Genomic DNA, 72,089 nt, shown 5'->3' with positions numbered 1-72,089 from the left:
TACATTAGCATATGCTCATGTATCAACTACATCCATTTACCCGTGCACATGTACATGTTTGAATGTAATTTTAAACAAACTTACATCAGATTAAAAAAGAATATAAAAAATACATGTCTATTTTGCTTTCACCATTTCTTCTATTGTAAAAAATAGCTCTTCCAAATTTAATGCAGGTCTCTATTATATTCTTTCATAAATATTTCTTGCCAGGTGTGGTGGTGCTTTGTCTATAATCCCAGCACTCGGAAGGCTGAGGCAGGAGAATTGTAGCCAGTTTGGGGCTACATAAGCAAGTTCAAGGCCTGCTTGGGCTACAGAGTGAGACCTTGTCTCAAAAATTAATTAATTTAATTAAAATTAAATAAATAAAATATTTCCTGCAATGTAGTTCTACTGTAAAATATTTTTTACTTTATTTTTTAAATTATCCTGAAAATGTGTTTCTCAAATTGTCTTTGACATTTGAAAGGTAATTTCTTAAGGGTACAGAATTCTAGATTGGTGAATTTTTCCTCTCAACACTAAGTGTTTCATTTCTTTCTCTTATTGTGTGATTTCTGAGAAAATAGAGTGATTTGTCTTTTGCTTCTCTTTAGCTAAGTTGCTTTTGGCCTCTGACTTTTTTCAGGATTTTATACTTTTTAGTTGATATTCTGTAGTTTGGATATTGTATTCCTGGAATTTATTCTGTTTGGTAGAGTCTTCACTTCTGGATCTATGGCTTGCTGTTTGACATTTATTTGGAGAAATCTTTGTTCATTATTGCTTTGTGTATACTATTTCTTCTTTTCGTTTTGCTCTTCTGATATTTTCTTACACATATGTCATACCTTTGATAGTTGTCCCATAATTTATAGATACCATTTTTTTGTTTTTCATTTCTTTTTGTCTTTGCTTATCATTTTGGAAATTTTTGTAAAGATACCTCTAATCTCAGCTGTTTCCTTAATTGTGTTCAGCCTATTTATATGTTCATCAAAGTTGTTCTTCATTTCTGTCATAACATTTATAATTCCTAACATATTTTTACATTTTTCTAATGATTTCCATCTTTCTGCTTGCATTACTTGCTTGTAGTTAAATACAATCTACTTTAATCATTAAAGACCTTTCTGCATCAATTAGGTATTTTATACTTCTAGTTCTAGAATTCCAGCACCCTAGCACATCTGATTTGATACTTTGTCTCTTTAATCTGTGTCTTCCTTTATCATCTGACTTGTAATTGTTACTTGTAATGATAGTTAGGCCTGTTGCACCAGAATAGAAAGTAATGGCTATCAACAGATTTTGTGGTGATATAATAAGATACAGATACAGGGAAAAAAATTATAGCCCTATGAATAGGGTTCAGTATTTTCCTAGGCCTGTGGCCTGGAATGTAAACTTCTCAAACACCTCTCAGGTTTTCAGCCTTATGTTTGTCCCCTAAATGGGACGGGGTAATTAGTGAGTTCTAAAATTAGGTGTTTCCATTCCTTCCTACGAAAGGCTAGCACTAGCTGGAGTTGTGAGTCCCTGTTTCTAGATCAGTTAAGCTCTAACAAAATCCCAGCAGGTTAAGATTTGGTAAAGTAGTTCCTCTGGACAAAAAGTTCAGTCTATGGAGAATGGTTTATTTACTCCTCCCCCTTCCAGAACCTTGAGTAGATTTTATTTTCTCCAATGTTGTCTTTAAGGGCCTGGTTGAGTCAAAACTCGTGAAAAATGGAGCCATATCTACTGATTGAGTCCTCTGAAGTCTTTAGCTCTCAGATTTGTACATACTGAGCCTCTGAAAATTTGTCACTTGCTCTTTTGTTTTCTGGTTCTGAAACAGATTCTTGTATCTGTTTCCACTCTGACTCTCTAGTCTTTGTTTTTCTAGTCTTGAGCTGTGTTCATGTGTTTGTATCTCCGGAAGCACTGGTTTGTATGTGACCTGACTTCTGTTTTGATCTCATTCTTACAGTCCTAAGAAGGTGTTGCTTTGCCCTGTACTCTTTTACTAGTTAGGACTGAGTGTTGATTTTCAATCTCCTCCCATGGTAAACGAGAAACAAGGGCTTACTTATTTTTCTACTTTAAAGTCCTTTAAAAGCCTAACCTAGTGTTATATGCTTGGGTATTTTTGGTTGCTTTGAAAACACATTTTTCTTTTTAAATTCTCATATAGTTTGGTCTATAGAAGGAAATTCCATGAAGCTAAACCATATTTATTTTAGGATTTAGTTCTGTTTAAGACCTTTCTAGAACAACATTATATGTAATTACTAAGAAGAGTCATTTTAAAGTCGAATCATAAATGACATGAGAAATTAACTTCCTTTCAGTTCCTCTCTCTTGGTGTTTGATAATGATTTGGGAAAATGTTAGGTCATTAGGAAAACTTAATGTTTGCTCTTGTTTTAACCAAAATATTCAACTTTCTGCATAGCTTAATTGTCTTTTAAGTCATGTCCTGGCTAAAATGCTACCATGTAAATTAAAATGTCGTTCTATGTAAAGTAACCACCACACTGGTTCTATCACACCATCCTCTTAATTTACTTCCTAGACAGTGAAAATCTGTTTATATACTTGCTTATTGACTGTCCCACATCCAGATTTCATAAGTATCCTTTTCCCTTTTTTAGTTCATAATTCTTATCTGATTAAAATACTACATAGCATAGAATATATTCTTAGTATTTGAGGTTAAATTGTGCAAAAACTTCAAATAAGTTTCAGAGGAAAATTACTGGATACAATATAGTGTCTACAATTTAAATCAGTCTTTCCTTACTTCCATTTCTCAATCTTAGTATATTGTCTATATAGGAAAGGTAAAGAAGAAAGGAGAAGGTTTTCTATAATATGAGTCATTGAAAACTTGAAATGATTGACAAGTAACAATATTTGTCCAGGAGATAAATGGACACAGGCTAGTAAATTTAGTAGCATTCTTGGCATATTCTGTGTGGTCCTCAGTACTGGTAGTCAACATTAATTGATATAAATATTATCATCAAGGTCAGCGTCAGGGACATGCATTTGAATTTGCGGCAGCTGCAGATGCAGTTGTGTCTCTAGTGAATGTTGAAATTTTGAGGATGCAATAACTAGAATTTTCAATACGCAAAGCAAAAGGAGAAAGTGCTAAGAATCATGCAGTATCCATGGAGACAAATAAGTTCTCGGATCATTAAGTGTGACACTTCCAGAGACCTCTCAAGAGTATCTATACAGAAACTGAAGGAGGCTGGATTTTCTGAAGAATAAATAGGAACATACAGTGCCAGAGAAGTTTTACATTGTGTTTTTAATCTTCTTTTATTGCCAGGCTGCTGAAGTCTAGGAAATAAATGTTTCCTTTTAAAAATAATTAATCGTTCGCTTGTTTGAGAATAAAATGATCAGACAAATAACAAACAAATGAAAGAAAAATAACAGACAAACAAATTAAAAGACCTCTAAAGATTATTTGTATACAAGAGATTACAAAAATCTAAACCAAGTAGTTACTTTTTTACTTTACCAAAAAATATAAAAAATAAATGTTTAAAAGTTTAAATTCTTTTTCTAGGCTTCTTGGGTTCAAAGCTCAGTTCTCCTAGGCTCAAGTTAAACAAAATATAGGAAATATTACTTTCTCACTTCCAAATATTCTCACAATTTAAATATGCAACGTGATTTTCCCCAATGGAAAGCATATAAACACTTCATGTCCATGTCTTAACATCTTCCAATATAAAGTAAAACTTAGGAAATTCAGATTCACCTACAGCTGCAGGAATACTGACAGTGCACTCTGCCCTTTCAGTCGGAGGACTGCTGTGGGTTACTTGTAATTTTATAAACCATATTCCACACTTCTAAGAGAAGGATCCAAGTTAAGTCATGTCTCAGCTGCTAACCTAAAGTAACATTGAAATAATAAATGGCAGTTATTTTAAATTTCTATGTTTTTAATGATCTGTTGTGCAACATAGAAGCCTAATGTACATTAGTGGGAGGAGAACAGTCCCAACTCCTAGGAAACAACACCTTAGAAGCCATGATGTAGAAAGAAGGAAGAAGGACACTTATTTTTCTGTTTTTCTGACAGTCCCCCACCAAGCCCACGTTTTGTTTGTTTTTGTCTTTCAGATTACTGAAGTACCTTCTCATGAAGAAAACTGCTCTTGTTTGCTCTCACAAATTGTTGCATTTTAAAATTTACTGACTATTAAGTCTACAATTTCTCAACAGATGACTCCAAGCACAATTTGATCATTAAGTCCACTGATATTAGAATAGTGCTGGAGAAACAGAAGGAGTGGCCTTGATTATAACTTAGTCATTCAATAAAAGAGATAATTACCTGTAGTTAGTGATACGGACACAGAATGACGACTCTCTATGACCAGCCTCCAAATCAATGGCCAGACTCATTTAATCAAAATGAATAGAAATCCTGAGGCTAATAAGAGCCAGCTGAGAAGCCATGCAGAGGCCCTACCAAGCTGAGACCCCTGAGAGATTCAGGCCTCCCTTGAGGGAAGGAATCCAACAGTTTTAAACAACTCTTTCCTTTAGTAGCCACTGTTTATGTCCTCTGAGTGTACTTTTTATATAAACGTTATGCATTAGTTTTCTTCCCACTGTAACATGTATTAACTACCACTTTAATGGTAGTCATTAAGCAAATGGAAGTCATTAGAGTATGGCAAAGACATTACCAGTAGTTCATGTAGCCACAAGGAAACTGCAGATATCTCTTCCAAATGTGTCTGCCTTTATTTACTCAGGGGACTCTCTGGAAATGCTGGTGACTCATTGCTCAGGCATACTTTGTGAACAATTTTCCTGCAGTGGAAGTCATCCAATTAAAAAGGACGGTACACAATATATGTCTGAGTTTTGTTGAAGTCATCAGTGGTACTATCTGGGACTTGGAATGCATTAAAGACAGACTCAGCTCACTAGCCAGGATTGCCTTAGACTTTGTCCTTGATGGCCAAGTGTCTATATTATTGAAAATCTATCTTACTGATTTAATGCTGTAGGCCAATTTCAGTACACAGTTTTGTGACTCCATCTACCCTTCTGAGGTAGATCTTATTCATTTGTAGGACTTATCCTGTAGGTAATTCGAGGGACAAGATTGAGTTTAATAATGCAGGCTGACCATGTCTACCTAGCTGTATTTTTAATGTTAGTAGTGTTATGGCCAGATTTCTTGGAATAGCTGACAGAGTCTAATGGTAATGGTTACCAGAAACAAAAATGATGATTCTAGGAGGGATGGGTCTTTGGTGGGACATGATTATCTGTGGAACACATATCTTTGTATATAAGCAAATACACTGAGCGATACTTGTTTTGAACCATCATTTTGGACACGTGCAGAGAGATAGTGTCTCCTTCTGAAATCAAGAATACATATGCTTATTGCTCAGATAGTATCTCCCTCTGAGCAAAAATTGGGCGTGTGTATCGCTCATTCCTAAAGATTTCATAAGCTCAGAGTTTGTCTACTGTTGAACACAACACCTTAAATGAGCAACAATCATCTGGCCCTCTCATCTTGCTATATGGGAATAGAAATTTAAGTTGTGTTTACAACATGATTTGCTGAATATCTGAAACCTATTGCTAAGTCTTATTGCTTAGAAAAGAATTGGTTTCACATTACTACTCATTCACAATTCAGCTGGTCATCCAAGAATTCTGACGAAGGTGCACAATGAGATGAAGCTTGTTGTATCTGCTATCACAGCATTCATTCCTACAGATTGAGGACCACCGTTCACCTTCAGGTATTAAGATTTGAGAAATTCAATTCCAAATGCTGTAACTACCATAGAGAATGATTACTTTGATGGGAGCAAAATAAATTGCAAATCTTCTGCCATTCTAGGTAGTATTAAAATCATTAGTGACTCACAGGAGGTTGTTAAAATACTAACCCTTATGAAGACGTTGGAAGAAGTTGGCTCCTGTCCTCAAGGATGATATTGAAAAGTTGAAGATTTTTAATCAAGGAGGTAACAGAGACATGTTGGAAATATCAGGGAAACTAAGATTAGAATTGGATATTTAGATGTGATACAATCTTATTAAAAAATATAATCGATGAGGAATTGTTTTTTATTCATGAATAAAGAAAGTGGTTATATTAGATGGAATAAATCTATTCCTGCTGAGGATGCTGTGATCTTTGGTGAAGTGACAAACTTTTTAGACTATTACACGAACTTAGTAGATGAAGCTGAAGCAAATTTTTTTGTTTTGTTGTATTAAGAATCAAACTCACAAATTCACACTGACCAGTCAAGCCCATGACCCTGAAGCGAGTTTTGAAGACATTGACTTCCTGTTTGAATAAAGTTACACTCTGTGTAAAATCTCTCAAAAAAGTTACATGTTACAGAGAACTATCTTAAAGAGCTAATAGGTACAGAAAACTTCATTGTTTAGTTTTAAAGAAATTGCCACAACCACAACATCTTTTAGCCAGTCAGGTTCAAATGAGCAATAGAATATTTTAAACATGATATTTCACTTGTATTTGTGGACATTTTTTCACACTTTAGAGACTACAGTGTACTATAAACATGATCTGTATATTTATTGGAAATCAAAATTTCTGTGACTCACTTTGCTGCAATGTTTACCTTATTCAGTGGTCTGGAATGAACATCTAAAGAGTATGTGTCTGCGATTCCCTGTCCCCATCCCCAAACCACTTTTTGTCCCCTTGGGGGAACCTATCACTGTAGTAGAAAATATAAATCCCCTCATTACACAAAGATGTGCTATTTGTCTCCAGCTCATCTCTGTTACACAAACTTTGCTACTTATCACTGCTAACTCATCATGGTAAGCTTTCTTCTATTCCTTGACAATTCCAAACTCTTTATAACATTAACAATTTTTGTTTCCTTTATTTGCCTGGACAACCCCTAATTTCAAGGTTTGCTGATTTACTCTGAAATCTGTAATATTTATTAACATGTTTTAAAGTTACTTCTTTTGAGAAAATTGATTATTTGTTATTGTTTGTTTACTGCTTCTACTTCTAATCTTAGCCATTTCCAATCTTGTTTGCTCTGTTCTAAAAAGTGAATCTGAAGCTGGGGGTGTTGGCCCCTTCCTATAGTCCAGGATGTGGGAGGCCGAGGCAGAAGGATCACAAATTCAGGTCCTGCCTTGGCAATTTAGCTACCCTCTACCTCAAAACTGAAAAAAAAAAAAAATAAAAGTAAAAAAAAACCAAAATGCTCAGATGTAGTTCACCATAAAGGTCTTGAATTCAATCCTCGGTACTGAAAAAAAAGTAAAGTTGAAATTATTGAATTACTGACATTAACTTACTACTGTAAATTTTCACATGACTCTTTGTATAACTCAAAATACGACTGAAGTTATATAGCAAGGTGCCAGTGTTGTTAGTGATAAGTTGACCTTCACTACTTTTGTATATGCATATATTGGGATATTTTTTTATTTCCAGTGAATCTAGAATTTTTCTGTGTCTTGGAACTTACCATAACTTCTACAATGGTTATGCTTTATAAACTGTTTTGTTTCTGCTTGGAATACCAGTGGTCCTTCTTCATCCTGTCTCTACTGCTCAGTTGACTCAAACACACCCACTAATCCTTGGAATCTCAGCTCAGGCGGCAGCTCCTCTGGAGCCTCCTGTGGATCCCTCATACAAATTGAGGTTTGCTGTCCATGGCTCATAGTCTACTTACTGGCTTGGGATTTTCTCACTTTCTGCTTGCTTCTTGATTTTTTCCAATACACTGTGAACTCCTTATGATCAGAAACTAGCTCTGATAGAGTTTCAGCTCCCCAGTACCTATGTGAATTTTTAGTAAATGCTCAATAAATCCTTGGTACATGAAAGAAAAAGTGAAGAAATTTTAGGTCTATAGCTAAGAGACTGGTGCTCTTCTCACAGATACAACTTGTTGGATCTTGTACTGTTAACTCCAACAAAGTGACATGCATTGGTTTTATTCATCTCTGTATCTCCACAGCAGAACACAATGTCAGGAAATGGAAAGGATTCTGCTATGGTTTGATTGTGATTCGAATGTGTCCTCCAAGGCTTTATCTAACTGAAGTGCAATCTCTATTGTGAGAGACTAAAAGGGTGGAAACTTAATCTCACTGAGGTGTTTACAGGTGGGATCTTTTGGGGGTGACTAGAATTGTATAAGGTCATTAAAATAGAGCCCCATAATTTAATCCTGATGGCTTTATGTAAAGAGGGAGAGAGACCAGGCACAGACATAAACAATACAAACTCTGTCTTTCTTCAAGTACTGCCTTGGGATCATGTCAGCAAGAAGACTGTCATTGCAAGTGACTCCTTTCCCTTAGACAAAAGTGATCCAAAATAAACCTCTATTCTTTATTACTTATTAAATGTGTAGTATTTTATTTTTGCAACAGAAAATGAACTAACACATGTGGCTGTAATAAAAGATCACAGCATGTATGACTTAGTAGCAGTTTATTTCTTATAATTCCTTAGATGAAACATCTGAGATTAGGGTACCAGCACATCCAGGCTTTGTAAGCATTTTCTTTCTGTCTTCACATGGTCACTTTTTTTTTTCTGTCCTAATACTGGAGAAAGATTCATGAAACCTCATTCAAAAGACAAGTTCTACTTTTGTAATCCTTTTGTCTTCTTCATAATATTTATGACAGCTTCAAAAAGTATATTTGACTATTCTGCTACTTGTCTAACCTGTGTTTCATTTTATAATATGACACTAAAAATATCAGGTAATAGTGATAACTGAATATTGAAAAATACTTATTAGGGAATGAAAGAAGAAAGGAAAGAAGGAAGGAAGGTAAGAAGGAATAGCAGGTGAATGTCTACTAATGTTTAAAAATTAACCTTCCCCACTTTGATGATCTCTTTTGCTCTCTGGGGTTCATGTTCATATTTGATTTTGCTAAACTTTAGAATCATTATTCAAGAATATGTAATAAGAGAAACGATGAGTATAAAAATTTACCGAAGTTTATACTCAAGTTTATACTTACTTTATCCAAGGACTCTAAACAATACTTCTTTTCTATAGCAGAATTCAATGTGCTATTATCCATGGGCCAGCTATGACTCAGGGCCTGCTTTTGCAATTAAAACTTTACTAGGACATAGTCATTTGCATTTGTTCATGTACTGTGTATAGCTGCATTTGTGTTATAATGGTGGAGTTGGGTACGGTTGTGTTTCGTCAGCACAATTTAGTAGTTACAACAGGATTCCAAATCCCTTGAAGCCCAAATAGTTATCATTTGGCCATTTAGAAACAATTTGTCGACTCCTGCTTAATAACATCATTCAGTCTGCCAGATCATGTGACTCAAGTACCATCACACGTACCTGCTGCTGAGCTGCTTTCTGCTCTAACCCATACTGTAAATTGGAAAATTTCCTTGTCTTATATAAATCACAGCAGTGTTTCCAAGTATGGTGTATGTTATAGTCAGGAGTTGTAAAGAGAACAATTAAAACCAGGACATAGAGTTTATAATATTATTTTTATGATGGTCACCCAGAGTTAACACACGAAAATGCAGGAAATCTATCCACAACACTAAAGACGTAGAATATTTAGCCAAGGACCTGAGTCCCACAGCAATGTCCCACATGAGTCCAGACAAAAACCCAGAACTCATGACAATGCCTCCCACGAGTCCAACTGGGCTATTTTGACTGTTTTGCTACTTGTTTAATGTGTGTTTCATTTATAATATGGCACTAAAAATATTAGTTAGAGGTCTAGAACCCACAAGAAGGACTCATGCCAGTCTCTTTTAAAGATCCATGCTGGGAAGGTCAAAAGGTGAGTGGTGGAAGCTAGAAAGTCTATGCCAGCATGGTGAAGGAGCTGTGCTGGTGGGCTGAGGTTCAGCATGGGAGCCTTGCAGTCACACTCACAACAAAGACCAGGACTTAGGACAGCACCACAGCCATCCTCAGCGACATGGAGGCTCTGAGCTCCTCTGACAATGAGCACAGTGGAGTACATGCCAGGAAGCCGGCATGATGAGTTCACCCTGGAGACCAAGTGATACGTGTCTTCCTATCCGGAGCCAGGAAGCAATTCTTGATGTAAGGACCAAAGCTTCTCCAGGAGAACCTAATGGCTCAAACAGCAACACACAGGAGACCCACAGCACCTCAACACCTCAATGCCTCAACGTCTCAATGCCTCAATGCATTAATGCCTGGCTGCTCCTTCTCCACGTCTCTGTTTATGCTGGCAGCTTTCCTCAGGTGAAACATCTATGCTCAGCAGCAGGGTGATTTTAATTCCGCTGGCATTAAGTTGACCACCAGTTTTTAATCCATAACAGTATATAACCTTCAGGAACCCAAAAATGTTGCCAAGCACTATGTTTCTTCATTGCTGGGAATTCTGATGTCCTGGCATATAGAGGATACTTATATCCTTATAATTCTATAGGTGTGGCAAGACTTTTGACGTAGTAAGTACTCATAAAGTTATACAGAGTATTTACTACTTCTTTGTTGCCATTCAGAACCATAAATATGTTTCAAAGAATGATCTTATAATCAAGATCCCTTCAGACAGAATATAGCTGACTTAACACAGTTCTTGGGCAAGATCAAATACTATGTCCTTTCTATTTTAATTAATTTTTTTGTTTTCTTTCCTGATGAGCCATTAAATAAAATTTAGTCACTAGATTAATGATCATTGAATTGATTTTCTACTGCTGCTGTGACTAATTACCACAACCTATTTAAAATACATAAATTTATCGTCTTAGAGTTCTATAGATCAGAAGTCTGACATAGAATGAACTAAGATCAAAGTAATGGAAGAGTGAATTTCTTTTCTGGGGACGGAAGGGGGAGATTCCCTTATTTACATTTTTTTAGTTTCTAGAGTTCACCTATTTTCCATGACACACAATTCTCTTTCTTCAGCTGTAGAGCCAGCAATTCTGGACAAAGTCCTTACTACTGACATCTCTCTGTTCCTTGTCCTATGTAGCCTTCTACTTTTAAGAACCCTTGTAATTACAGTGGATTCACCTTGTAATCCAAGTTAACCTTATATTAATAAATTTCCTTTTTAGTATCCCTAATCTGAAACTTTAATTCTTCTTTGTCATGTAACCTGACATTGTGACATGACTGGGGATCAACAGATAGCTATTTTTGTGGGGTTATGCATTGTGTGTATTACAGGCACAAATCAAATACTACAGAGTATGTTGCTGTGTTCTAAAAAAAATATACCACAGCAGTTAGCTAAATTCCTAAATTTCACCTGGAACAGTTTACAGGCCACATGTAGTGAATTAAATGAAGATACGAATGAGGATCATAATAATTTTATGTCTCTGGCTCTGTCATCAATTTCAACTCTTTGCCTTGGGAGGCAGTAAGTAGTGTTTCTGATTTTACTGTTCTGGCTGGGAAGAAAAAGCAGTGTTCGAAATGTCTGCTAATTCTGTTCCCCAATAATGCTCTCCTTCTGCATAGTAGGGATGCACTATGACAATTTCCTCCAGTAGCCAAGTATATTTGGCTCAGAAACTGTGAAAACAGCCACAGAGAAGGCTGATGGATCTGCTGGGTGCACTATTTATGGACCCAGCCCAGGAGTTTCTCATATGGCATTTGTACCCTCAGCCCACTCTAACTGGGTAATTATTATAGTGACTTTCTCATGCCAAGCTTAGCTAAGATCTTATTTCCAACAGCTCCTGAAAAATTTGTAAATTCATCTTTCTATAACATAGTTACTTCAGCATAGGACATTTGGGGAAAGACTGAAAAAAATAACTCTTCACAGAATCCCTCACAATAAAGACCCATTTAGCTTCAGTAAAATGTTATTCAAATTTCAACAAAAGAAATATGCCCAATTTATCAGTACAAAACACCCAAATGACTATACATATTGTGGTATGCTAAATTCTTATGACAGCTGCTGAGATTCCTGCTCCTGGTGAGTGCACCTTTGTGTATAATTCTTTCCTCCTGAACATGAGTAGATCTTGTAAATACGATGAGATTTCACTCTTGTGACTAGTTTAGCATTCAGTTGATTTTGAGATCATCAAAGAGGGCTCTTTGGGTGGACTTGATGTATTCAGATTGGATAATCAGTCAGTTGACTTTATGGCAATCAAAAAGGAGATTAGCTGTGTGAGCTTGATGTGTTCTGAGAGCTTTTACTAGGGACTAGAACTTTACTGAGGTCTGCTATTGTGGAAGGTTTTTTACAAGAAGCTGGAGTTACTGCAACCTGAAGGCAGTATGTGAGCTAAGAGTAACCCTTGACTAATAGCATGCAAGAACATGTGACCTCAGTGCCATAACGTTGAGGAACTAGAGTATATCAAAACCTGAATGAGTTGGAGTGAGGACTTCAGTCCAGCTAAGAACCTAGTCCAAGTGAACACTGATTTTAGTCTGTTAAAAAAAAAAAAACCCAGAGAGACAATCTGCATCTGAACTCATAATGTTGGAGATGAGGAATTTGTTTCAAGGAGTTATTTAGGAATACAAAATATACACACATTCTATACACTTAGCAAGTGTTTATGATATTCCTACCAGTGAAAGATGGTTCAAAATTTTCTGCTAAAATTAATCAAAATTGATGTTTATTACTATATGCTCAATGACAAACTGTACTAGGGGATATAATTCAGTAAAAAGTTTCCATTGCTTTGATATAAATATATGTGCGGCATATATTTGCTTTTATATTTGTAAAAAATCTTTAAGGTGATCCTAATTACAATCGTGGTATTTCATTGTGATGGTATTTCTGAACATGTGAATATTTTGTTTCTATTTTCATGTACTTCAGTTCATGTTTGTCTGAAGTAATATTGCATTTGATTTTTAATTTTAATTACATTTCCAAACATTTTCAATGTATATAAATACTCAACTATGTGACTAAGATTTAAAATATTGCTTATTTTTTCTTTCAGTTAAAATATTTGCCGTCTCAAATATTATAGGGATGGTCCAAAGAAAATCTAGTATTGCTTTATTTATTCCATTTAAAAGTAGATATACAATACATCACTCATGTCACCTTAAATGTTTTAAAATTACACGTTAATTTAGATGTAACTATTGTTGCTATTTTGTTTGCTTTTGCATAAATCTTTACTGTTTAAATGTTCCACTATCTTTAAAAATTACTGTAGCCACTAACTACTATGAAAGTAACCCTGAAAGGCAACCTTTGTATTAACTGACCTCACTTCTTACATTTTATGACTGAAAACATTAGTTCTAATAATTTTTTCAGGTGAACCTCAAGGAAACATAAGTAATTATGGGAAACAGGTGGTTTAAACACAAGTTATTACTGTTATAACATACTGCTACCTATTTTTCAGATAGTTATAGAACACACACAAACATACACACAAACTGTGTGTGTTGCTGAAAGCCAACATGCTATATCAAAGAAGACATTCTTTGGAAATAGGAAAACACAACTGTAATTTACAGTTTCTGAGTAAGATCAGTCAATCCATGTGAAATACAGATATTCTGGGAACTCAGGAATATTAGATATTGATTATCTGAACTATGCCTCACAACACTGCATTAATCACATTGTTCATATACAGATTTTTCGTACTTTATGTGAGCTACTAAACCACAGTAATTTAGTGGTTTTTTTTTTTTTTTTCTGCTTCAGGGTTCAGTCAGACAGAAATACAAATATGAGCAATACATTTATTTGTAGTGTCTCAGGAAAGAATTCCGTGGCTGTTATATATACCCCGGGATGGTCAGTATTAGAGTGAAGCATATGTGTTGTGTGTTTGATGAAGGGCCTGAATTTAAGCATAAAACAACTCCCAAATGAATAAAATGGATATTAGCACTGTAATCTCAGGCAAGTAGCTGCAAACTGGGAAATAAAAATATTTAAAAGTGACAAAAAATCCTTTCAAGAGAAAACCTCTTTTGTCTGCTAGTTTGTTGCAGGACCTTGTCTTGGCTCTTGGTTTTTTATCAGATGGCTCAAACTTACAAAGACAAACATGACGTGAGAGGCGGGAGTAGGTTTTGTGTGCTCGATGTGTCTTCACATTGTGAGCTGAGAAGCAGCTCAGCATTGCGGAGGCATCGCTTATTCTCTGTGCTTTCTAACTGTCCTAATTCTTCACTTATAAAATAAAACCTCACAGGGTTATGACAAACATGAGCTAAGGGCATATTTTCAAAAGAGTTAAATGGTACAAGGTGCACATTAAGATCCACACCAATCTTTACTAAATGCAAATAAATAATTTGCTCCTGTTACATTTAACATGTTCCATAGTATTGCAACCAAGATATCAACTTCCCAGAAGAAAAAAAAAAGCTTGAAATTTTGCAAAATTCATTAACATTTGAAATAGTTTCCCATGAAATTAGGCAAAGAAACTTGAGAAAATCTGTCATAGTTATTATGTGGAAGACAGGAAGTTTTAATCCAGATAGATACTGTAAAACAAAGAAACAGATGGTTACCATTTGCCCTGGTGGCAATAAACTTGATGAAATAATTTTTGTCCTCTATTGTAAGCGCCAGAATTATAAAGCTGGATACAGTAACCCCAGACACATTAGCAGAACAATTTATATTCAGTGTATCTAAGAGATATAAAATATTAAAAACGAAGATGCTTATATAACTAATCTGATACCAAGCACAAAAAATGCTGCTCAAGTCTTCGCCTCTATTTAAAAGTTGTATCAGGTTTTTGACAAAGCATGCAAACATTAAAAGCTTTGCAAGTTTACAGGCATTAAATAGGTTCTACTGAAGATTTCCCTCTTTCCTTTTTTACAACCAGAAATGCCTCTTGCTTCCAACGTACCTTGGCTGGGGACATGATGTAGGGTATATTGGTGTTGCATTTTCTCCTCAGTGGCTATCATCTGTACTGTTCTCCACTACTTTCCTTCAATATTTGAAAAATATTAGTTTTTTTTTTATTTTCTTTGTCTTTTATTCATTAGAGAGAAACTTCAGGCAACTCTAGTCATCCATCTTGATGGATGTTAATAATTTTATATTTTTAAAGATGGATATTTGATTAGTGCCCTTTTATATAATATTACTTGGCCTGTTTTTATATAATATTTATTATTTCCAGCCCAACATATTAATTTTGAGAAAGCAAAAAACAAGTGTTATTATAATAAATTGTCACCTATGGAATAATAGTAACATAATTGAAATATTTTATGTATCAAAATTAATTTTCACTTTAATAAATTTGTCAAATATTTTTGTTTGTAATGTTTTGTTGTTTTCCCCAATTATGTACCCTGGATATCGATGCATTTACTTATTCAAAGCTTCATTCAAGATCTGAAACAACCATGTTCAAGAACAACTTCCCTTGTTCCTATGAAAGAGTATAAAAAAATAAACAGACGTCACAGAATTAATGTCACTGAACATCAAACACTGCTCTGTATTAAATATTGTCTCACCAACTGTGTTAACTTGGGCATTTCATCAAAGAGCTTTGCTGACGTCAAATCAATTGATAGATATCACCATCATACAAAGTCTTTTGTTTAAAGAAGAAACCTTTCTAAGTCTCGTTATTATGACTTTTAAACAGCAATGACAGATTTATGAATTCTTTTAGTTCATGTTTGGCTAAATCCTCACAAATTGAGAACATAACAATTCAATTAATGAGATATTGAAGTGTTCTAATATTATCGGTCATTGTGTACCTAATAATCATTCATCATTTCATTATAGTGTACTTGCTTTCTTGAAATAAATACCACAAAAGTACAGGTAAAGGGCATTACTATTAATATTTATTATGCATTTTAAAGTGACTTCCATTTATAAATTCATTTTGAAATTAATTTTAGGTTTGTTTGTTGAATTAGTGTTTATAAAAAACCTTGGTGCTGCTTTAAGTATTAGTAATTTCAAACTATGAAAGCTAGCTTCTTAAATTTTTAAAAATATTATTTATATTTCATTAATTTTTTAAACTTCGTGGAATAAAGTTTATTCTATAAATCATAACTGGGAATGCTGGGGATATAGCTCAGTGGTAGAGTGCTTGCCTAACACATACAAGTCCCTGAGTTCAAGCCCCAGTACCACCAAAAAGAAAAAAACTATGATCATCTTCGATGAAATGGATAACAAGCAAGGTTAAAAGTTTAGTTTTTAATTTACAAATTTAGATGCATGAAAAAACTTTTGAAGACTACATAGGATTAAATAAGAGAAAGCATTTTTTAAGATCACATAATATAAATTCACAACAAGAATATTGACATTGATACAATCAACCCATCTTATTGAGATTTATCAAATTTTATGTTTAAATTAGCACTTTTTTAATCCCTTTCAATTTCCAGTATAGATGACCACATTCAAGATACTTCATATTTCAACATTATAGGGGTCATTCGTTTTTTTTTTTTAATCGGTACCAGGGATCAAACTCACGACCACGCGTTTGCAAAGCAGGCACTTATGCCACTGAGCTAAATCCCCAGCCCCCTATAGGAGTCATTTATGCTGCATTTTTATAACCACATTCTGTTCTCTTCTGTCTCGACCCAATGTTTCAAAACATTATATAAATGTAGTTATACAGTATGCAAATTTCTAATTCACTTACTAAACCCAGCACAATTCCCTGAAGAATTATTCAGTTTGTTTTTTGTGTACTACTTTTGCTGAATAGCATTCTCCGGGTTGTCAAGCCACCCCGGAAATAATAATTGTTTTACATATGTCAAAAAAGCATTCATCTTTTGTAGAATGATGTGTTTATATGACACACTGTAGTATCACAATATTAGGAAATATATATTGGAAGAATGTGAGTAGAAAAGGTTTATCTTTGGGAGAATTAAACATTTTTTTTTTTTTACATAACCTGATAAAACCCTCTCGTGATCTTCTTGACTAATGTTCAAGAGGCTTCTGCTCTGAATTCATGATCATCTGGTCACAGAGTTATAGATCTGGTTGTTGACTTTATACTCTTACAAACATTCCCAGAGAGATTGGAATCCTATCCTATAATTTATCTTGAATCTATTAGTTCCAGAAGCTTTTCTGTCTCTATATCTGTCACTATAGACACCAATAATTCAATGGTGAGGAAACAGAAATATTCCACATTAGAGTCTTCTTCTTTCTTGTAAGTCTGTCATTTTTTTCTAGCTTTATTTTTTTAGGGTATTTTGCTTTTGCTTTTCGTTTCTAGGTACATTTTTGAACAAGATCTCATTATGTAGTTCAGGCTGGTTTTAAATTTGACCTCATGGCAATCCTGCTCAGCCTTCCAAATTCTGGGATACAGGAGTGTACCACCATGCTTTGCTGTTATCATTATAAACACATGATTTGTTTTTACAGAGTCATAAGTGTATATTTACATGAATTACCTCATAGTGATTAGTACAGAATCTCCTTTAAAATATTTAATTAAACAAATGAATAAAGAGCTGTCAGGGAAAATATTTTAAAATAGGTGATTAAATTAAAGGCATGAATACACTTTAAATTTTTTAATTTTTATTTTTATTGGTACCAGGGATCAAACTTGCGACTGCACGCTTGCAAGGCAGGCACTTATGCTGTTGAGCTAAATCCCCAAACCCATGAATACACTTTAAAGGGAGGAAAATTCTACTCTATCAAACCAAATTCTTCATACAGTTGTTACAGGTAGATGCTGATAAGCTTTGTTCTTGACCCCTTTCTTGGAAAATATACCAGAATTCCTTTATCTAGAGTAATCTGTCAAACTCTGTGTACTTAACTTTTGTAATATCACTTGCTTTGTGAGGTTTATCTTGATTTGTTACCTTTTGGAGATTCATTAGAAAACAAAGTTATGTACTCAGTAACCACCATTTGAAACAATGAAAATTACTTTAAGGATAACTTTTAGCTTCTCAGGCTGTTTTTGTGTAATGGACCATAGTATTCATTTCATGATTACTAAACAATTAATATATTGATTAAAACAAATGATACATTTCTCAGCTCATATATCAATAGAAAATCATATCGCCACATTTTGCACATCTTTAGCCAATTACACTATTTAGTGATCAGAAATACACTGCAAATTTGTGGCACTGTCTTCTTTGCTTAAAACCAAGACTAAACTTATGAATATGTTCTAAACTGAGTATCTGTGTTTCACAGATTTTGTATATTTACTCCTAATCCTCAATGAAATATTTGGAAACAAGGAATTTGGGAAGTAATTAAGTCTTAGGGTGGAGCCCTCACGATGGGATGGGCTACTTGTAAGAAGAAAAAGGACAGCTTGTTTTTTATTCACTGTTTTCAGCCATGTGAAGACCCTCAAAAACTTCACACAATTGAAAGAGGGAGTTCAACAAAAAGAGGATGTGCAGACTGTTGATTTTAGATTTCTCAGCTGCAAGAACTGTAAGAAACAAATATTTGAAATGAAAGTCAAGTCATCCATGCTAATTGGTCATAGCTCAACAGATTAAGTCAATGCAAAATGTTAAAAATACATATGATTTTAGAATGTGCAAATAAATCTTTAGAAATAAGTATACAATCTACATTTCTCCTGTTAAAAAATTTTCAATTTCTAGTATGTCAAATTTGGAATATTAAAGTAAATATGTAAATATGTAGAATTCTGTCTGACACATTATAATCACAGCTGCTTACAAATTTGCTTATAATAGTATTAAATTGTCATTCACATGCATATATAAGTATATGTGTCAATTTCAGGCTATTTTTAGTTTTAAGGTAGACTTTAAAACTATCTTCCATAATATTTATTGTCATATGACAAATATGTAAACATGATAGCTTGATTCTTTTTGGGAAATCTATCTTTCGTCTATCTATCTCTGTATTTCTCTTGTATGTAATTTTCACATCCTTTATAAAGCACTAAATTCTGCTGATTGTGTTTATATGTGTAAAGGAAAAAGAGAAGAGATATCTAAAGTTGAAAGAACTAGGAGTGAAATTTAATAAATACTCTAATGGATACAAATCTTTGAAAACAGCATTTTGTTTTCATTCATTGGTTGGAATGGTTTTATTCTGTTTTGCTTGATTTTATTATGTGTGATGAAATGAACAGCTACTATGAAGGAAACAAGACATTATAGCAGCCTTTGTTGACTTAATATCATCTTGTTTTAAAGTCTTACCACGCTTTTGTTCTTCTGTCTTCATTGGTTCTACCATATTGTGTCTTACTGGATTTTAATATATGTGATAGTACAAACAAATTTTTTAAGGAAAATGAGATAAAATAGTAGCCATTAATCATTATCTGTTATTTGGTTTTGTATGTCCTATAATACTTTCATTCTCTTGAATGGCTTTACACTATTTTGTTATGTTTGATATTATTGTGTGTGAAGGTATGCTCAACTATTTCAAAAAGAGAGACATCATGGTAAATACTGTTAAATACTGGTTGCCTTGTTGTGAAGTGCTACGTTGCTTGCATTGTTTTTTTTCCTATTTGCTTTGTTCTGTTAGATTTTGTTTTATTCTCTTTAAAATAAAAAACCAGCATTTTCACACTAAATGAGATACTATATACTTTTGGTGTAATGAGAGATGCAACTTGAAGTACTCTATTGTATTTCCTATTTCTGTGATAACACATTATTATACACCAAACAGCTTATGGAATATATTACATACATTAAGTTACCTTACTAGCTGTATAGTTATTGGCTATTCTTGCTTGTCAAGTGCTCAGGGATTTAGTTCATTGGTCAACCTTGTTGCCAAATGGAAGTTGGTGTTGTTGGCCCTGTCACTATTTCTCCACCCTCACTTAGACGCTTGGTGTCTTTATGGAAACCCCTTGCTTTCTAGAGCCTTTCTGAGGATTCTTTATTGCCTTCCTTCTTTCTGGCAATTTCCTCCACAAAATACCATCTAGCATTTGTCCAGCTTTTTTCTACAATTGCTATTAGTATTTGTACTATTTCATAGCTCTTTGTCCATTTAGTATCAGTCCTATCAATCAACTTGACTATTCTTCATGAATCTAGAAGAAGTCGTGAGGACTGTGTTACAAGGAATTTTATCTGAGGGTAAGCAGAGCCCAAGTTTAGAAAAAAGGAGAAGTGAGCCTTCATGTAGTTACAGTTCTCAATGGAAAATTGTGGGTGACCCACCAATTTGGGCTTTTGAAAAGGCCACGTATTGTAAGTAAAAACAAATAGCAACTAAACAGAAAGCCAGCGTATAAGGAAGGATCGCACAGATACCTAGAATGCCCCAGATTCCTTTGATCATGCCACTATAAAGCTGCAGAAGTATGTTAAATGATTTCTTCTATGGTGTAAGTATTAGTGTAAGTTAAGGGATGGAGTAGATTCTTGAAGGTACGATCATAAATACATCCTACAGAGCAAAATTCTAGTTCCAAAGACATTTTCACAAAGCACTACTGCACTGTGCCATTGCACTTCCTAGAAACCATACTAGGAGATAGAAATATAAATAACAATCTTGAAGACATGAAGATATTTAAAACAGGACTGCAAACTACATCTCCAAGTATTGTCATGCTTGCCAATGTGAATGTTTTGATAGAAGGTTGCCCCAGCACCATTTTTCAAGACAGTTTTTGCATGTTCTTTAAGCTAACCTTCTACCAGACATTCTCTCTAACTTTCTTCCAATTTGTCCACAACTCGTTTATGTAAACAGTTCAAATCTCATTTGTATAAAGAATTTTCTAACATATCTAACCTGCCAACATCTGGCCAGCATGTTTAAGGATACATTCTCATCCTTACCAGTCATCAAGGAATATAAATCAAAACAAGGAAGCATCACATGACCCCAATTACAGAAATTAAAATGAAAAAGAAGAAAGGTAAGAAATGTTTCCAAGGATGTTGGGAGAGGTAAACTCTTATCCACTGTTGCTGGAAATGTGAGTCAATGCAGTCATTATGGAAAAGTGAGGAGGATTCTACAGAATTAAAACTGCAAGTTTCATGCCAGCCAGCGACTTCACCCTCGGCACATAACCACAGAAAATGAAGTTGATCATTTGCAAAAGGTAAGGAGACCAAGAGAAGGAGAGGGAGAGGATGGAGGAGAGAGAAAGGAAATAGGAAAAAATTAAGATGTGTTATTCACATGAACCAACTCGCGTGATGAATGCAATCATTATGTACCACAATGCAGTAATAAAAGTTTAAAAATTAGAGATGAATCTGGACTCTTATGCTTACTGCAGCACTATTCACTATAGCCAAGATATACAATCACACTGTGGGAGGCAGGACACAGGCGTGCCACAAGTTCCCTCTCAGTTTCAGTTACTCAATGAGTTAGAAAGATCATGTCAAAAATTTAAAAATAATTTAATTTGAATAGGTCTGGAGATGTAGCTCAGTATGAAGGTTCTTGGTTCAATTTAATTGCCTAGCAACCTGTTAATATACTAAAACGTGGTAAATAGATGCAAAGAAATATATTCAATCATAAGGAGAACAAATTCTTGTGATTTGAAATAACATAGATGGATCTAGAAGACACTGTGTAAATGAAATAAGCCAGACATATAAAGACAAATACTTTATGTTCTGACTCATATGTACACTTTAAACTGTTTGACTTCATAAAAGGTTACAGTCACTAGGGAAGACAAAGGAAAGGGACTACTTGGACAGAAGTTAGTCCTCAGTAAAGTGAAACGTAATAAAAAATTTCTGGTGTTCTATTGTACACTAGGCTAACTATAGTCAATAGTAATGGGTTTTATATATTCAAAATACATTTTCAATGTTCTCATGTTCTCACCTCAAAATATGATAAATACTTGAGTCAATGAATATACTAATTATTGGATTCTACCATTACACCATATTTGCACTCATTGAAACACCGTACATTGAAACAAGTCAGAGACAAAAGTTTAAATATTACACTGCTTCCCTAATATGAGAAGCTTAGAGTGTATATATACAAATGAGAAGCAAAATAGAAGAGAGATAAATACAAAGTTAGCAGAGGTTCAGTTAGCTTTTACCTATCCAATTTTTAAAAAAAAACATTTTGATATTTGTACCACTTATTTCATTTATACTGCTAGTTTCTTTTTAGTTAATTGAACAGATTTTTGATGCTAGTGTTTGTTTTTGTGTAACAAAGGAACAGTTTGTTGGTGTCTTGAAATCTATCCATTTTGAAGATAGTGACATAACATATTAAAGTTATCTTCTCATCATTTTCTCACAAAATTTTATTTTTTCATAAAGTAAAAAAAGAAAAGAAATAAGTGGGGAAAAAAAGAAAAACAAAGAGAAAATATCAAGACACCCAGAGACAGAAGGGCTGGCATTCAGGCCCAGGCACTAAGCATGCACGGGTTGAATCCCAGCACACAGGGAAGCCTTGGAATGTTGCTCCCAGGTAGTAAGACCATTCCCCAAATCTGAACTCACCAAAGGACACTTGGGAGGTCCTTGTGGGTCTAATTGGCCTATGCCCAGCAAACTCCAAGCAACTGAAAGGGGCTTAAGTACAGTCCCGGGCCCTAGGCATGTGTAAGTTGAATCCTAGCACACAGGGAAACCTTGGAGCCTAACTCCCAGGCAGTAAGAACACACAATTACCCGAGGACACATGGGAGTTCCCAGGGCCTAACTGGCCCATGCCTAGTGAACTCCCAGTGGCTAGCAGTTGACTGCAGTCTGCTCCAGGAGTCAAAAGTGGGCCAGGTGATTCTCAGCACACAGGGGAAGTTTTGAAGCATCACTAGAAACCCAGAAATATAGGGAAATGACAAAACAAAAGAGCAAAATGCAATTTCAAACTTCCAGTCCAACCCAAGCAAGCCTAGGAGACATGGAAATAGAAGAAAACATAAGCCATAAGCTGAAATTCCTAAAATGATAACAACTGAAGTAAAGAAACAACCCAGGGAAGCTATAAAAGAACTCAAATCAGAAATAATCTCCTAGGTAAAAGAAGAAATGATAAATGTAATGAAAGAAATACTGAACACATCTAAAGAAGACATAGTTTAAGAACTAGAGGAACAATGCAAAAAGATGGAAACTATAAATGAACAATATAATAAGCAAACAAAATGCATGAAGCAGATTCAAAGAGAGATACAGGAAATCAAATTCCATCAAAAGGTGGCAAAATCACCTCAATGAAAGTGAAGATAGAATTTTAAACTTCGAAGACAAGATTGCAGCTAGTGAACAGGAAAGGAATGATCTTTTAAAAATAACAAGAAACCAGGAATTAACAGTTCAATAACTGTAAGATAATGCAAAGAAAAACAACATAAGATTGATAAGTATAAATGAAAAGAAGATGACAACACAAATGATAACAAGAGGCTATTTAGAGAAGTAAAAGCTGAAAATTTCCCAAACATGAGAATGGAAACTGACAAACAGATCAGTGAAGCATATAGAACTCAAAATAACCACAACCAAAATAAAACAACATCAGACATATAATGATGAACATCTCAGAAATCCAACAGAAGAACAAAATATTAAAATCTGCTAGAGAAAAGAGACAGATCACCTATAAAGGAAAGCCTATCAGAATCACAGCAGACTTTTAACACAAACAAGAAAATCAAGAGCATGGAGTGAAGTATTTCAGATTCTAAAGGAAAATTACCTCCAACCCAGATTGTTGTACCCTGAAAAACCGTCCTTCAAAATGGAAGGAGAACTAAGATACTCCCATGAGAAAGAACAGTTGAAGAACTTAATAGGCACCAAACCAACCCTGCAAAGAATACTGAAAGATAGTCTAGACAGACATGAAAAAACCACTAAGGAAGACATAAAATTAAACAGAATGAAAAGGTAAAGAATCAACAGCAGAAAGATAATATGTCAAAAATAAACCAATATATATCCGTTATAACCATTAATGTAAATAGCCTCAATTCACCAATTAAATGAAACAGACTGGCAGAATGGATCATGAAACAACATCCAACCATATGCTGTCTACAGGAAACCTATCTAATTCAAAAGGAAACTCAAAGACTTAGAGTCAAAGAATGGAAAACAATACTCCATGCAACAAGATCCCCCAAAAAGTAGGGGTAGCTTTCTGTTTTTCAGAAAATGTGAACTTCAAACCAAGAATGGCCCAAAGAGATAAAGAAGGCCATTACATACTGGTGATGGGAAAACTTCAAGATAACAATCCTAAATACATATGCACCAAATTTGGGAGAACCCAGCTTTACAAAACAAATATTAACAGAAATGAAAAATCAAATAAACAAAAACACAATTATAACATAAGACCTTAAAGTGTCATTGACACAAAGGGACAGATCAACTAAACAGAAAATCAGCAAAGAAATAACAGAGTTGAATTACACCTGAACAAATGGACTTAGATATCTACAGAGTTTTCCAACAATATCATCAGAATATTCATTCTTCTCAACAGCAAATGGAATGTTATCTAAAATAGACCATATACTAGCCCACAAAACATGCTTAAGTAAATGCAAAAGAATTGAAATTATCCCATGCATGATATCAGATCATTGTGCCATAAAACTAGAAATTAATGATAAAAGAAGCTGCAAAAACCCCATAAACACATGGAAATTGAATAATACACTCCTGAGCAATCAGTGGGTCACAGAGGAAATTGAAGAAGAAATTAAACAATATTTTCAGACAAATGAAAATACAAATATATTTTACTAGAACCTGTGGATCACAATGAAAACAGTCCTCAGAGGAAAATTTATTGTGGTGAACTCACACATCAGGAAAACAGAACAAGTACAAATAAACAACCTTATTCTATACCTCAAATATCTAGAAAAAGAGCAAATCAAGACCAAAGGCCAAAAAAGGGAGGAAATTATAAATATCTGAGCAGAAATCAATGCAATACAGACTCAGAAAACAATGCAAATAATCAACGGATCAAAGAGTTGGTTCTTTGAAAGAATAAATAAAATTGACAGGCCTCTAGCCAAACTTATCTTTAAAAAGGAGAGAAAAATCTCAAATTCATGCAATAAGAAATGAAAAGGGTGTAATCACTGCAGAAAGAGAGAAGATCATCAATACCTATTTTGAAAACCTCTCCTCTCATAGACTGGATACTACAGAAGAAATGGACAGATTCCTAGAAATACATGAATTACTGAAGCTGGGTCAGGAAGATAGATGTAAAACTGCTGAATAATCCAACTTCAATTAACAAAATTAAAAATGTAACTATATACTTACCAACAAAGAGAAGCCTAGGTCTAGATGGAGTCACTGCAGAATTCTACAAGAAATTCAAAGATTTATGCCAATAGTCCTCAAGCTCTTCAATGAAATTGAAAGGGAAATAATTCTCCCTAACTCATTATTGGAAGCAAACATTACTTTAATACCAAAATCTGAGAAAGACCCAACCAAAAGAAAGAACTATAGGCCAACCTCCCTAATGAACATAGATGCAAAAATTCTCAATAAAATTTTGGCAAACAAAATGCAGCTAATTATCAAGAAATTTATACACTATGACCAAGTGGGATTCATCCCAGGAAGGCAGGGATGGTTCAACATATGCAAATACATAAAATAATCCACCATATCAATTGAGTCAAAAATAAGAACCACATGATCATTTCTACAGATGCAGAAAAAGTTTTCAATAAGTCTATTCATGATAAAAATCTTACAGAAAATTGGAATAGATTGTCTTTACATCAATATGATAAGAGCCATCTATTACAAACCAACAGCCAGCATCATAGTAAATGACCAAAAACTGAAAGCCTTTACCCTAAAATCATAAACAAGACAAGGATGTCCATTACCACCACTCCTATTCAGTATAGTGCTAGAAATATAAGCCAGAGCAATTAGACAAGAGAGAGAAATAAAAAGTATAAGAATAGGAAAAAAGGAAGTTAAATTATCATGATTTGTAGATGACATGATACTCTACATAGAACACTCCCAAAACTCCATTGAAAGACTCCTAGGTATAATAAATTCAGTAATGTAGCTGGATACAAATTCAACACTCAAAAATCAACAGCATTCCTATACCTATCATCAAAACCACTGAAAGAGAAATAAGAGGAGCCATATCTCTACAAGGGCATCCAACAAAATGAAATACTTAGGAATTAATCTAACAGAAGAAGCAAAAGATCTATTTGGGGAAAATTATAATACCCTGAAAAAGAAACCAAAGACTACCCCAGAAAATGGAAAACTGTCCCTTGTTCATGGATAGGAAGAACAAACATAAAAATGGCCATTATCCCAAAATTGTTGTACAGATCTAATTCAATTCCAATCAAAATGCCACTAGCATTCTTCACAGATCTAGAGAAATCACTCATGAAATTGCCAAGGCAATTCTAAGCAACAGAGGCAAGGCAGGAGACATCACAATCCCACTTGAAGTTGTACTAGAAAGCTACTATAATAAAATCAACATAGTACTAGAACAAAAACAGACCTCAAGATCAATAGAAAAGAAGATACAACTACCACTACAAGCACACTCAGCCACTTTATCCTTGATAAAAGGGCCAAACATGTTCAGTGGAAGAAAGACAGTCTCTTCAATAAATGGTGCTGGTTGGCTTTCCATATGCTGAAAATTAAAGTTAGACCTATGCCTATCACCATGTACTAAAGTCTAAATTGGTCAAAGATCTAAGTATCAAAACAGAAACACTAAATTTGTTGGAAGACAAAGTAGGTAGAAATCTTGAAGACACAGGAGTAGGTAGAGAACTCATGAACAAAGATCAAACCACATGGGAAATACTCATGGAATCAATAACTGGTATCATGTCCTATTAAAGAGTTTTTGCATGTTGAAAGAAATCTTTAGCACAGTGAAAAGAAAACCCACAAATTCAGAAAAAATCTTAGTGAATGGTCTTTCAGACAGAGGACTTCTGTCCAGAACATATAAAGAATTAAAAAATATCAGACCCCCAAAATTCAAAGACCCATTCCAAAAATGAGCATCTGAGATGAATAGACAGTTATCAGATGAAGAAATATAAATGGCAAATAAATACATGAAAAAATGTTCAGCATCATTGGTCATTATTGAAATGCAAATTACAACAACACTAAGTTTCCATCTCACTCCAGAAAGAATGGCCAGGATCAAGAAAACTACCAACAACAAATGCTGGAGAGGCTGTGGGGAAAAAGGTACTCTTCTGCACTGTTGGAGGGAATGTAGACTGGTACAATCACCATGGAGGTAAGTTTGGAGATTCCTCAAAAAGCTGGGATTGGAGACCCCATTTGACCCAACTTTTCCACTTCTGAGCATATTCTCAGAAGAACTGAAAGGAATCATAGCACAGTTATATATGTGCATCCATGTTTATAGTAGCACAATTCGTAATAACCAGATCATGGAAACAATCTAAGGAATGGATAAAAAAGATGTGCTATTTTTATACAGTGAAGTATTACTCTGCTATAAAGAATGATCACATAAGTAAATGGATGCAACTTGAGATCATACTCATAAGTGAAATAAATCAAGCTCATATATGTAAATACCATATAGTCTCCCTAATGTAAGAAATGGCAAGCATACATAAGATACAAAAAACTCAATAATTATAGTGAAAGAATGAGATTCTGCTTAAAGGAGAAATAACATCTCAGGAAAAATGAAGAAAAAGCAAGGGAAAATGTCTAATTATTTAAACACAGGACAGCTAAGATGATTGTGCTACAAACTCTATAAACTCTTAGAACAAAATAGTTAACATTCATAGGATTGGAACAATGGTAATATTATTGTATCGTGTTCTGAGGAACACTGGAAGACCATTATGTAAAATGACAACCCTAGTTATCCCCCTCCACCTTGTTTAGAAGGCCTATATTGTCAGTGATCTGGGCTCTTTGATATTGTTGTGTATATGTCTATTTCATTTTGTGTTTTTCTAGGAATTTGTATTGTTTTGTCTTGTTTTTCTGCCTGATACAGAATATATATATATACATACATGTAGAGACTCATGCATGTGTAGAACTTCTAAAAAGTTTATGAGAATCGATTATATAATGCACACTACAATGAACAGATACTTTGAAAAAAAAAATCACTAAGGTACCCAGTGCTGATTCCGTGGCATCATGAAGTGAAACCAGCAATACTATTTTTCTTTTTTTCAACGTGATTTTAGTCTGTTTTGTTTTGTTTAATTTTAACATACAAGAAGGTAAGAACAGCTGTTTTGAAGAAAATGAGAGACATTATGGCACCCATTGTTGACTTCCCTATTGGCTGGCCTTGAAGACCTAAAATGACTTTATCATTCTGTTTTGATCAGTTTTAGACTATTTTGTTTTGTATGAATTCATTGTATGTAAAGATATGGACAACTATTTAGAAGAAAACAAGAAACCATATGATAGACAGTAGATATCCAGTTTTCTTGCATTGAAATCTGTGTTTCTTACATTGTTTTCTTATGATGTTTTGTTCTGTTTAATTTTACCCTCTTTAAAAATAAAAAAAGATAATTTTTTAAAAATCTAACAGTCATCCAGAGATAGGGGGAGGGAATAACTTATAATAGCAGTAAAGAATAAATTTTGGTGTTAAATACAAGACAATATGTGCACAAGCTGAATGCTAAAAACAAAATAATCTTGAATAAAAACAATCATGGACGACTAAATAGATGGAAAGCTACCCAAGTTTCATCACATTTTAAACAATTACTATTTGACATATCACTACTAATAAAATTCTTCTACAGATTCATACTCCAATAAAATTATCAACCATTAAAAAATATCGGCAGGATCATTCTCATATTTACATGGACAGACAGAGGAAATGGATCAGACAAACCAATTTGATAAAGAAAAACTTGTGAAAAGTAAGTATAAAACTACCAGACTGCATATGCTATTCACGTCTATGGTACACACAAAAAGACAGATACATAAATCAATGAAATAAAGATTTTAGAAACTGATTGACAAGCTCAAATGATTGCTTGCAAAGACAATTTGATAGAAAAAACATATTCTTTGTAAGAAGTTGTACTGGAACACTTGGAATCTGTATAAATAAGGAACAAACAAACCTTGGCATGTATTTGTATCTAGTAAAAATTGATTTGAAATGAATTATAGACCAAATTGGAAAATATATAATTATAAAATTTCTAGGAGAACTAAAGATAGTGATAAATATTTAGATAAAACTATAAAACATAAATCATGGATTCGATAAACTGGATTTATCAAAGTTATGACTTTTGCTTTTCAAAAGATACTCAAAAAGAAAACAGAAGCCACAATAAAAACATGAAACTTATATTACAGTTAATGAATTTGTATTCAGAATATAGAGAACATTTAACAGTCACAAGAAAACAAATTACCTAACTAAGATGTCTAAAGCTATAATCAAAATTTTGAGAAAGAATTAGGTGAAACTTAAAAACATATTGAGATATCTCTATATACCTATAACAACAAAAAGAAATAATGCTGAAGTCTTATAAGGATACAGAAAATACAAACTCCTTCAAAACTAATGGAAGTCTAAAATTAGTATCTCTCCTTTGGAAAACTGACAATTTCTTATAAAATTAAGCACATACTTATCATATGAAACAATAACAACATGTTTACTTTCAACTCATGGAAAATTACAAAACCTTATGCAAAAGTGGCATATAAATACTTATGCAAGCCTTTCACTGGAAACAATATTCCCCAAAATATGTGAACAATGAACACACTGCAGTGCATCCATAAAAAGAAATACTTCTAAGCTCATAAAATAACTATTGGTTCACAGAACTCTATGAAGGAATCATATTTTCATTTTTTTAAATGAAAGCAGTAAGATTCAAAGGGTCACATATATTCTATGATTTTTGATTATGTGCCGTTTTGCTCATGGCAAAATGATAAAGATTGGAAAAAATGTCATGAATTGAGAAGACTCTGAGAGTGTGAGTATGTAAGACCACATAGGGTAATGCTGCTTACAGTATGGTACTGTCGGGGTGGACACAGAGTTTTATGCTTTTTTTTTTTTTCAAAATTATAAGTATAAGAAATAAAGAATAACTGTAATGCACATATTTATATTACAAGTTCAGCTAAGATTTTGAAATCCCAAAATGTAATTAAGACTGTACCAAGTGAGTTTAACTGTGCTATTAAAGTGTAAGAAATCACTGAAAATTTTCCCATACATAACTGTGGAAAGTAGTGATTTGATCCAATAATATAAAACTAAGCCAGAAATAGTTTTATATAAACAGTGTATTATAGTTGGTAACTCTAATATGCCAAGAGTACAGTTAGGAATTCTGAAACAACTTTGCAATCAGCAGAGTTAAACAATTAAGTAAATAAAATGTAGATTATTCACAACCTGCAATGTATTTGAGGATGCATCATTTATACTACCAGAATAAAAGGTTACAAAGTAAGCTAGAAAGCCTTCAGTGAATATATTGATAGATTACAGCTATGGTACAGTACCTTTTTATTTAGCATACATATATATAGGTGACGGGAGAAACAGAGACATGCATTTCTATGCATATAGATTTATGTTTACTGAAAGAATAAACAGTGAAAAATCTGTAATAATAAGCACCATTGTTTTTTATTTTTTTTAATTCACATTCTAGACGCTGTTCTCCAATAGAAGGATCTAAGGCTTTCTTAGAAATGATTAATTCTAGTGCTGGTACAGGGAAAAAAAAATTCCAGGAAATCTTGTAATGCTACAAAGTAAGGAAATGTTCATTAATTATAATACAAATAAATGGATAGGACTGTCAAAAAATGCAAGAATTAGCATGAAAAAGAAAGATCTCAGAAGAGTAGACCTACACCAATGTAAGCAACAAAATAGTATTATTGAATTATAATCCAAGTTATACAATACATATGTTTGTGACTGTAGGAAATAAAGAAAACTGTAAGACTGCAAACAAGAAGTACATCCACCAAAGGCATAGCCCCAGTGACCACCTTCTCCTCCTAGACCCTACCTTCCAACTGCACATGCATTCATGAACATCAGTACAATAATCCAGAGCTGAACCAGACGTGGTGATGTGCACCCGTAATCCTAGAACTCTGGGAAGCTGAGATTGGAGGATCACAATTTCGAACCCAACCTGGGCAATTTAGCAACATTTTGAGGCCCAATCTTAACAAGTTCCTGAGGATGTAGTTCACTGTAATTGCGAAAACTGTCACATTGTTTTAACTAAGAAAAGCTAAACTAGATAATTAATGGAATTTCCTTCAAATGAAGTCATTTGTCCAATGTCCTTATTTTACATAAGGCAAAACTTCTCTAAATATTAAAGAAAACCTGTGCAAAATTTTAGTAGCTAGGCCCTATGATATCTGCATATATCCTGACACTTTTATCTAATTTCTCCCTGACGTCTAACAGCTGTCATGTGCCAGGAGCCTCTGATAACCCTCAAGCAATTTACATGTCCCAACCCATAATTGTTACCCTCTGACCCTTAACTAAGAAACATTCTCTCTTCCTTTATGACATCACCTTCACAAGCAAATGTGGTAGGGTAGGGATGCACCATAAAATCTGCTCCTGATGGGTTATTCCTGGACATTCCTGAGGACACTTTTCATCATTAGCAGGTCAAAGCTAATTTAACAATGACTTACCTTAACACAAAATGAAGGTCAAAGAGGTAGCCATTCTTATAGGCATAAATTATACTGATTTTCAATATTATTTGCGTTGATGTTAATATTGTCAGGTTATCTCTTGCAAATACTTATCCACTCCAATACCATACACTCCAATATCACAGCAGTGCTAATATAAATATAAGAAAACCTAGCAGAGAAGTGGCTTATCAAACCTTCTACTATTCTTTGTAATACTTCTATCTTTTTGCATTCCCTAAGTCAATATGTTTTAAGAATCCAGAAAATAGATAGGTATTGGTAGAATTTCAGGGATATAAATCTAACTGCCCATCTTATTTTTGTACTACCAAATTCAAATATTATTTTTATCTTTGGTGCATAAAGAAATTATATATTTTGTAGTTATAAATCTCTTTTCTCTTCTTTTAGCATCTTTGTTATTCATAAGCTTATTTTATTTATCTTGAGAAATTAAAAGTAAACACTACTACTTATGTTAATGTCTTAATGGGAAACTTGACGTTTTAAAAGTCCTCAACAGATAGCTTAAGTACTATAAACTTCCCTATTATATAACATTGATTATATATAATATGATATTTCTCTTTCTTGTAGTTTTATATTTGCTGTTCTTTTTGGATTCTTTTATCTGCTTATTTTATTTCTATTTGGCAATATATAATTTCTGAAAAGACGTCAAATTTTTATCAAATTATATTACTTCCAGCAAAATTCATCTTAGTGAGGCTAATTTTTTACTCATTCAAGGAAACAACCTTGCAGAATTTCCTTGGGTACTAACCAAAGAGTTCTTAAAGATTATTTCTTGGTTCTCACTGGCTGTAGCAGGCAATGAGTTTCCAAATGTATTAATTTTCTATTGCTGCACATAAGTTAGCACAAAATTAACCATTTAAAATGCTATGCATTCAATATATCATATTTCTACAGATCAAGAGTTCAGAAAAGACTTAGCTTTAGCAAAGTCTGTGTTCAGTATCAGGAGTTGAAAGTAGGATGGCACTCACTTTGCTGTTCTTTCTAGGAGTTTGAAATCTGATTGCAAGTTCATTTAAGTTTGTTGGTAGAATTTAGTTCATTGTAGTTGTAGTATTGTGGTCCTCAACTGTTCAGAGCCTGTCTCTTTTTACTGGAGGCTTACCCCATGATTTTTGTTTCTTTTTGAGGCCACCAGAAAATATTCTTGCTTTTATGGACTTTATCTGTTTGGCCTTATCTGTTATGGCCTTTATCTGTTTAAGTCCATTCCATCCAAAATAATGTCCCTCAGAGCATTTAAAGCCAACTAACTAGATACTCCTGTTAATCTCAAAAATTACATCTTTGTCATGTTACATAATCACTCAAATGACATTTGTCAGTGTATGACTCTTCCTACATATGAGGGGAAAGGTTTATATGAAGACAGGTACATTAAGAGATTTTGATGGCTCATTGTAGCATTTATTTACCACATCACTTTCAGAAATTGACACAATAGTGTGACAATTAACTTTGTCTTTGTTTCTCAAATCTCTCACTTGGGAATTTAATGATATATAGACATTTAGTGTTTTAAAATTGTCTCTTCAACCAATTTACATTATAGACCAGCCACCCATGAGCTTTGCTATCTATAATATATAATGAATTTGGACAAGAAAAATACCTATTCTGAGTCATCTTTATGGAATCATCCCTGTCTAATATCTAATCATTATCTAATTATACAAATAATTTCCTTTCAAATCAATTTCCTATTCATCTAAAGTCAACAACAGCAGCTGTCAATGTGGTGGCGGTTCCTACAAATATAATTTTATGGTATACCCTAAAATTAAGGTTCCATTCTTTGCCAGTCTTTGCTATCTACTGAAAATATGGGACTTTTCTGAGCAAAGGAAGCTTGCTTTTTGTAATTTTTTTATCTTATTATTTCCATATTTTAACTCATCATTGTAATATTTAAATCATTTTAATTTTATTCCGTTAGGAGAAGCAAACTCAGGACTGACTTATGCTTTTTAAATATGTAATAATTCAGTAAAATACTCCACATTATTCAAACATAACAAGAAATCCAGATTTAATCTTTTTCTTTGTAAACTATTTCAAAGAATTAAACTAGAAAATATCAATTAAAACACATTTTAACAAATTTTAACACATCACTAGTATATTACTACTCTAGAGACAAAAATTACTCAAAGAGGGCTGGGAATTTAGTTCAGAGCCATATACTCCACATTATTCAAACATAACAAGAAATCCAGATTTAATCTTTTTCTTTGTAAACTATTTCAAAGAATTAAACTAGAAAATATCAATTAAAACACATTTTAACAAATTTTAACACATCACTAGTATATTACTACTCTAGAGACAAAAATTACTCAAAGAGGGCTGGGAATTTAGTTCAGAGCCATAAGTGCCTGCCTGGCGAGCACAAGATCGTGAGTTCAATCCTCAGTACCAAAGGAAAACAAACAAATGAAAATTTAAGATAACAGATTTCTTTCGGTTTCTAATAACTTCCACCTGAATAAAGATAACAATATTTATTTACACTAATGCGAGAAGTCTATTGGAAAGCTTCAGAGAAAATATGGTGTTTAGCTAATAGGAATTCCAGTTTTGAACTGCTAGCACATTAAAGAGTTTAATTTATTTTTAAGTAATAAATAACCATTTCATATATTTACCAGGTACACTATGATAGTTTGGTTTATGCACATATTAAAAAATATTCAGTCAGACTACTTAACATATCCAGCACCCAACCTACTCAGTGTATGTGTGTGTGAGTGTGTGTGTGTGTGTGTGTGTGTGTGTGTGTGTGTGAGTGGGTGCTTAGAATAGGAAAATGAATGGGAAAACATCAAGGATTCAAAGTTTAAATTAGGCTGGAGGAATGCTTTAATAATATATTACATTGTATTGTGATCGGTTAATAATGTTTTGAATATTTTAGAATTGCTAAAAGATCACTTGTAATATTAAAAACATCGTATTAGCTCTAATACCTCCTAAGCAAGTTGACAATTAACAAGACAGATGCCCATTTAAAGAGCTAACGTAAAATGTAAATAACTCTTTTTCCAAATCTCAAACCCCAGGTACTCAGAAAGACTTTATCTTTGAAGTTCCCAAAGAATAATTTAATATTAATATTTAATATTAATATTTATTAATATTAATATTAATATTCCATTCTTTGGCTCCAAGGTCAGAAAATTTATTTATTGTATTCAGGAAACCTCTGGGATACTGAGAATGGCCTGAAAGTGAAAACTGGAAATGTTTTGTGTGACATTACCCACACTTGATTATTAGCCACAGTTCTCAAACTGCAGTAGTGAGGAAAGGAATTTCAGTTCCTATTGCTAGGCTACACTTGATGAGGGATACCAAAGCCTTACATATCTGACAAATTCATGAGAGCACACTGAGCAAAAATAGAGCGTGAGGTGATCTCAAACAACCAACTTTTATTTAGCTGTTCAAAAGCCTGATTATCTAAAGTTAGACAGGGCTGTTTCACTGTTAAACTGATGCTTTCCTTAAAGAAAGAGACTGAAGATGTTCCTTAACATCAGTTTGATGCATCAGTATTTCCTCTGAGAAAGGAATCAAAGTCATATATTTTCCATGCATGTTTTACACAGTTTGAATCATTTTTAAAACTACTAAACAGGTAGTGCGTGGGAGGTATATTATTAACATATAGTAGATTTATGTGGTACTAAGCTATGTACATCTTTTACATGTTTGCGTTTGATTAATTTTTAAATGGCCTTCTAAAATAGACCTATATTTCTAGAGTTTAAAGATTACAGGGAAATTTTCACTCAAAATATATCAATTTATGAAGAATCTTAGATATGCAACAAAAAGAGAAATACATGCATACATTGATGAGCCAGGTACTGTAACAATTGATTTGAACATTAGGCCCACTTGGAGTCACTTTGTTGAATTTCTAACTGTGGAATTTGTCCATGATTTATTTTAACCAGTGGATACTTAGTTTGGTAAAAGGAAAGATAAGTATCAACATTTCTTCAATATTTCTAAATATAAAGACATTCAGATCTTACACAAAAATCAAATAAAGGATTAAAATATGAGTATTAATAACCTGATGTCATAAAAATCAAAATGTCTTTTGTTTAATGGTATTGATGGCAACAGCTAGGTCTAATCAACAGTAGTTTAAATCCTAAAAACGTCATGAAAAACTTCTGGTTCTATCTCTAACACTTAAAGTGCTTACTGGTTATGATGTACTGGATTTCAACAACAAAATCAAATCAGAGAGAAAAAATTTAGTAAATCCAGATTATTTACAGAGAAACAAGAATAAAATTTACAGCAGATTTCTTATCAGGAATCTTGAAAGCAGACAGGGGAAATGTTAAAAATGTTAGGATAAAAAATTCCACCAATTCAGAACACTGTATCCAGGGACATTATCTTTCAAATGTGAAAAACAAAGGCTTTCTCAGGACTCTTTCTACTCCTCCAGTGAAAGATTTTGTCATCAGCAAATTGGCCCCAGAAGAAAGTCTGCAATGTATTTAGAGGAATGAAAGATGTATAGGTTAGAAGCTCGGATCTGCAAAAGCATTCTTATGTCTATGTAAGAGTTAGATGTTTAACACATTTTTTTTTTTTTTTTTGTAAATAAGAAGTTGAAGAGAGGGGAAGAAAATGGTAAAAAAAAAAAAAGAAAGCACGATATATATATATATATATATATATATATATATATATATATATATCATGCACAGGTGCAAATTCCCTGTGATGAATGTTATCATTACATATGTCTAAAACGTACCAATAAAACAAAAAAATTCAAAAAATAATGTATTGGGTATCTGTAGCACATGGATAAGTGAATAAATGAGTGATAACAATATCTAAGTAATAGGAAGGACAAACTGAGAATGCTATATTAAGGTATTAAGGCATGTATTGCACATGAAGTAATCTTAGCATTGTTTGTAGGTAAAATTAGATTAGTTATAAGTTATAGTGCAAATGACAAAACAACTTCAAAAAATCAGAGGAATATAAGCAATGTGTTGAGAGGGAAAACTACAATCATACAAAATGTTTAATTAAATCAGAGAAGGCAGAGAAGGAAGAAAAATTAAAAACCATGTAGTGACTAGAAAATAGGGATAAATATGAAAGATATTAATCCAACTATAACAATAATATTCCAGTTAAACATTCAACTAAAGATAAGAGTTTCAGTGTGGACAAAGCAGATTTCAGAAACAAGAAATTTTTAAAGAGTAAAGGCAGATATCACATAATGAGAAAAAATCAATTATCTTAGGGGGCTTAACAGCTTTTAATATGCACGCATCTAACAATACTGTCAAGATGACAAAGCAAAAAACTGTGAGAAATGCACGGGAAAGACATGATCACTATTATCTTTAAAAATTTTAGTTTGTTTTTTCAAGTCATGTGTTCAGCAGACAAAAGATCAATAAAGATCGCAAGGAGCATAGTGACCTGAAAAATATTAGCAATCAACTGAATTTAATCTAAATTTTTAGAACATTCTATTCAACAGAAACTGAATACATATTCTACTCAAACTCACATTACTTTTTAAGCTGAGTCATAAACACAGGCTAAAAAGACTAAAAAGAATAGGAAATGTACACATAAAATGTATGCTCAGACCATTAAGGAATTAGACAAAAAATCAATAATAGAAACTAACTTTGAAATTAGAAGATATTGGGAAATTCAATTTTTTTTCAATAACTTAAAAAGTTAGCATTAAACATGACAAATTGTGCTTATTACTTATGTGTGGAAAACGACAAAATAACATTTAAATCAAAAGAGATTCTATATCCGTGGATTAGGAAACTGAAAATTGTTAAAATGTTAGTCCTCCCCCCAAATTAACCTGCAGAATCAACGCAATTACAGTTAAAAATTCAGCAAGCAATTTTTGAGACATGATTAAAAGTGTGTAAATATTTAGGGAAAATTTAAAGTCTTATTCTAGTCTAGATAATTCTTCAGAGCAAAATATTGTAGGATACATAACACCTCTTTACAGATCTCAATATAAAGTCATATTAATCAAGGCAGAATGTCAATGGACCAATATACAACAATAGAAATTATATACAACAATAGAAAACATTGAAATGGACTAACATAGTCTACAGATCTTTGTGAAAGGAGCACACGTAATAATCAGTTTTTAAACATCTGTTGCTGGAAATATTGGTCCAAACACCCAAAATATAATTGCCACTGAAGTTAACTTGAAAATGGATATAGGCTTATATGAATAATCTGAAACCATAAAACTTCCAGAAAAACATACAGGAGAATGTTTAGGTATTACATTAATGAGCTTTAGATACAATACAAAAGTACAATCCATGAAAGAAAGGAAATATTTGCTTTTATTAAAATAAAAAGAAAATCTAATCTATAAAACACAATATTGTTAGAATTAAAAGAGTTGTCACAGATTGGGAGAGATATGAAAAAGTTATAAATGATAAACAACTTGATTCAAACTATGAAAATCCCTTTAAACTGAGCAATAAGAATACAAATACTTCAGTTTAAGAAGAGATGGAAATCCTGGGCTCTTAATGAACAAAGATGTACAACTGACAACCAAAGGAAAATATTTGCAACATAATTTTCCACTCAGAAATTGTAGATTGAAACAAATGAGATGTTAATATATATTTTTTAAGGATGACTAAAATCCAAAAAAAAAAAAAAAAAAAAAAGTACAATGCAAATTTCTGGCAAGGATGTAGAAAAACAGGAATGCTCATTCACTGTTGGTGGAAACACAATATACAGACATTTTGAAAGCTCTTAGGTACGGTTTATCTGCAACACTTGTAATCCCAGCACTCAACAGGCTGAAGTAGGATTCTTGTGAATTCAAGGCCAAGCTGGTTCATGGAGCTAATTTGCTGTTGAAGGTGGGCTCTGGTTGGAAGATGCTGGTCACTATGTGACTTGGAAAGGTATACCCTCTTCTCCAGCTCCTCCCTCTGTTCTCTGTTCCCTGGCCTCCATGACATGAACATCTTTCCACCACAAAGAACTTGGCTTCTTCTTAATGCTAATATTTTCAGCACTCAAAACTCTAAGTGTACAAAGTGCTTCCTTTCCAGAAAAAAACTCAACATCCTCAAAAAGGCATTTTGCTGCTGATTTTAAATGTAGATCTGACTAAAAGCTGCCAACAATACCATGGCACGGTACTGAATGTTGGGGTGTTTTGAAATTTCTTTTGCTAGATTATTCTGTTGCTCTAAATTTCAGTATCACACGAAGTTCATGAAATCAGCAAAATGCAGGCAAATTATCTGCCAGAGGTAACCCAGAGAATCTCTGTTCCAACTTGCATGAAATCCTTATTCACAATTGTAGCACCTTGCGCCTGGTTTTTACTATCTACTTTTCTATAAATATTTTGGTCTTTTGAGTTTTGATTGGAATGTCTCATGAAGCTTAATTTATAGCATGATGCAAAGTTTAATTTCACAAACTATTAAAAATATGGCTATCAAAAATAGATTTAATTAAATGGTTCTTCTGTTAAAGCAAGTAGAAATACAATGAGGTAGAAGAAGTGCCTTTAACTTGGCAGAATTATCCAATTTGAATGTTTTCTAACACATCTGTTTTGCAAGATTAAATCTGAAAGAATTTTTATACCTTTTATTCTTATGCCAAAATAAAGATTCTAGGAAAAGTATCTGTTTCAAATAAAATAGGAAATAGGTACCCAGATTGTTCCATAAAGTTTAGTATTTCAGAAATCAGAGAAATTAACAAGAAATACAAAATAATGTTAGAAGATAATTAATGACACTAGTACTAATACCAATTTAGAATGCTTAGAAAATGAGTATAAATTCACAGTGGTTACTTTTTGATTTTTTAGCTGGTTGAAAAAATAAATAGAAATGAAATATCAGGTACAGATGCTTTAAGAACATGGAATCACACAATAGAAACACATTCAAAAATGATTTAATGAAAATCAAATCTCCATGAAATCACTTTGTTTTAAAATTACTTCCTTTTCACTTCAAAGTAAGCATTCAAAAATACTTCAGGGAAAATTTTGTAGTTTAATGCAAACAAAAGAGTATTGTGTGGCTCTTTCTACACAAAGGATAAACTTGATACTTGAGAAACCATTTGCCGCATTAGAAATATTAGCAGTTATTAGCTATATAAAATATGGTATGCATTGTCCTAATAATTTATTTAACGATTGACCAGCCATCCTATAAAGTACATATTCCTGTCATTCCTATTTTATAAAAGAAGTAGACAATCGTGAGAGTTTTATCACTATATATGTATGTGTTAAGTGCTTGCATTAAAATCCAGCAAGTGGTTAATGCTTAACCCTGCTTTATAGAACTACCACTATTCGTAAGTAAGTAAGAATACTTAGCCTGAAGAAACCTTCATTTTTATCAGTAGGATTATTAAATATTATTGAAGTTTCTTAAGATCTGACTATAAAATACCTATTTAGCTACTAAGATGTGATTGGGCAAAAGTATAAGGAGAAATAAATTTATGCTATTCACTGAAATACTAGTTTATAAGGTGAGAGTATTTACACTTTAAAATAGTATTGAGAATATACAACAAATGATGGTGTTTTCTCAGTTTCTGCAATGTAAAAAACCTTTAAAATTTCAAGGGTTGGGCCGATGATTTAGCTCAGTGGCATAAGTACCTGCCTGGCAAGCACAAAGTCATGAGTTCGATCCCCAGTATCACAAAAACAAAACAAGGCAAAACAAAGCAAAACAAAAACAACCTCAAGGGATTTACAATGCTGCCTTCCACATGGCCATTGTTTTTATTAGTTTTATTTTTTACATATTTTCAATCCTAATTTGGCTACTAAGACTTTTAATGGATTTTTGTTATTTAACTTATTGATGTTTTCATTTCCATGATTTCTGCTTGGATTTTTCTTTTAGAATTTCTAACTCTAGGATGAAATAGTCTTTCATATCATTCATTGTATTTCTTAATTAATTCAGCTGCTTATTTGTATCCCCTTCAAATTTGCTGATCATTTTAACTACCAATTTTTAGAGTTCTTTGGCATTTCTCTAGGACATTTGGCATTTCATCTTTTTCACTATATATGGAATCAGTTTTAGGTAATTCATAAATTTTTGGAGAGATCATGTTGACTTGTTTTCTTATGAATCTTGTGGTTTTATTCTGAGATTTGAAAGTGAGTTCATATATGTTGAAATAAAAGTGTAGATAATAGTGGAAAAATATAAGAAAAACTAAACACAGTATGGTAGTATTAAAACTTGTATTATAGCTATAAAGTTTTATATAAATCTTTTTTCATATCAGTGTCTGTATTCCTTTCCTATTTTGGTGGCATTGCTTATATTGTGTAATTTTTTTAATCCTGAGGATTTGTTTGAGTCTGCTTTTTTGTAAGTCTGGCTAAAGTTTCATCAGTTTTGTTTATTTTCAAGGGCATAGTTATTTTGTTGATATTTTCCCTTTAAAAATTCTATTTCATTTATGACTTCTTGAATATTTATTTCCTTCATTTTGTCCTTTTTTAGACTTGCTTTGTATTTCTTTTGCACCACTGACAGTGAGATTGTTTTCCTTGGGTACTTTTACCTTTTTAAACACGAGCATTTACTCCTATATCTACTTTGGTACTACCTTGCCTGCATCTGCAAAGTTTTGGTTGTCTTTTTTAATTTCTTCTGTGATAAAGTTAGTGTTCAATAATATGATGCTTAATTCTAATATATTTATGAATTTTCAAAGTTTACTTCTTCTAATAATTGTTAAACTCCATTTTAATCATATCACAATTGTCATTTCAATCCACTCACATTTTCTGTAGATTTTTTATCTAAATTTTAATGTATTCTAGAAATATATCATGTGCTTTGAAAATGGATGTTCTGATGGAATATTCTCTACATGTCTGTAAAACGCATTTGGTTCTACTTTGTATGACTATATTTTATATTTTATCTACTGTTGCCTGTGAAATATTGATGTTTCTATCATTATTGTATTTTTGCCTCATTTAATTTAGCTCATGGTTGATTTACTTATTTATGTTGTCTGTGTTGGTTTCATATACATACACATATTACATCTTTCTGGAATGCTAGCACTTTATCACTATATAACATTCTTCCTTGGTTCTGTGACAGATGTGATTTCATATCTATTTTTCTATAAGTACAGCTAACCATTTTTGTCTTTTGACTGCCAGTTGCACAAATATATCTTTGTCTTTTTACCTTGACAAATCTAAAAATTTTTACCTAAACACCGTCTAAAAATCTAAAGTAAGCTGCTTTCAGATAAATTAGAGTTGAGTCTTTTGTTGTTTATTTTTGTTGTTTGTTTTTACATATTAATTTTTAAACCTCTGTTTGCAGAGTCTAACCTATTTACATTTAATTTAATCACAGATAAAGATAGATTCACTAGTCATTATGTTAATTCCTTTTTCTTGCCTTGTAATTAGTTGTATCCTGCCCCTCCCTTTATATTAGATCAATGATTTTGATATATTGCAATTGTCTTTGCTTTTCTTATATAAATTGTCTAAGTATTCCTTTTGTGTTTATCTTGGCACTTAATAACTATAGCTACACTAGTCTATTTTGAGCTGATAAGCAAAGTTCAATAGCACATAGTCATGCTACACTAAACTCTTAAATCTCATCCAGACACTCTGCATCACAGAATGCTGTGTATAGTACTGATAACACAATTTGCAGTTAATAGTATACACCTTTAAAGATATTTTAATACTTTAATCTTTTAACTTAAATAGAATTAAGTCATGATTACAATTTTAACTTATACACATATGTAAAATATTGTGTAAGAAAACATATACACCTTAAATATATAAATTAAAAATAAATATTACATTATTATTTAAGTACTATTGTTGTAAAATAGCATTTCTGTTTCATTTTGTGTTGTTTTGTTTGGAACATGATCTTTCTATGTAGCCCAGCCCAGCCTGGAACTCACAGGGATACTCCTGCTTCAGTCTCTGCCTATTGCTGCAATTACAGATGTGTGCCACCATGCCTGGCACGTCCATGTACTTACCTTTGTCACTGAGATTGTTAGCTCTCCTACACTATTGCTCTTTTTGTTTAATGCTGTATCATTTTAACTTGGAGAACTTTTAGCAATTCCTGTAAGGTACGTCTAAGTGATGAACTACTGCAACTTCTCCTGTGAGACAGACCTTAACTCTTGCTCACTACTGAGAGATATTTATGTTTATTATATATTCTTCTTGAATAGTTTTTTCACTCCAGTCTGTCCTACAAGATTGCTGTTTCACAAAGATATATGACCCTAATATATAACCATTTATTTATGACCAGCTTTTTCTTTTGCTTTTTTCAAATTTTTTTCTTTTTATTTCTTATGTTTTGATTATGAAATATTTATAGATTTCTTTATTTTTATCTTGTTAAGAAAGCTTTGGATTTTCTGGATCTATTTTTTTCTCTTATTTGGGATGTGTTGATGAACACATTATTCCTTAAATATTATTCATTGTATAGGCTTTCTGGTCCTTTCTTTCTCTGCTATCCTGCAAGATTTTCGTATTGTACCTACTCATCTATCTGAAAGTGTTCCTTAAGATTTCCCCATTTTTCCTCTTTTTTGTTACTATTAATTTTTCAGTGCCATGTCCTCAAGACCACATAGTGATTGCTTGATCTAGTATGTTTTTGAAGATTTTCATGGAATTTAAAAATTCTGTTGTTTGTTCCTCAGCTTCATAATTTCTGGCTTTTCATTAAATATCCTTTCTTGAAATTCTTAGCTTGTTCACCCATTGTTCTCTTTTGTGATACAGAAAGCCTCATTTTTATTTTTTTCTTGCATTCCATGTTAGGTAAATCCTATATCTATGTGTCAGTTCCTAAAAAAATTATTACATTTTGTTTTTTTTTTTTTGGAACATCTTTGTCGGTTTCATAATCCTCTTTCTCTGCGTTGATGTTTGGTGTTAAACAAGGCAAATTCTCTCTCTATCTTGACACACGGGCCTTCAGCAGGAAAAGACTTCCTTAAAACTGCCTAATCCAGAGATTCTATTTGTTTTACTAATTCTTCTTCCAGGGCAAAATGGGCAGGTACTATTTTGTTCAGGTATTCTGTGCTGATAAGGATGAGTCGCTTTTATGTAAACTAGTCCAATGTGCTAGTGTTCTCTCCTAGATGGCTGCTTACAATGGTCCATCAGGGATTCAAGACTGGAAAGTCAATGTCACTTCTCTGTGTACCACTGAACAAGCACGGGGACTGGAAACATGCATCCACTCATTACTTCTCCAAGAGAAAAATGAAAGCTGGGATATACTGCCTGATACTTCAAATCTTAGGAGGAAGAAGAGCATATACTTTTTTATGAGATCAAGCCTCAGTACTTGCTGTGGAAAGCAAGAATGTGCCAGATCAATAAGAGCTCCAGTTTTGTCTAGTCGGATACCAGTTCTTTGCAAAGCCTTGAAGAATTTTGGACATTGGATGTCCAACTTTTCTCTCCTAGTGAAAACTGAGAGGTGGAACTTTTTAATATGTTTTCTTGATGTTGAGTAGGGACAATCAAGCCCCAGTTTGAATTTTGCACAAGTGCCCACCCTGTATTGAATGTGTCAGAGCTCTAAAAGTAGGTAGAAAGATGCCAGTCGTTTGGATAACTTTAGAGAAGTTGGGATGCTGTGCACACAGATTAATTCTCTTTCTCCATAGCAGAAAGCTGAAAACTGTATTAATTCTGTGCTAAGAAGTAGGAGGTGGCATGTAACGGTTCTACTAGACTATGGCAGGCTAGTCAGAGCTCCAAGACTGGTAAAATAGAAGACAGTTCCCTTGAAGTTTCCCTTAAAAAAGTTAAATCTCTGGACACATAACCAACGCTTTCCAACCTCTTAGTAAAGTTAAAAGCTAAAGGTTCACTTCTTGATTATACAATGCCACACCAGGGACAGACACTCCATTGAGATGGTATTCTAAATTTCCCACAGACTTAGGTGATTCTAAATTTGCATTTGTACACTAGGAACTTTGCAGTTCTCCTCAGCATTTCTCATGAAGACAACTTTCCCACTGACTATTGTTGAATTAGTGGGTTTATTGGAGCAAGATTTTATACGGCTTCCCATTTCTCCATTTTTCTGATGTCACTGTGTAAGTGACACTTGATTCTATTTAAACTTCTATTTTTGGACATAGTTGCCTTTTGTACATTTAAATACTATACCCTAATTTGTAGACTGCCCCAATAAAAGTTTAGTTTTGTAAGCTTGTTCAATATTATTGTAGTTTTGTATTCTTTTTTTGCTTTGAAAGGATAACAGCTTAATCTCAACTTGTACTCCATATTCTACTACAAGGAGGTATAGATTAGCCAATATAGAAGAAAATTTAAAACAACACAAATTTTTAAAACATGTAATAGCTTATATAATCAAAAATTTGTTAATCTAAAGTTGAAAAGTAAAGTTATTAATATTTATACCAGTTTAATATGAATAAACTGGAACTGAGCAATACAAGATATATTTTCAACTTACCCTCATGACCATTTTGATATAAATATTTATTGTGGAAATATTTGCAAATATTTATGCCTGTAAGGAATATTATCATTAATGTATCCTGCCTACCATTCAGTAAAAATGAATTTATTCATTTTGTGTGGCCTTTGGCCTCCTCTTCCTTATCAAATTTTAATAGAAAATTACAGGAAATCTATTTGCATTATTCCTTCATCAAAGCACAAACCATTTTCATCCTGAGCCTTTTTCTTTCTCTCCATTGTGTTCTTTCATGACTCCCATCCATATGTTCGTTTTTATTTTACTTACAGGAATACAACTCTGGTGATTCAACTTTGCCCAAAGACAGAACTTTAGTGATCAGCACTGCGTATAAGCCAGCTTTCAAGAAGGAGCCACACTAGGACTTCTCCAAAGTAATGTTGCTATATACGTGGCTTCATGACGACTATCACTGAAGCTCTGTTATTCCTGAGGGTCTTATTCCTGGTGCAGTTGTTCGGGGTGCTTCTGTCTTTTCCTGGATTCACTCAAACTAAACAGTACCAGTTTCACAGCCCCCCAGAGGTAGTGATACCCTTAAAAATACCTGGCACAGCCAGAGGAATTAAGCTTCCAGGATGGCTTTCCTATAGCCTACGTTTTGGGGGCCAGACACATTTTATCCACATGAAGCCCAAGAAAAATTTGCTATTCAAGAACCTCCCAGTATACACTTATACACAGCAGGGTGCTCTGCTTGAAGACCACCCTTTTGTCAGGAGTGACTGCTATTATCATGGTTATGTGGAAGGAGACTCAGAATCTTTGGTGGCTCTCAGTGACTGTTTTGGTGGCTTTCAAGGAATGTTACAGATAAACAGCACTGCTTATGAAATCATGCCTGCAATGTTTTCTACTACATTTGAACATTTAGTATACAACTTGGACAATGAGCAGAGACAATACTCAAACAAAACATCTGACATTATTCAAGATAAAATAAAGGACGATGTGGAATTTGAAGATATTAAAGATTTCACTCTCAGGCAAAGTTTACATTACGGCTGGTGGATCCATCACAAGACTGTTGAAATTGTAGTGGTGATTGATAATTACTTGTACCTTCATTATGGAAAAAATGAATCACAGTTGATGGTGGATTTATATTATGTAGCTAATATGGTGGATTCCGTTTACTATTTTGTGGGTATTAAGGTATTATTGTGTGCCTTAGAAATCTGGACTACTCCAAATCCTGTTGTAATAGATGATGTAAGAAAATCTCTGGATGAATTTTGCAGATGGAAAGCTGATAATATTTTTCATCGACTGAAACACGATACTGTACACCTTTACATGTACAGAGAATTAAGAGGATTAAGCGGCTTAGGAGCAAATAGAGGAGCATGTAAACTACGACGTGGTTGTGCACTCATTACTATGGTGAACAGAAGTTTGGCCCTTTTTGCAATTGCTGTATCTCATCATCTAGGTCATAATTTGGGCATGTACCATGATGAATATACATGCAGATGTGGTGCATTCAAATGCCTAATGCATGAGGATAACCCACCTGTAACGCTATTTAGCAACTGTAGTTATAATACTTTTTGGTGGTTCACTCTAACCCAGACACCGTGTCTGCTAGAAAATATATACTCAAAGGACATCTTTGATAGGACACGCTGTGGGAATGGCATTGTTGAAAAGGACGAGGAGTGTGATTGTGGATCTTTACGATCTTGTGCAGAGGACCCATGTTGCTTACCAAACTGCACTATGAGTTATGGGGCTAGTTGTGCCTTTGGGCTTTGCTGTAAAGACTGCCAATTTTTACCATCAGGGGAACTGTGTAGAAAAGAGGCAAATATATGTGATCTTCCAGAGTGGTGCAATGGGACTTCCCCTATGTGCCCACATGATGTGTATGTGGAAGATGGGATTCCCTGTAATGAGAGTGCCTATTGCTATGCAAGGGAATGTCATACTCACAATGAAAGTTGCAGGATGATTTTTGGCCATGAGTCAAGGAGCGCAAAAGAGATTTGCTATAAAAACCTGAATACTCAAGGTAATCGTTTTGGTCACTGTGGTATCAGTGGTCCTAGATATATAAAATGTAACATGTCAGATATCATGTGTGGGAGACTTCAGTGTGACAGTGTGAAAGAACTTCCCCTTTTGAATGACCATACTACAATCCACTGGACCCACTTCAATGATGCAACTTGCTGGGGTACTGATTACCACCATGGGATGAAAATTCGTGATATCGGTGATGTAAAAGATGGCACAAAATGTGGTGAAGAACATCTCTGCATCAATAGACATTGTGTCCATATATCTCAACTGGACAGTAACTGTTCACCTGAATTCTGCAACATGAGAGGCATCTGCAATAATAAGCAACATTGTCACTGCAACTATCTGTGGGACCCTCCAACCTGTATAATAAAAGGTTATGGAGGCAGTGTTGACAGTGGCCCACCCCCTAAAAGAAAGAGGGAACCTAAATTTTGTTACTTGTGTATATTGCTCCTTATTATTTTGCTTATTTTATTATGTTGTTTTTGTTGCCTTCTTATGAAGAGGAGAAGTAAGAAAAAAGGGAAACAACTTCCCACATCTGAGAAAAAGCTACCGAGTCTACCTGGTTCTTTGCACTCCCAGAAGAGTGAACCCGGATCCGTGAGTTCCCTGAAGAGTGAAGTTGGTTCCGTGCTTTCCCACAGGAGTGAAGCTGGTTCTGTGCATTCCCTGGGTCAACCTAGCATACAAAGGCAACCAACTCCAATTCCAAAGACTCCACCTCCCATAAAACGTCCTTAATTAAAAATTAATTCCTAATATGATTTTATTTGTTCTTCACTGTTTTAAAATAAGTTGAAGATTTTTTTTTCCTGAAATTTACTTCATTTTCTTCCTGGAAGAGACATGACATATAGGTGGTATACCTATTTTAAATTTAAGTTACTGCTCTCAGCTCTAAATCTCCTTTCCTTTTTGCATCTACTTTGTAGGAAAAAACACCACTGCTGCATCAGCTTTCTCTATACAAAGACATAGGGTTCTATAGAATGAGAATAAACAGAAACCTAGAAGTCTGTGAGACCTATTTTTTCCTGTTATGTCTGTGTTTCCTAAAAAGCAGCTTTTGTTTTCACAATGATACTTAGAATTTAATCTACCCTCCATCAATTGTTCTTTTTAACTCACTTCAGACCAACATGATTGTCAGCCTCAGAAATACCCACATAGCTATCTGATATGACCCTCTCAGAGCTCTGAATCCCAGGTCTTTAAGCTGTTTATCAGTATCCCAAATTCCCAGGACCAATTTAGCAAAACCATTAAGAGCTCTGAGTCTCAGATCCATAGTGCCAGGACCACTATTCAAGATTCAAGTATTCCCAACTTCTTTCATTTACTACTCAAATCCATAAATATACCCTCTTGCCTGACAAGATAGATATAAGTATATAGGTAGGTATAGATAGGTATAGGTATAGGTATAGGTATAGGTATAGGTATAGGTATAGGTATAGGTATAGGTATAGGTATAGGAATAGGAAAGGTATAGGTATATGTTAGGTACCAGATATACACTTCACTTTTAAGTTTATCTCATCTATAACACAAAAACTAACACAATGTCTCCCTCAATTTTTCTTCTCTTCAGCAACTGTTTGTCTGTCTGCCTACATTTAATTCTTTTCAAGATTATATTTGTGGTTTCTCTTTCCCTGATTGAAACTTGACTACTATAATACCAACCCTGGCATAGTAGATAAAAGAATAAGGCATCACAAGAAATATATTTAGGCTTTTTTGTTATTCTTATTGCTGTTCTTCATGTTTGCCATGCATATCAATTACATTCCTGGAGAGGAATATATATACATAATGTATCTTCTGTCTTTCCTTTTTCTTTCTTTTTTTTTAATCTTTTGTCCTATTCTGCCACTCTTCTCCCTCCATTCTTGGTCACCTTCCCTTTTTAAAATAAAATCCATCTTTTTCCTTTTGTCTATATTTATATTTTGATTTTCTGATGTAAGAGAAACCATGAGATATTTAAGTCTGTGTGTTATATTTATTTCAGTTGACATTACAGTCTCTAGGTGTATCCATTTTCTGCAGCGAGGCAGGAAAGAAGCCCTTCTACATTGCTGGTGGAAATGTAAAGTACTGCAACCAATATGTATTTGTTTTTAGTTGTTCTCTCTGACCTTCACTATTTTGGGGGACTCACTTAATTTTTGAGTACTTTTACTTCAAAATAAACCTGTGTTGATAACGATTCTGTCCACTTCAAGCAAAATGACAGAAAACATAATTTTAGATAATACATAATAAGTTTGGAAAGGGCAGTAATTCTGCTGCAGGAAAAACCTACACAATGACAAATATATATATATATATATATATATATATATATATATATATATATATATATATTAATGGTGTTAAGTGCATCAGAGGGTTATGAAAACAGTTATTTGAAAAGTATAATTACTTAAAAGGAAGACCCATTCTGAATTCTGAGACTGTCTTTTTTCCTGGAGCATTTGATAGTTTTTAATATAAAATCAAATTAGCCTCTAATGAGGAAACATGGAAATATCTTAGTGCCTACCCAAGACAAGATTAATAAATTAGAAATTTAGGAGCATCAAATTTAAAAATCAGTTGTCTTCATGTCACATTGCTAACTTAAATTATTTGTGAGAGTCTGGAGAGGCAGGGTAAAGCTTCCAAAGACAGAGACATATATATTCCTATTGTACTCAGGAAGCAAAGACTTCCTCAAAGGGACCTTGCACCAAGCTCATGTCTATCTCACCTTTAAAGTATTTTCTTGATTTTGAAAGAGCTTGGTGCCCAGGATACGGAATTGATATTTGAAACTATGGGCATTGGAACTCATCCACTGCCTTTTACAGATTACAAAAACAGAAGCAATGAAAATCTTAGTAGAAATTCCATAAGATATATGTCTTAATATTTTCTTCCTTATGTCAATCAAAGTTGTAGTGAAGTTACTATTTTCTTCGTCTATTTTCCAAACAGAAGATGAAGACTTTTCCAGATAAGTAATACCATTTAGATATTATTGTATATAACTTCTAACATCTTATTAAAAGCTTCCATATATAACGATAAAAAAGTAAATATGTCTAATAATAAAGACAGGAAAAATCTAACAAATATAATAAGCCTAGTGGTACAGTATCTGAAACATGATCCAAAAAAATACAAATATGATTAACAAAAAATCTTAATAAGTATATTTATGCACAAGTAAAAATAATGCAAAAATTTCCTGTACAAATAAAAATTTATATAAGTTGATCATCCCTAATCCTAAAATCCCAAAGATTGTATGGTCCAAAATCATAAAATTTTTTGATATTGACATTATGCCATTATGGAAAATTTCACACCTGGCCATATGTTGCTAGTTTAGTCAAAACCCAGGTGCACAGTTCAGTTTATTTAGTATCTATAAAGGAAAAGAGTCTCTTCCTGCTCTGATACATTTTTGCATGGGAAGTCAGATGTCTCTACACAAACATTCCCACAAAACGCAGTGTAATGACAAGTATTCAAGCTGGAGACTTGCATGATTCCCCCACATAATTCCATGTTGTAGATTCCTCAATACGTTTCATGTACAGGCAAACCTCGGCGTATTAGTCAGTGTGAATTTTTTTTTTGTTTGTTTGTTCACTTATTCTTTGTTCTGTGGTGTAAAGATAGCAGCAACTACTGTGGATACTGATAAGAAAAAGAGAAGCATTTGTGTTTATAATACAGGAAGTTAAACTTTAAAAATTGTTCGTGTGTGAAACATCTCACAGAAATGTATGACATTGAAATGACCACCATATAAGACCAAAAATATTGAAAGATAAACTATTAAAGTTCTATGCTGAAAGAGATGAACAGAAATTAATGAAAAGTAGGAAAATGCTGCATGAAACTAAAAGCTTCAGTCATGCACCGAGTGGGTTAATCAGTATCAGAGTGAACATGTAATATTTAGTGGTGCAATGATTATGAAATGAAGATCACAATGAACTGAAATTGATTAGAACTGTGAGTACTCAACATAATGTTTGCAGAAATTTAAGAGAAGCCATGGCATGAAATGTTTGGTTTGTGATGATAAAGGTCCTCCTAGTCATGCAGCAGGGGTGAAATTAGTTGCTAAGTTTGCTAAGGTCCACGTTGAAAACATGACGCCAGAACAAATCTAGAATGCTGAAGAAATGTTACTTGTTTGGCACTATTACTCCATAAAGACCTCAATTAGAGTTGATGAGACAGCTCCTAAAGAAGGATGCCAAAACAGAATAGCTGTTTGTGGATTGCTAATGAAGTAGGCACATACAAATGTAAACTTACTTTGATAGACAAATTCTTGTTTCCATATAGTTAAAAGGAGTGAATTTTTTTAACCAGTTAATTATTATATCAATAAAGTCACAGATTGGAAGGGACAGATTTTCCAACTGATTTTATAAGTACTTTTTATATGTAGTTCATGCTCATTGCAGTAAAACTAGATTTTTTAACCCCTGCAATTCTTTTCATCCCCCAGCTGAAATTATCAAAGATAATGTTTGTGCCACCTTCTTCCCCTATATGCAACTTCTTTATTTTGACTATGTGATACATTTTTCTTAAATTTATTACAAAAACACTTTCTTGAGTTTCATGCAAGCAGCAATGAACAGAGGGGTGAGTGCGAAAGGTTTTAAAAATTAGCTAAGCATGACGAATGACAGACGGGCTGTTGTCAAAGCTTGGGACACAGTGATCAAAGACAGTTTTGAGCACTTGATGTAGCTTGCAGTCTATAATTGTATTCCACTTGATGATGAATAAGGAGGCAACTGTGAAGGATTCCTTATGTCAGTTGAGAACAAAAGATATCTGACCTCCTTACTGATACAAGCAAACATACATTTGGAATCCATTACTAAGAGAAAAATGGATATTAAAGCAATGAATATTAATGATGAAACTCCAGTTGCTCACTCACTGAGAGATGATGCAGGAGTTCAAACTGTTCTGCATCAAGGTCAATATAATAATAGTGACACCGAAGATGACTTTGCTAACAGGGGATAAAAGATGACAATACATAACACAGTCGACATTCATGGTGGACTCTTTGAAGGTCAAGAGCATCATGTTACAACGGAACAAGAAAACATGTTATTTATAAATCAAAGAGCAACACAAAAAAACACTGACAGAGATGACTATGCGACACATTTCAGAAAATCATTCAGTGGAATGCATACTTGCCATAGAGGATACTTTTTTTGATCCTTCAGCTGCTTTTGAGTTGCTCCTGATAGCTCTTCTGACCCAAATATGTGAAATGTACTTCAGTCAATACACAGCATGCTAGGTTGAGACTGAAGGTACCACTATTGTGTTCGACAGCTGACACAGGAATTCTGGTGATGCCATTCTGTCACTTGATTTAAACACACAATTTCTCATTATATCAGTAATCTGTGTTTTTGCTATTAAGTACTTGTGACTATTAATTGTGACAGATCAACTGGACTGCTGTAAGAAGTGCCTAGCAGATTAGTGAAGTACAGGTCCAGTTGTGTCTGTAAATGACTAACACGTCAGACAGCAAACGGAGGTGGGGAAGACTCACCCGTGGTAACCAGTGGACTTGTAGGCCTGCATGGAGTACAAAAGAGGAATGAGTGTCTCTCTTGAAGTGATTCCTTTATTGCTATTACTTCTGGATACAGGCCCCTGATTTCTTCAGCCTTGTGATACAAACTTTCCAGTGAGGTTCCAGACTTTCAATTTAGGGCTGGTCCTTGATACTTCAATCTTTTTTTTTTTTTTTTTTTTTTTTTTTTTTTTTTGGTAATACCCATTTTTTTGTTGTTGTTTTAAAAACAAAAAGAAAAACAAAAACAAAATATATGTTTCATTTATACAGGTGAAGTGGATTTTGCAATTACCAGTTGCGTTAAATGCACTAAATAAACACAAGGGTCAGCTTAGGGGAGGGTGCTTTTACATCCCTGTTATTTGAGATTTTGAACTCTGGGTAAAGAGGACATTTATCTTTTTAAACATGAAACAATTTTGCTTTCTCCAGTCTTATGTTACTGGCAACAGGATAGAAAAGAATAAAGTTTTACTGATTTTTAAAAAAGGACAATTAATGTAGAATTTCAACACAACATGTTGCTTATTGTTATCAAAGTTTTTGTGCACATTATAAGATATTGGCAAGAAAAAATTAGCAAGCAACAATGAAAGCACAAATTACTCTTTTTGATGCTCTAACAGAGATTAGTAGTATAGTTATATAGATATTGTGACAGTGAAAGGAAAAGAAACAGCTCAAAAGGAAAGAACAACCAGAACAAGGGAAAGGAGAAAAGAAAGAAGGGAAAAGGTTGTATGTCATTCTCTCATATATATATATGATGCTTCATTCTTGAGCCTTCTTTCCCTGTGGCTTTCATCTCATTGAACTGAGCAGCTATTTGATCTTCTGCTCATGGTCACTATGGATTCTCCTGCCTATGATCCTGCAAGCCTATTTAATAAACCTCCTTGCATAGTGACATGTATATTTTCTACTGACTTTTCCTGTAAAGGACTCAAATTTAGTTTTGAGGTTTGAACATGAGTACAGGAATGAGCGTTTACCAGTAGCATTTAAATCCAGTCAGGAAAGTGGTGGTCCCAGACCACCACAGACTTTTCAGGGAGGGACTCAGGCACAGACACTTGTCTTGTCTGAAGCTTTATTGTGTATTTACTATGGTTCACTCCCAAATCAGGTAGAGTGTTGTTTAGAATTGCTTTGGGACGTGAGTGCTAGATGTATATGAAACATAAATGAATGTCCTATTTAGACTTGGCTCCTACCATTGACAAAGTCTCATTTGGTAAATGCAAAAGTTCTAAAAGAGGAAAAAACAAGAGAGAAAAATCTATACCAGAGATAATTTTTCATCTCAGCAATTGAGAAAAGTGATACTCAGCTTGTAGAATCTTGTAGATAATAAAATATATGCCAAATAAACATGCAAATATAACACAAAAATTGGAATATATATAAAATTACTAAAAACATACTGAACTTCCAAGAGTAATTAGAAGTGGTAAATTAATGATATATACTAAAGGATATCAAATAGAATTTTTTTTGGAATTTTCTATCATAAAAATTGGATTACTGAGGTAAATAGAAACGGCCCTTTGTATCCCGCATCTACAAATTTGATCACATGCAGGATACCTTACAGATACTATTTTTCATTATCTCCTAACCTATTCAGCATCATAATCATTTGCATAAAATTTCCATTGAACTAAAATTATAAGTAATCTAGTGATGACTTAAAATGTTCTGGAGGACATATACAGGCTATATTCACATACAATGCATTATATAAATGATTAGATCATGTGCAGAAATAGAAGATAGATAGATACTACACTGATGATAGATAGATAGATAGATAGATAGATAGATAGATAGATGATTGGGCAGTAGTAGGGATAGAACCCAGAGGCTTTACACTGAAAATGAGTTCTTATTAAATCATTCAATTGCCCAGACTTGGCTTGAATTTGTGATCCTTTTGCCTCAGCCTCCTAGAGTGCTGCTGGTACAAGTGTATACTACCATGTTCTGCTGCATCTGTAGAAATTGATAACTATAGACGTCCTGGAGTCTATTGTCCATAGATATCCACAGACAACTGTATAAAAGAGTATGGTAGTGACAACTTTTTACTGAGCTGAACAATATACTGAGCCAGAAGTATATTTTACATGAAATGCATTTTTCTAGCCCTGTGCAATTAAATTATGTGAAAATTAAATTTTATTACAAAAAGTCTAAAGGCCTAGAAATAGAAGTGTTCATTTCTAATTAGCCTATCAGTCAAGTAGAAATCAAAATGGAAATTAGAAATCTTTTAAACTTCAAATACATGCAGCTTATGTAATTACCAATATATTAAGGAAAATAGCCTTATATAAATAAATGTTTTAAAAGAAAAGACTAAAGAAGCAATTGATTAACTATTCCCATCAAAAGCTTCTATAAAAGCACCTAGCCTATGAGAAATAGAGGAAGATTTTATATATCATGTAGAATTATCTATAAAACATGACAAATAATCCTTACAACAAATACTAAATCTAATGGTTAGCAATATGAAAAACCTGTTTGAAGAGCTATATTATATATCCTCTCACCATGCCTACTGACCATGTTAGCAAACATCCAAACAGAAGAAATAAAACTATTGTTATCTACAAGTGCCATTATATTATACCTGGCAAACAAAAATGATACAGATTAACCATTAGGATTAATAAGCAAATGAAACACACTGGTGATTTTAAAACCAGTATGACATACTCAATTTCTGATTAGCTTTAACAGAGATACAAAAAGAAATTGATAATTAATACCACATGTGATAATCTCAAACATGCTTAGCAAACTCAGAAAACTATAGAATAAGGTTAAAGTGTTTATACAGGTTACTAAAAACCACTGTTAAGAAATTAAACAATTAACAACTAAGTAATTACAAAGTTATCTGGAGCACCCCCCCCCTTAGTATTTAGCGCTTGATTTAAGACCCACACACAGAAGGCATCCTTGGTCATCAGAGTCTCCTAAACAAATTCATCTAGAAGCTTAGGAGGGTGTGTGCCTACTTTTCTACCTCAACTGAGAGCTGATGCTGAAAACAGATGTCCCGAGGCGGAGGCTCCCAGCAACCAGTTTTGAAGAGACTGTTTCTTTCTCCTCTGCAGTGGGCTTCCTATTCTTTTCTAGCTGCATGGCTTTAAGAATTTTGCATTATTATTTGAGATACAAAGAAAATGATATTTATAACTACCTTATAGTCCAAGATTGCTCTGAAAATTAAATGTAATGTTAATTTAAGATAGCCTGATGTCTGATACTAAAGACTTAATTTGAAAACTATTGAACTATTAAGAACTATTATAAGCTGAGTGAAATAAATGATTAATTTATAATAAAAATACAAAGCCAGTTTTTAAAAATATGTATATTCATTGCAAATTAGTCCTTTATATCACATTAATTTTACTTATTGTGCTTTTTATTTAAGTAACATCTTCTCTTTCATGTTTACATTGTTTTTGCATGGTAATTGCTGTTCCAAACAGTTATAAAAACAACATTATTCACAGTTAACATCATCATTGCTTTGTTTATTTTCAAGTTTTCTGTGTTTTTAGACAGCAAAATTATCAGTGATTTTGTCACAATTATCCTTGCTATTCACATAAACAGCAATCTATGTTTTCCTATTTCATCAATTCAGACTTCATTGGAGAGTGCTTTTTAAAATGTTAATTTCAAAAAATCCCTTTCTTGTAAAGCAACAAATATATGATTGGTTAGTGAATATTTTAAATATTAGGATAAACTTTCTTGACATTTATAAAAAATCCGTATCACTAAAATTAAATTAATATAATGACTGGTAAACCTGTAGGGCACTTAACTGTTTCTCAAAACTCATGACTGAATAGAAAAGCTTTCCTCCTTACCCTCACATAACATCTGGACTAAATGAAAAGCTCAGTATCATTCTACTTCTACTCTTTTAGAAAGAACTTTTTGTTTCCTGGATTTAAATATTAGGGTTCTATGTGCATTTTAAATAAAAGAAGACATTTATATGATAACAAACAACATCAAGATAAGTATTTAAGAATATCCCATTACTGGAGCCAGGTCTAGTGGTACTTGCCTAATAACTCAGCAACCAAGAGGCTGTGATCCAGATCAAACCAGGAAATTCAGAGACGTGGCAGACACTGACTAAAATAAAAAATAAAAAAAAGAGTGGCTAACTCATTGTAAATGACCTTGCCTTCAATCCATCTACTAAAACACAAAATGAAATATCTCACAATGGACCTAAAGAGGGGTTGCGATATAACCTACATTAGATGAACGTTTAATCATGTTAAAATAAATGAGAACAGGCATTTCTGTGACTCCATCTTTAGCTAAATATTCCTGTAGATTTTAATTTTCAAAATGTCTATATCTTGTGTCTTCTAAATTCTTTTGATGAATGTTACACATCTTAAATTGTATTAATACCTCAAAGTATGAAAGGTTTTAAAAACAGTTAAATTAGGATGTTCCTTACACATATGTAATTCACCAAGTTAGCATAATTCAGTGATCTATTAAAATAAATTTACTAACTATAATATCAACATAGTTTTATAACAGTTTACTACCCAAATGTCTGCCATGTGTACATGTAACTGTAAATCTTGATTCTACTCCCTTATCACCTCAGATACTAATTTATTTCTGTCTCTATATTTTTGCATTTCCCAGGTTCTTCAAATAAATAAAATCATATGATAGTAATCGTATGTCTGGTTTATTTAATTTAGCATGACTTTTTGTTTTATTTATGTCCTACCATATATCCATGGCCTATTTTATTTATTTATTTATTTATTTGCTGGATAGTATTTTGTTATGTGGATATTTCACATTTTGTCTATCTACTCCTCGGTATGTTGTTATAAAGAATAACAATTATAAAATTATAAATATCATTTGCAAGTCTAAATATGTTTCTTTCTCTTGTGCAGATACCAAAGGAAATTGCTAGTTTGTGTTGTAAATTTGTATTTTGCTATTAAAGAAACTGCCAAGCTCCTTTGTAAAGTGACTGTCCCATTTAATATCCCTTGTAGCAATATCTGAGAGTTCCTGTATCATCACATCCTCATTAATCATTGTTAGTGAACTCTTTATTACAGATAACTTACCATATGTGAATATGTATGTTGTGGTTTTTATTTCCATTGTCCTAATGACTAATGATATTGAAAATCTTTCTTATTCTTCCTTGGTGAATATTTGCAATAATGAATTGGACTCTTTTTTATAAAGTCAATTACTGCTAAATTTCAATAGCACAGCCCAACCTCTCCCCTTTCTGTCTTAGTCATTAATGCTCTTTGTACACAATACTCTGGAAAATTCAGTACATGGATCCATCTGATGGTTGCTCATATGGGGTAATAACTATATGGCCTGAGACCCTTCAGAATGACCTTAGTCTACTTCTACCTATAATACTGTTACAACAAAAATTCTGGTCTGAAAAATATCTATTTCACTCCTATGTCATAGTCAATAATGTAATTGAAACTTAAGATGAGATCCTTAAACTTTGTGAAAGGTCTTAAAGGCATAGAGGAAACTCCTAATAGCACTGATTTGAGGCTCTCTAATAAGAAATTTAAAAGAATGATCAGAGTAGAGTAGGATCCTTGCCTGAAGAATGAGAAGCAACCAAGAGTAGTTACTGAGACAAAAAAAAAAAAAAATCAAAATCTGAAGATGAGAATCAAAAGCAAGCAAGAAAGCAAATAACAGAAACAGAGGCCCATGATTATGCACAGTTGCATATTCAACTTTTATTTTTAAATGAATGCCACAAAAAACAGATTGATTGGATTTGTGCTCTATAGAATAGTTTCAGGATGAAGCTAAGGTCTATATTTTCACAAACATAATCAAAGCAATTAAAGTATATTATACTCACAGTTCCAAATAAATGTCAATATGGTATCATAATGTATGATTTATAGGAACTACTGAATATTGAAAAGAAAAGAAACAAATATGATTCAATTTAATCATCTACTCTATTGCCTAAATTCTGCATTGTCATATAATTTACTGAGCTAATATACTTGTAGTGGCCATGGACACATGGAACTAACATTTAATAAAAGGAAATCTTCTGCACATACAAATGGCTGGACAAAACGGGATCTTGTGGATATATTTTCTTTGTTAAATGTAGTGTTACGTTACAGTTCAAATTAAAATGGCTTCAAATGACTGAAATGTGTTATAGAAGATCAAATTAGAGAAGGGGTGATTTTTTTATTCTATTTAATATCACAGTTGCTTGTTCTTAAATTTGAAGAGTAAGTGGCACTTAGCAGCAGAGAGCCACCACCTCAAAGCTGTGGCCTCATTGCTTAACACCCTTGTGTCTAATACCATTAAAATTATTCAGATCATCTAATTAACAACTGATAATCTGCAGTCAGATTATTATTAACTCTTTACACCTATTTTAGCATCTTTTCATCTTGGAAGGAGCATAATATGTACAGCTTGGTCTTTACCTATGATCTTTGGAGGCAAAGTTAAACAAATCTGAATTTCTCCAGAAAAGCAGGTAATTGCACCAGTCATTTTCTACTCTAAGGAGATTCATTTGCTTCACTTATCCAAGCTATACTAGCATTCATCAAGAAATTTTTAAATAGGAAATGGACAATTGTCCCACATATAGTGCAAGACCCTGTCACCTCAGTTGAATCACTAGAAACAGTTCTCAGGCCATTAATCTCTGTTTCTGATACTGTTTAGAAATAGCTGGAGATCTTCATATTAGCTATGTGTTAAAAGAAATCAAATATTTCACTTGATATCTTTGTTGATTCAGTAGACAATCTATTACTCATTTATTTAAACAAAGGTACGTTTTTATTCCCAAAATAGACCTACCTTTAATGATAGCATTTAATTTTTATTTAATTTTTTTTTGTCTTTTTTTGAGACAGGGTCTCGCTATGCAGTTCAGACTGGCCTTGAGCTCACTTTTTGTAGCCCAGGCTGGTCTCGAACTTGCAACGATCCTCCCACCTTAGCCTCCTGAATGCTGGGATTACCGGCGTGAGCCACCAAGCCCAGGTGCATTTGATTTTTTTTTTTTTAAGCTCTGCATTTAAGCCAAATTGAAACAGAACACAGACAGTCGTCAGTTCCTCACAGACAATCCCTCAAGGAGGAACTTTAGTAACCTCTTCTACTTAAATCCCTGCCAAACTCCTGAGTCTCTGATTATTAAGTAATGACTTCTGATGAACACGTTTACCTTTCTTCCCAAGTATCACAGTACCTACTTTTAGTATGTCATTTTCTGGCATCATGCTGGGCTTTCCTAGAAGAAAAGGTTTTCACATGCCCTGAATCCCTTATCTTCCCTAACCTCCCTGTATCATGAAAGCAGCACTCCACAAGCTTGGAACAGCCAGCAAGGTTTTCTTGATAACATAGAAACAGCACCCATGAAATACAGTCATACCTCATATTTTCCAGTGTGTCCACAATCTTTTGTCAGATTAGCAGTGCTAGAGATGGTCTGCCATCTCTGAAGACACTTGGCTATCTTTCATGGACTTTGGGATCAATCAAGTAAATAGCAAAGAAAGTAATTTTGATGGTACTACGCTGTCACACACAACATAGATCATCTGATTCTTTTTGTCATTTTTCAATTCTTAAGCAGGATATTGATGACATGATGTGTGGATCAAATTTGATAGAGTTTACTACATGAAGGATTGTGTGCTTACAAATGTCTTCTTTTCCAATATGGAACCTCTATTTTTGCTTTTTTTCCATCTTACTTCATAGCACTAATTGAACTCTCCAATATATTATTGTAAATAAATCGTGAGGACATCCTTATGTATTCAGCAATTTAGAGGAAAGCAACATTTCTCCATTAACTGCGATGTTGTTTACAGTGTTTCTTGTTTGTTTGTTTTGTAGATAATCTTAATGGACAGGGATTTTTAAAAATTCCAATTATGTTATGAGTTTCATTGTAAAAGACTCTTTGCTGTTGTCAGGAATTCCTCTATATTTACGGAGATGAGTATACAGTTTCTGTCTTTCACCCCATTACTTTTGTGTTTTATATTAAATGATTGTTACACCACTTGTATCAATCCCATCTGGTTAGGGTTTATCATTGTTTTGATGAATTATGGATCGAGCTTGTTAATGTTTTGTTTAGAATTTTTCATCTATATTTATTAGAGCTATTAGTATGTTGTTTTCTAGTAAAGATGAACGAGAGAAGCACAGCATCAAGGAAGAAAGACACAAAGATCATTACTAATGTAGAATTATGTATTTTTTCATAGACAAAAGAAAATTGCATAATAATTTTTTGTCTATGTGTGATATTATTTTTATTCCTTAACAATTAATTCTAATCTTTTTAGAAAGATTTGAAAGTAAGTGGCTGAAATTGCTGATAAACTAGTGAGTACATCATCCTGTAATCAAGCATCCATCCCCTCTTGGATCATTTAACTCCTTTCACTTATGATATTTATTAGATTATACAGTGAATCCTTAAATTACAACCAGACTCACATATGAACAACTTGAGTTACAGCTGCAACCAAACTCTTGAATTATAAACTGAGTGCCACTACTAGTATGGTTGGAAACAAAGAATTTAAATGCCAGAAAAGTATACATAAGCATAATTAATTATTAGTCTGAGCTCGTATGTGTGTGCATGTTCATAGATGTGGTTTTGGTCAGTGCTTTATATAATTACTTTGATTACTGCTATCAAGATGAGCCCCCAAAAAGCAGAAAAGAAGCAAAGGAAATGCAGGAAGGTAAAGAAAGCAATCACAATTGAAAAGAAGAAGAAAATTGTGGAAAAACAGGAGAATGACATTTGCTGATCCATCTTGATAACATGTACAAAGTGTCACAATCCACCATCTCAACAATCTTGCAGAGAAAAGATTTATATAAGGAAACTAGTGTTGCTAAAGGTGTTACTCAAATTAGTGAGTCACAGTCAACTGAGTTAGACAAGGTAGAAAAACGATTAGTGTGGATAAGTGAAAATCAGCAGGAAATATAAACTGTCTGAGTTTATAATTTGTGAAAAAGCTGGGACTATAAATTCAGTCTTACAAATGATGCCATTTGCAAGTGATAATGGTGAAACATTTTTGTGCCACTATGGGGTTGTCTCATAATTTTAAAGTGAGAACTGGGCTTTATAGTGCTAACCATGGTGAAGCATCCAGTGCTGATAAAAGTTCTGCTGAAAATTACGTGCACCACTTCAAAATGATGACACAGAGAAAATGGCTTTTGCTCTCATGAAGTTTTCAAATGTGATGAAATTTGGTTTTCTGGAAGAAAATGTACAGAGGAACGTACATTACCCAGGAAGAGAAAAAAAGGTCAGGCCACAGCCTATGAAGAGTAAGCTAACTTTATTGCCATGTGCCAATGGAAATGGTGACCTTAAAATAAAGTGTTCAGAAAACATAAATCAAGAAGTACAGGTTACAGATCATGTGTAAATTTAGAACAAAATCCTTGGTAACAAAAGTACTTTTTCTCAAGTGGACCAGGGAGGCTTTCTTTCCTGCTGCTAAGCAATAACTAGAAGTCAAAGGTTTACCCCTCCAAAGCTCTCCTGATGAACACTGTTTCTGCTCACCCCCCAAGATTTGGAAGAATTGACTAAAGAATTCCCATAGCTCTCAGTCAAGTTCTTCCCACTAAATGCAGCTTCTTTACTGCAGCCAATGGACCGGCAGTTTATAGTTAACTTTAAGAAACTATAAACTGAAGAAGCATTCCTGAAGTGTTTCCCGATGATCTCAGATACAGATTTAACTCTTAAAGGGCTCTTGAAGAAACATTACAACATCCTTTCCTGTATGAAGTTAATTAGTTAAGCTAAGTAGTTTTCTGAAAAGGAGGGGGAGTATCAACAATCAGTTCAACAAAATACTTCTGAAAAACTGGACAGAGCTACAAACATCTGCAAAGAAGAACTTCTCAGATGGAGAAAAAAATCAATTGTTACATTTACTTGCTTAATGACAATGTCATGTCATACTATAGAACAGTGAAAGAAAAGATAGAAACAGACTAGCTTAGATCAGCTTTTTTTATTCAGTAGGTTGAGATCTAGTGAGTGAAAAGCAGGTCCCACTGGGGTACAGAGAACAAGATTCCTCATATTCTATGGAAGGGGATAGCCACCCTCTAATTCATCCTTCTTTCCTATCAGCCAAAAGTGTTAATTTGAATGGTGGTTATAGTCAGAAATTGTTGTTTCTGGTAAATGAGGCACATTTTATAACTTTTTGATGATTACACTAGGAAAATTATTTGTTTTTGATAAATTACACACATTATACAATCCTTTTTGTTGGGAAAATGTTAGTGAAGGTGTGCTTTGGGAGATTCAGAACAGGTGGGTATTTCCATTATTTCTTATGAAAAAAAATAGTCTTGACTTGCAACCAACTTGAGTTCAACCAATTCATTAATGAATTGACCTCATAAGGTAAGGATGTACAATATTTCTAACTATCTATCTTTCAAGCAAATTGTAGGATTCTACTTAATTATTTTCATTACATCAAAGCACAGACTGGTAACTTGTTTGTCCAATGATGGGTATGAAGAAGGAATAGTGTTTTTACCAATACATAGGAATAGTGTTTTTATCAATCTAGATTCCTGAGCCCTCATATATATTATAGCCAATTGTTACTAGAGTTCCTTTTGTACATTAACTGTGACGTAGGTAATTCTTTTTCCAATGTTTTTTCCACCCTTAGTTTAAAAAGTGTTTCTGTAATTCTGTAGGCCGTAATAAAATGAAGCAAGTTCTTTTTTTTTTTTTTTTATTTAAGAGGAAAAAGAGAAAAACACAAAACAAACCAAAGCGGCGTAAGGGTACACGCAATACAGAACTACAAAACAAAACAAAACAAAACAAAACAAAAAACCATAACAGTAAGAAATTACCTGCTAGTAGATTACACACTATTTTCTTGAAAATAGTTCCTCAAATCACAGTATCAAAGAACACAAGGTGGACATTCAAACAGGGAGACTGCAAACAGCTGTGTTCAATGTTCCAAAAACATTGATAAAGTCAGCTATTTAACACCCCCAAACACACTTGCTGTTATATCCGTTAGAGCTCCTTTTCTTTTTTTTTTTTTTCCCTCTCTTTTTTACAACAAAATTTACACATCTTGGATTTTATTACTCCTTAGTGCTTATTACTTTCTTTGGGGGGGGGGGGGAAGAATACAGTCAAATATGGCAAAACAAAGCTGTCAGTCAATACCAAGGATAGACATAGCACATGGTGTAGAACAGAGTACAAGTTTATCAACAATGGTTATCAACGTTGTCCCTTGTTTCCTTAAAAAGAATTGTCTATCTTATTAGATATTATAAAGTTGGACAAAACAGTAGAGAACAAGACCAATAAAACTTAGGCGTTGTAAACATTACAGGACTTCCAAAGAAGACAATAGTCAAACCAGAATGGGTATCTTAGTGAATCTTATTGTCTTCAAAGTAGTTGCCTATGTCTTCAAACTTGATACTATCATATAGAATGGAACAGAGTCTAATCAGTCAAAACAAGATCGTGGGAGTACTACAGGACTTCAAAACAAGTTAATAGGAAATCGAAAAGAGTTACTATTTATATATCCTAATTTTTTTGAATTTTTTCTTTAATTAAGACAAACATAAGAAATGACTAAATAATTTTTTTTTGAAACAATAAGGGGGAGATTGAGATAAAACAGGACATAACAATATAACAATAGAGGTCACAGCATGACTTTTTCAATAACCTAGTACTTCACCACCTTATAACCTGACTTAATAGCAGTTACCATAGTGTCTTTTTCCTTGAAATATTTGGGTAAAACTTCATATACTCTAGCTTCAAATATTTTCATATCAAGAAGCCCAGAATAAAGCCTTTCTAATTAATGAGTGAAAACTTTATAAGGCTTCAAGGCCACCTAATGGGGAATCATGATTACCACATATTTTTATATATTTGAATCATTACTTACATTAGGGAAACTATTCGGTATTCACACATGCGAGATTGATTTATTTCACTTATGAGTATGATCTCAAGCTGTGCCCATTTATTGATAAATATCTCAATGTGATCCTTCTTTATAGCTGAATAATACTCCATTGTATAGAAATACCACAACTTTTTTATCCATTCCTCAGTTGATGGGCACTTGGGTTGTTTCCAAGATCTGGCGATTACAAATTGTGCTGCTATAAACATAGGTGCACATATATCACTGTGGTATGGTGCTTTCAGTTCTTCTGGGAATATGCCTAGAAGTGGAATAGCTGGAATAAATGGGATTTCCAGTCCCAACTTTTTGAGAAATCTCCAGACAGATCTCCACAAAGGCTGTACCAGTCTACACTCCCACCAGCAGTGCAGGAGAGTTCCTTTTTCCCCACAGCCTCTCCAGCATTTGTTGTCGGTTTTCTTGATCCTGGCCATTCTTTCAGGAGTGAGATGGTATCTCAGTGTGGTTTTAATTTGCATTTCTCTAATGACCAATGATGATGAGCATTTTTTCATGTATTTATTTGCCATTTGCATTTCTTCATCTGAGAATTGCATATTCATCTCAGATGCCCATTTTTGGATTGGATCTTTGAATTTCGGAGGTCTGAGTTTCTTTAATTCTTTATATGCTTTAGACAAGAGGCCCTTGTCTGAGAGAGAGTTCACTAAAATCTTTTCCCAGTTTGTGGGTTTTCTTTTCACTATGCTGGAGATTTCTTTTGACATGCAGAAACTTTTTAATAAGAAGTGGTCCCAGTTATTGATTCTGGGAAGTATTTCCCGTGCGGTTCGAGTCCTGTTCATGAATTCTTTACCTACTCCTATGTCTCCAAGGTTTCTACCTATTTTGTCTTCCAATAGATTTAGTGTTTCTGTTTTAATATTCAGATCTTTGACCCATTTACATTTTAATTTAGTACATGGTGATAGACATGGGTCTAGCTTTAGTTTTCGGCAAATGGAGAGCCAGTTTTTCCAGCACCATTTATTAAAGAGACTGTCGTTCTTCCAGTGAACCTGCTTGGCTCCTTTATCAAAAATAAGGTGGTTGAGTGTGTTCGTAGTTGTGGTTGTATCTTCTAATCTATTCCACTGATCTTCAGCTCTGTTTTGATTCCAATACCATGTTGATTTTACTACTGTTGCTTTGTAGTATAACTTCAAGTCAGGGATTGTGATGCCTCCTGCTTTGTCTTTGCTGCTTAGAATTGCCTTTGCGATTCTAGGTCTCTTCTGGTTCCAGATGAAATTTAGGAGTGATTTCTCTAGATCTATAAGGTATGTTGATGGTATTTCTATTGGGATTGCATTGAATCTGTATAACAGTTTTGGGAGAATGGCCATTTTCACAATGTTTGTTCTTCCTATCCATGAGCAAGGGATGTCTTTCCATTTTCTGAGATCATCTTCAATTTCCTTTTTCAGTGTATTATAATTTTCACTGTATAAGTCTTTCACTTCTTTTGTAAGAGTAATTCCTAAATATTTCATTTTTTTGCTTGCTAATGTGAATAGTCCAGTTTCTCTTATTTCCCTCTCTGTAATTTTGTTGTTCGTGTATAGGAATGCTATTGATTTCTGAGTATTGATTTTGTATCCAGCCACATTACTGAATTTATTTATTGTATCTAAGAGTATTTCAATGGAGTTTAGGGGGTCTTCTATGTAGAGTATCACGTCATCTGCAAACAATGATAATTTAACTTCTTCTTTTCCTATCTTTACCCCTTTTATTTCTCTTTCTTGCCTAATTGCTCTGGCTAGTACTTCCAGTACTATATTAAATAGGAGTGGTGATAAAGGACATCCTTGTCTTGTACCCGATTTTAAAGTAAAGGCTTTCAATTTTTGGCCATTTAGTATGATGCTGGCTGTTGGTTTGTCATAGATGGCCTTTATTATATTGAGGTAAAGACCATTTATTCCAATTTTCTGTAAAGTTCTTATCATGAATAAGTGTTGGACCTTATCGAAGGCTTTTTCTGCATCTATAGAGATGATCATGTGATTCTTATTTTTGGCTTTATTGATATGGTGGATTACATTTATTGATTTGCGTATGTTGAACCATCCTTGCATTCCTGGGATGAATCCCACCTGGTCATGGTGTATAATCTTCTTGATGATTTGCTGGATCCTATTTGCCAATATTTTATTGAGGATTTTTGCATCTGTGTTCATTAGGGAGATCGGTCTATAGTTCTCTTTTATAGTTGGGTCTTTCTCAGGTTTTGGTACTAGAGTAATATTTGCTTCCAGGAATGACTTAGGAAGGATTGCTTCCCTTTCAATTTCATTGAATAGTTTGAGGAGTGTCGGCATTAGGTCTTCTTTATATTTCTTGTAGAATTCTGCAGTGAATCCATCTGGGCCTGGGCTCTTCTTGGTGGGAAAGGACCCAATTACATTCTCAATTTCATTAGCAGAGATTGGGTTATTCAACAGTTTTATATCCTCTTGATCTAGCTTTGGTACTTCATATGCTTCTAAGAATCTGTCTATTTCTTCTGTGTTATCAAACTTTTGAGAGTAGAGGTTTTCGAAATAGGTGTTGATGATCCTCTGTATTTCTATTGGGTCTGTAGTGATTTCTCCTTTTTCATTTCTTATTGCATGAATTTGAGCTTTTTCTTTCCTTTTTTAAATAAGGTTGGCTAGGGGCTTATCGATTTTATTTATTCTTTCAAAGAACCAACTCTTTGATTCGTTGATTCTTTGGATTGTTTTCTTAGTCTCTATTGCATTGATTTCTGCTCTGATTCTTATAATTTCCTCTCTTCTTTTGGCTTTGGGCTTGACTTGCTCTTCTGTTTCTAGCTGTTTGAGGTGTAGCATCAAGTTATTTACTTGTATTCGTTCTGTTTTCCTGATGTGGGAACTCAGTGCAATAAATTTTCCTCTCAGAACGGCTTTCATTGCATCCCACAGATTCCGGTAAGTTGTATCTGCATTTTCATTTTCTTTTAGGTATTGTTTAATTTCTTCTTTAATTTCTTCTGTGACCCACTGATTACTCAAGAGTGTGTTATTTAGTTTCCATGTGTTTGCGGAATTTTTGCAGTATCCTTTGTCATTAATTTCTAATTTCAGAGCGCTATGATCCGATAATATGCAAGGGATGATTTCAACTCTTTTGCATTTGCTTAAATATGTTCTGTGAGCTAATATATGGTCTATTTTAGAAAATGATCCATGTACTGCTGAGAAGAATGTGTATTCTGATGTTGTTGGGTGGAACATTCTGTATATGTCTATCAAACCCATTTGTTCACAGGTGTGATTCAGTTCTGTTATTTCTTTGCTCATTTTCTGTCTGGTTGATCTGTCCCTTGGTGTCAGTGGTGTATTAAGGTCTCCTGTTACAATTGTGTTACTGATAATTTGAGTTTTCATTTCTGTTAATAATTGTTTTATATAACTGGGTGCTCTGGAGTTTGGTGCGTATATATTTAAGATAGTTATCTCTTCCTCTTGGAGTTTTCCCCTTACGAGTATGTAGTGACCTTCTTTGTCCTTTATGGTCATTGTTGGTTTAAAGTTCACGTTGTCTGCAAACAGAATGGCTACTCCTGCCTTTTTTTGGATTCCTGCTGCATGGAGAATTGTTTTCCATCCTTTGACTTTCAGTCTGTGAGTATCTTTCTGGGTTAGATGGGTTTCCTGTAAACAGCATATGGTTGGATTTTGTTTCTTGATCCATTCTGCTAGTCTGTTTCTTTTGATTGGTGCATTGAGACCATTTACATTAATGGTTATTACTGTTAAATGCTGGTTAATTGTAGGAATGTTATCTCTCTGCTGTTGCATCTTTATCTTTCGGTTCTGTTTAATTATTTGCTTTGCTTAGTGGTTTTTTCCTTTGTGTATCTAAACTGTCTTTCAATATTTTTTGCAGGGTTGGTTTGGTGTTCATGAAGTTCTTCAGCTGTTCTTTGTCATGGAAGTATCGTATTGCACCATCTATTTTGAATGATAGTTTTGCAGGATATATCAGTCTTGGTTGGAAATCATTTTGCTTTAGGATCTGGAATACTTCACTCCATGCTCTTCTTGACTTTATCGTTTGTGCTGAGAAGTCTGCTGTGATTCTGATAGGTTTTCCTTTATAAGTGATTTGTCTTTTCTCTCTGACAGCTTTTAATAATCTATTCTTGTGTTGGATTTCTGGGATGGTGACTATTATATGTCTGGGTGTAGTTTTATTTTGGTTATGACTGTTTGGAGTTCTATATGCTTCACTGATCCTGATGTCAGTTTCTGATCTCATGCTTGGGAAATTTTCAGCTATTACTTCTCTAAATATCCTCCTGACATCCTTCATGTTGTCTCCCTCTCTTTCATTAATCCCTATCATTCTTATGTTATTCTTCTTTGCATCGTCTTGCAGTTGTTGAATTGTTGTTTCCTGGTTCCTTGTTATTTTCAAAAGATCTTTCCTTTCCTGTTCACTAGCTGCAATCCTGTCTTCAAGGTCTGAAATTCTATCTTCACTTTCATTAAGGCGGTTTTTACAACTTTCAGTGGAGTTTTTTATTTCCTGTATATCTCTGTGCATCTGCATTATGTATTCTGTTTGTTTCTTATATTGCTCGTCTAGGGATTCTATCTTTTTGTTTAGTTCCTCCAATTTTTTATCTGTGTTTTCTTTAGATATATTTAGAATCTCTTTCATTTCTTTTATCATTTCTTCTTTTATCTGGGAGATTATTTCGAGTTTGAATTTCTTTAAAGCTTCCTGGAGTTGCTTGTCAATTTCAGTGGCTATTGTGTCCGATATATGAGGTGGATGGGATATATTTTCTTCTATATACATCGCTCCTAGGGTTTCTTGAGATGGGCTGGAGGTTTGAGGTTGTAATTTGGTCTTTCGTTTTGTCATTTTCCTATATTTCTGTGTTTCAAGTGTTACTTGAAAGCTTCCTCAGGATCTGTTGAAAATCCCCTTCTATGTTTGGAGCTACTGGGACTCTGGCGCCGCGCTACTCCAAGCCATTAGGCCTACAGAACCAGTGGCCCTCCTCTGCCTGCTCAGAACTCCGCAGTTCCAGACAAGCTGGGCCTCAGGGACACTGTGCGCCCACCTGCCCCTTGGAAGCTCCACAGTTCTTCAATCGCAGCCGGGTTAGGGTACTCACCACAGGCCGCAGTGCTTCAGGAACCTGTGGACCCTCCCTGGTTGCAGAGATATCCAGAGTCCTCCAGACACGCAGAGAGGCCAGTGAGGGCACCCCAGATCTGCCCAGCTCCTCCTCTGCAGACCTGTGGCCAGGCGCGGCAGCTAAACAGGCTGGGCTAGGCTGGTAGTGTGGGCCAGCCCACCTATCGGGAGCTCAGCAGGTCTCCAAATGAAGCCGGGAATGGGGAGGCTGATGTGGAAGCCTTAAACCCACCTCTCTCCTTCACTGCACCTGGAAGCCTGAGGGAACTCCAGCAGTCTGGGCGCAGAAATCCAGAGTCCTCCAGACACGCAGAGAGGCCAGTGAGGGCACCCCAGATCTGCCCAGCTCCTCCTCTGCAGACCTGTGGCCAGGCGCGGCAGCTAAACAGGCTGGGCTAGGCTGGTAGTGTGGGCCAGCCCACCTATTGGGAGCTCAGCAGGTCTCCAAATGAAGCCGGGAATGGGGAGGCTGATGTGGAAGCCTTAAACCCACCTCTCTCCTTCACTGCACCTGGAAGCCTGAGGGAACTCCAGCAGTCTGGGCGCAGAAATCCAGAGTCCTCCAGACACGCAGAGAGGCCAGTGAGGGTACCCCAGATCTGCCCAGCTCCTCCTCTGCAGACCTATGGCCAGGCGCGGCTGCTAAACAGGCTGGGCTAGGCTGGTTGTGTGGGCCAGCCCACCTATCGGGAGCTCAGCAGGTCTCCAAATGAAGCCTGGAATGGGGAGGCTAATGTGGAAGCCTCAAACCCACCTCTCGCCTTCACTGCACCTGGAAGCCTGAGGGAACTCCAGCAGTCTGGGCGCAGAAATCCAGAGTCCTCCAGACACGCAGAGAGGCCAGTGAGGGCACCCCAGATCTGCCCAGCTCCTCCTCTGCAGACCTGTGGCCAGGCGCGGCAGCTAAACAGCAAAATGAAGCAAGTTCTCTGCACTTATCTCAGTGTGCCCCCACTTTGTTCTTTGGGTATTATGGATTAATGGTCAACTTATAACATCCAACTGGACTGAATCAGTGTGGTTCTGGTACAGAAAGCCCACCTGTGAATTGTTGCCAACAACATAAAAACAGAACTGAGAGGAAAATTATGCACTCTTGAGCCTCTTTCAGAAGCGTTTTATGCTAGCTTTCCTGGTATGAATTTCTTGGCTGTTGGAGAAGAAATCATATAACAAATTCAAACGCTTAAAAATCACAGTACATAATTATTACTATTGGGGTGCATCTTTCTTTATTGGTTATATTCTCATTCTTAATTAAACATGCTAACCCATAATAAACTGCTTTTCTTTGAAAATTTAGCATTGATTGGCTATTACTTTGAATATTTATTATATTTTCTTTTCAAGGTTTTTTTGAGAAAAATTTGCCTGTGTTCCAGGTCAGCTATGAACTCAGTTAAATTATTCAAATTTAAAACCCTACTGCCTCAGCTTCCCAGAGTGCTGGGATTATAGGCATGCGCCAATGTACCTGGCTAAAATGTGTATTTTTTAGGTTACTATAATGAGAAGTTTGCCTTTGAATAAATTTTTGATCATTGCTCCAGTTTTACAATTTTCCTTAATCTGATGCACATTATATGGCCATCTATTGTCTTTGCATCTAAATTTTTTCATTACATTAATTCTATTTCAGCTGTTAAAACAAATCACATTATAAATACATGAAATTTACTTTATGTGGATTTAGTTTTTAAATATTAATTATTATAATTCATGAAAAAAGGCAAAATTTATTTTTAAAATAATGGACTGTCAGTTTATAAATTCTAAATGTAACAGTAGAAATGACTTTTTACTCAAACATTTGAAGTTCG

General features: G+C 34.0%; 1 protein-coding gene and 1 long non-coding RNA gene across 2 annotated transcripts in view; both read left to right on the top strand.

Moving 5' to 3' along the window:
- Positions 1–6,987, top strand: part of LOC134472599 (uncharacterized) — a 13,445-nt gene extending 6,458 nt beyond the window's left edge. Inside the window, exon 2 of the long non-coding RNA XR_010042484.1 lies at positions 4,111–6,987. This is a non-coding gene — a long non-coding RNA (uncharacterized LOC134472599). The remainder of the gene's footprint in view (positions 1–4,110) is intronic.
- A 24,591-nt stretch (positions 6,988–31,578) lies between these two features.
- Adam29 (ADAM metallopeptidase domain 29) lies at positions 31,579–48,135 on the top strand. The gene is made up of 2 exons (XM_023564809.2): positions 31,579–31,669; positions 45,636–48,135. The coding sequence occupies exon 2, from the start codon at positions 45,766–45,768 to the stop codon at positions 48,133–48,135; it is 2,370 nt and encodes a 789-aa protein (XP_023420577.1). The 5' UTR covers positions 31,579–31,669; positions 45,636–45,765.
- Positions 48,136–72,089: the final 23,954 nt, after the last annotated feature.

Source organism: Cavia porcellus, unplaced genomic scaffold (assembly GCF_034190915.1).
Source record: "Cavia porcellus strain 051 isolate PalLab524CR breed Dunkin Hartley unplaced genomic scaffold, mCavPor4.1 scaffold_24, whole genome shotgun sequence".
Lineage (NCBI taxonomy): Eukaryota > Metazoa > Chordata > Mammalia > Rodentia > Caviidae > Cavia > Cavia porcellus.
The sequence above is the reverse complement of the archived record's forward strand: the minus strand, read 5'-3'. Positions and strand labels throughout refer to the sequence as shown.

Coding starts and splice junctions, on each gene's coding strand:
- Adam29 (XM_023564809.2), top strand. CDS start 45,766: ATGACGACTATCACTGAAGCTCTGTTATTCCTGAGGGTCTTATTCCTG.